This window comes from Triturus cristatus, chromosome 4_1 (assembly GCF_964204655.1).
Source record: "Triturus cristatus chromosome 4_1, aTriCri1.1, whole genome shotgun sequence".
Classification (NCBI taxonomy): domain Eukaryota; kingdom Metazoa; phylum Chordata; class Amphibia; order Caudata; family Salamandridae; genus Triturus; species Triturus cristatus.
Genome location: NC_140585.1, coordinates 33,805,215 through 33,877,147, shown reverse-complemented (window position 1 = coordinate 33,877,147; position 71,933 = coordinate 33,805,215). Strand labels below are relative to the sequence as shown.

Below are 71,933 nucleotides of genomic sequence, written 5' to 3'. Positions count from 1 at the left end.
TTGGGATTGCTCGCCATCCTTCGGAACTGCACATCAAATGTCAGGAGGACGATGATGATGAGGAAGAAGATAATTATCAAGGGCATTACTATCAGAAAGACATAGTCGTTCCACATCATAGACCTTGCTACAAACAACCTCGTCGGAGCGAGATATCACATCTGCCTCCTACGTTAATTCAAGACCTGCAAGCCATGCTTGCAGATTATAAGCAGCGTTTTCCACCGCAGCCAATCGTTCCACAGGTTCCGCAGACTGCGCCACAGCCGGACCCATTGCCTTTGCCTGAGGATCCAGCCCCAATGCCTCAACTGCCTGATCCTCCACAGGACCCGCGTCAAGGTCAAGATTCAACCTCGGAGGAGGAATTCGAAGAGGGCGAGCTGCCAGACCCAGCAGACCATTGGGATTCTTATATAATCCCTATGCCTTCGCCACCTACCCCTCTACCATCTGATTCGCCCCCGGAAGATATAGGGGGTTTCCATAACCTTATGCAGCGCGCTGCGACCAGGTTCCACTTGCCGGTAACCATTGAGCAGTCTGACTGTTTTCTGCATGACTTTAAAGAAGAGTCAAGAAAGGTTACGAGAGCTATCCCTATCATTGACTATATTTGGAAGGAAGGAGTTAAAATCATGAAAAACCCAGCATCAGTGCCAGCGGTGCGGCGTTATGACCGCCAAATGTGGTCAGAAATGGCAAGCTTTATCGACCTCATCCCAGAGGAGAACAGACAAGATGCTCGAAAGATTTTGTTGGAGGGTGAGCGTGCAGCCTCAGAGACTATCGACTGCGCTCTGGATATTGTGAATACTAACTTTCGCCAGTTGGCTGGGGCTGAGGTTCTCAGGCGCCAGGGTTGGCTTAAGGCTACCACGTTCAGACCAGAAGTCCAGACAAAAATATTGGACATGGCCTATGATGGCGAATCATTGTTTGGAAAACATATAGATGACGCACTCCAAGCAATTAAAACCGATACTGATACTGCAAGATCATTGGGCTCCTTGCAATACAAAAGAGGTACCTTCAGAGGAGCAAGAGGCTGTGGATTTTCATCCAGAGGGAATTATCATACCCAACAGAATAGGTACCAGCCTCAGTATCGACAATCTTATCAGTCTTCCTACAGACAGACCAACACGTCTGGTTTCTCTCGTCAAGGTGGACGAAAAAGATCGCAGAATCAGGGAAGAGACACCTCACGGAAGCAATGATTTCTGCAGGGCGCCTTCCACTCCTATTCCCCTCCCTGTGGGTGCGAAAATTTCAACTTCTGTGAGCAAGTGGCAAGAAATTACGTCGGACCAGTGGGTTCTGGACCTGGTTCACAATGGTCATACCTTAGAGTTTGTCACCAAGCCACCCAACACACCACCCAAGGGACCCCCTCCCCCTCGTCTTCACTTACTATTCAAAGAAGCTTTAATGATGCTCCTCAAGAACGCAATCGAGAAGGTTCCTGCACTTCAAAAGGGGACAGGTTTCTATTCCCGCTTCTTTCTCATCAAGAAGAAATCAGGGGAGTGGCGCCCAATCTTAGACCTTCGCAATCTGAACAGATTCCTCAAGAAGCAGGGGTTTCGCATGGTCACTCTGGCAGAAATTCTAGGTTACCTCAACGAGGGAGATTTTCTAGCTTCTTTAGCTATGGAAGACGCTTACTTTCACATCCCAATACATCCGAAGCATCGCAAGTATCTCGCTTCACAGTGGCTGGCGCCCATTACCAGTTCAAAGTGCTCAAAGGGATTAAAATCTGCCCCAAGCATCTTTACGAAGTGCCTAGCTCCAGTGGCAGCAGTGTTGCGATCCCAAGGAATCCAAGTCTTCCCGTATTTAGACGACTGGTTAATAAAGGGTCCTTCGGAAAGATCAGTCAAGACTGCCGTGACAACATCTCTTCGTCTGTTCCACCTTCTGGGGCTTACGATCAACAGGAGCAAATCTCAATTACACCCAAGGCAGATCCTTCCTTTTCTGGGAGCTCTGTTAGATACCGTCCGCTGCAAGGCATTCTTATCTCACGAACGGCAGGTTCGTCTGCAAAACGTAGCAATCCGGATTTCCAAAAGAAAGTCAGTTTCTGTCCGGATGTTCGCGTCGCTCCTAGGAATGTGCTCCTCTGCAATACACCTCGTCCCTCTGGCGCGGCTCCGGATGCGACCCTTGCAGGAGGAGTTACACCTTCAGTGGCAGCAGGCGATGGGCTCTTTCGACGACATCATCAGAGTCACTTCAGGCATGAAGAGCGCTCTAAGTTGGTGGTCCCACATTCCCAACTTATCAGAAGGGCTCACTTTCATTCAGAAGATTCCAGACTTTGTCCTCACTACCGATGCTTCCATGGAAGGATGGGGAGGTCATCTCCAAGGGTTACAGATACAGGGGAAGTGGTCTGCAGAGTACAAAAACAAACACATCAACAGTCTGGAATTGCGAGCAATTTTCCTGTCTCTGCAAGCTTTCCTTCCAAGGATTGCAGGTTCTTCGGTTCTGATTCGAACCGACAATACCACCAGCATGTTCTACGTGAACAAACAAGGAGGAACAAGATCAGCAACTCTGTCCACGGAAGCTCAGGAGTTGTGGGAATGGGTCACACTCCACAACATAACCCTCAGAGCAGAACATGTCAGAGGTCTCTGCAATACATTAGCGGACACGCTCAGCAGATCCCAATCAGATTGCCACGAATGGGAGCTAGAGCAGGCTCAAGTGCTCAGAGTATTCAGAGCTTGGGGAACACCACCGCTGGATTTGTTCGCCACAAAGGAGAACAAGAAATGCCGCTTCTATGCCAGCAGATACCCTCAACAGCGCTCAAGGGGGAATGCCCTGTCCATGCGATGGTCAGGGATTTGTGCTTACGCTTTTCCCCTGATACCCCTAATACCGAAGGTCATACGCAAGATGAAGTTGGAGGGCTGTCGTCTCATCTTGATTGCACCCAGATGGCCACGCCAATACTGGTTTCAGGAGCTCCTATTGCTATCACAGGACCAGCCGATCCGTCTTCTCCCGACGCCCACAATGCTGTCAAGGAACAGAGGTCAGGTTCTCCACCCGGACCCTCAGTCCCTACATTTACACGCATGGCTCCTGACTTCTTAGAGTTTAAGGACTTGGATATCCCTCAAGACTGTAGGGATATATTAACGAAATCACGAGCCCACAGCACGATAAAAACTTACCGTCTAAAATGGAAACGGTTTTGCTGCTGGTGTGAAGCAAACCAGGTGCACCCGGTGGACGCTCCTGCAGAACAGATCCTCCCTTATTTGTTACACCTGGCAAGATCTGGACTTTCTTTCCCTTCAGTCAAAGTCCACTTAGCTGCACTTTCCAGATTCAGAAGGGGTGCTCATGGCCCTTCTCTTTGTTCATCCTCTTTAATTAAGCAGTTTATGAAAGGACTATTCCGAGAGTTTCCTCCGGTCAGACTTCCGCCACCGGAATGGGAACTCAACACAGTCTTAATGCAATTAATGAAGCATCCATTCGAACCCATTCACAAGGCTGACCTCAAATTCCTTACCTGGAAGGTTGCTTTACTTCTGGCTTTAACATCAGCTCGACGAGTGAGTGAAATTCAGGCGTTTACTGTAAAGGAACCTTTTCTACACTTCACTCAAGACTACGTGCTCCTCCGAACTAATCCAACATTTATCCCTAAGGTGCCTTCACAGTTTCATCTTAATGAACCAGTGACGTTAAAAACTTTCTTTCCTAATCCATCTACTTCAGTGGAACGAGCCTTACATTCTCTCGATATCAAGAGATGTCTTGTAAATTCTCTCTTCTAAAAACAAAGAACCTTAGAAAGTCCGATCAATTGTTCGTGGCTTATGGCCAGACTACCCTGGGAAAGGCGGTTACAAAGTCCACCATTGCCAGATGGATAGCATCTACAATACTTTTCTGCCATGACAAGGCTCGCAGGCCTTTGTTGAGGAAACCCAAGGCCCATTCCACGAGAACAGTAGCAGCGTCTACAGCATTATTTGCTGGTGTGACTCTAGAAAACATCTGCCGTGCTGCGACATGGAAAAATGTCCACACTTTTACAAGACATTACTGCCTCCAATCTACGCATCGTGATGATGCAGCAGTTGGGCAAGCTGTACTACGACATCTGTTTCTTTGAGATATCTTCAGGTACCCTTTTCATATTTTAATATGTAAGATGTGGATATCTTTGGTATAACAATGCAATGTGTTACAATAATGATTTGCTTTCATTTTCAATGTTATTGCATTACATGCTGTTTCCTCTTTATGGCTTGCATGTTTCGAATTTGAAGATTCTTTCTTATACCTCTTATTAATAAGCTGTGGATGCAACTTGGGAGTATCAGCACTAGTCTCCCACCATCCGCAAACGACTGTATACTTGGTATACTGCTCGCTATTCTGATTCAGGCATGTGAATCTATGAAAGATACCCCAATACTGGATAAGAAAACAAGTTACTTACCTGTAACTACAGTTATCCAGTATTGGTATCTTTCATAGATTCACATGCACCCACCCTCCTCCCCGTAGAGTCAGTTCTATATAATTTGGGACGTTCACTTCCCACTTGTGCTACGAAAATCTGAGGAGAACTGGCTCTGCTGAGAGGGTTCTAGAAGGGTGCTGGTGTCTGATTGGTTGTTACCAAATTCTTGGTTCCTTTTGCATAAGGAGGTAGATAGGCTGCTAAGATATAGGCTTTTGGCCTTTTCTTTGGGCCTACTACTACTACTAACATTTTGGCACTACTTTTTTATTTACCGGGGACTCCCGCCTCGGCGACGGGGAATGATTCAGGCATGTGAATCTATGAAAGATACCAATACTGGATAACTGTAGTTACAGGTAAGTAACTTGTTTTCTTAACCCATATCTCTTGACTGGGGGTGAATGTATGATTCATTCAGCATTCCGTCCATGATTTGTTTGCGGAGCACTTTTCGCCCATTTTTGGGATGGGAATGCCCAGACGTGGGTCCCTTAATCACTGTGCCACTGGATTCAAGCTAGCCTGGCTGATGAAGGGTGACATACCCTGAAACCGGTCCCAGGATGCTTGTTTTCGGTCCAGGGAGGACCTGGCTTGGCAGTGCGGGCTGGACTCTTCCCATGAGGCACAGGATCAGACTGATTTGCATATGGCTGGTTCTAAACTGGGGTGGCATGGTGAGGAAAAGAACAATGGATTTAACCCAGATCTCTTGACTGGTGGTGAATGTATGATTCATTCAGCATTCCGTCTATCATTTGTTTGCGTAGCACTTTTCGTCCTTTGTGGGATGGGTATTCCAAGACGTGGGTCCCTTGCTCACTGTGCCACTGGATTCAAGCTAGACATGCTGATGAAGGGTGACATACCCTGAAATCGATCCCAGGATGCTTGTTTCCGGTCCAGGGAGGACCTGGCTTGGCAGTTCGGTCTGGACTGTTCCCATGAGGCACAGGGTCCAGACTGATTCGCATATGGCTGGGGTGGCATGGTCCCTGGATGCTTGTTTCCGATCCAGGGAGGACCTGGCTTGGCAGTTCGGTCGGGATTGTTCCCATGAGGCACAGGGTCAAGACTGATTTGCATATGGCTGGGTCTAAACGGGGGTGGCATGATGAGCAAAAGAACGATGGATTTAACCCAGATCTCTTGACTGGGGGTGAATGTATGATTCATTCAGCATTCTGTCCATCATTTGTTTGAGTAGCACAAACTCTAAATAAAGACCCTAGTTTCATCTGTCTTTGCTCTTGATGCCTTGAACCTGCCAGCATGAGGTACACAGTGCCAAAGAAAACACCGGAAATAAACCGCAAAGCATCATTCTTTAGAGAGTAGGACAGGCTAGATGTACATTATGCACACCCAGAAGAAGTCAGAGGAAAAACAAGGCTGTAACTCTTTTGTTTGTAAAATATGTACATTTCTATGTTTAGCAACTACAAACTTGTAAGTGCACACCCATATACCAAACTTTGAAAGCACCACATAAGTATCAACAACTCAGGCATTACAAACTGTCTCTTAATGCTATTGAGACCTCTTATTTCAAATTCTGTTTCTCATACCTCAACCTCCTCAGTGGCTCTATTTTTTTTCCGGAGTTTTAGATAGTGCAAATGTGACCCGAAGGTATCAGGTAATGGAGCTCTTTACATGAGCACCACTTGCGTTACACGAGATATTCATTTTTGTTAGGCACGGGGAGATTAAGTGATTTTCCCAGAATCCCAGGATGTTGAGTGTCATTGCCGAGACTCAAACCCGGTTCCCCAGATTTGATGTCAACCGCCCTAGCCATTAGGCCACATTCTCTCCCCAATTCCATGCAGTCTCAGGGGTCACCTATCTGCCTTGTGTCAAAATGACTATTCCCACTCTTGAGTTATTTGCAATAACTTGGTCTTTTATTTTGTACAAGATCAGATCCATTTATGATTATATTGCCATGCTTCCAGTTTCATACTGTCTCATGCAGCATAATTACAAGCCTTTGCCCTTTTTAGTCACTACTGTAATAGCTCTCTCAATGATTTATGAAGACGTCAAGGTTTACTCCTTGTTATCTTCCCAAAAGTTGTGCTCCCCAGATAACGTATGTTCAATTGAGACTCAAAAATTGTTTGACCTGCTTTAACCTTTATCCCTGTTTTCATCTGTCAAGGAGTCATCAGCCTCTTTTTAAAGAAATCAAATTTGGGGCCCAGGGAAGAAGCTTACTATAGACTCATCTTTCCTTTGCTAGCAGCCACTAAAATTGGTGCTAAGTTCTGGCTTCCCAGCTCTCAAAATATCTTCAAGAGCAACAGTTACCATATGCTAGCCAGGTGATTTTAAAACCTGGTTTAGGCACTGAATTACACTGGACAAGATTACAATTATGAAATTTCCGACTAATGCATCCTGCTGTTGCAGTCGCGTAACCTTGTTACCTCCAAATGAAGGTCTCAAAGAAAAGCCCTTCTTTTATTCTGGGCCCCCATTCAATCTTGTGTTTGTGCTACCATCACTATTAGATTGAACGATGCCAGAATATGCTTTATTGGCCTTCCTGGATCAGCTATTCACAAACTTCAAGTCGTTTAGAATATGGCAGAATGACTTTTCACAAAGTTCCTTCTCTGGTTTTTGCTTCAACTATTTGGGATGCACCTAGTCTTGGTCTGCTCAAAATAGAGGACCATTCTATGTTTAGGAATACTGCATATCTTTTCTGATATTGTTAGTTCAGCGCCTCAATGCCTGAGAGCATTCATTGCACTTTTTAAGTAAACAACTCGACTCCTATCGTGCATGTCTAGGTTTTCAGTCTAGTTAGTGATGTCTTCAGGCACTAAATTCAGGACTGGTGGCACTGTTAGAACAAATCAGGCAGAAATGATGAGTTTTGACTCCGTCCTTTGGTGAGCAATAGCTTATTTTCTGGCTCCTGACCTATGGGGAGACTGAGAGATAGTTCATCTATGTGAGGCCTGAACATACCATTACTGTGTCCTACCTCTTCAAATTAGCATAGTTTGGCAGCAACATGCCTGAGAGCCCTTATTCTGCTGCCACACTGAGCCAGGGTCTGTCAAAAACATCATAACTCTGACCTTGTGTAGGATAGATCGTCCCTGTAAAAGCATTAAATAATGAAAATACTACTTTGTGCACTACTTGTTCCGGTGTTACAATAACAGACTGATAACCATGTTGTCTGCCTGGTATCTCTCTTGTGCCTCTTGCAAGGGTGTTCTGTTTGCTCCCTAGGCTAAGTGCTAGAGTTAGTACAGACCTTTAGGAAGAGCATTATAGAGAATATGGTCATTCTTTTCAAAGGATCAAGTGTTGCGTTTGATAATGCACATGCCTCTGCACGATTTAAAATTGATATTTTCGTGGGTGTTAGTCTTTTTATGCTGGGGACTTTACAACAGAATTAAAAGCATGGTTGTTATAATATATGCCATTAATAGGCACTACTTCTGCCTCTGTTGAAGTGACCTATTTGCAGAATATTGCATTCATCCGCACATTCTGTGTGTTCGGGAGCTTGAGGGAATACATGGTATAACACCATTTGTTGCAAAGTCATTTCAAGCAGTTACCTTTTTGCCATTTATTTAGGCTTGGTGGCTTTTTGAATGGATGATGCACATTTATCTTTTATGAGCACTGCTCAAAATGAATTATTATTTTGCTATTTTATTTTGATCCAGGATTGTACATATTCCTGGTAGAGTATCATGTACTAATATTGTCAACTGATTACCCCTCTCTTGTTCAGGAGGAATGAAAAATGTATAAGAACTCAAGCCCAAGACTTGCCATTAGAGCATACCGAAATCCGGTGCATTACCTCACTAAGATCAAAGTTCTGAGACCTGTACATGTGGCCTCAACACAAGCATATGCTTCTTCCCGATGAGCTAACGGAAAACATATATTTGTTCAACAGCCAAGCAGTCAGGCCTTTCTGAAGATGGAATTAAAATATTTAATTTCCTCATTGATTTCACAGAAGGAATTGTTAGAGTATTGGCAAAAACGGTCATTGTCTTGAAATAGTTTTGGGAGAACTGGTCCTAAAGTACTTTCTATTGAAATGTATAGAAGCTGCTATAAGGCGTCAAATCATTAATTTTCCTTTTTTTTAAAGATCTCTTCCAGAAGCCTATTTAACATTGTCTGATCAACTAAAACATGTTTGGAAGCATGCACATATTATCAAATCCAGTGAGATATTTGCTGTGATATTCTCAGGTTTGACCAAAATGTTTAAAATGCACAATTTATTGCTATTGTTTTATTTTGGCTCCAAGAATAGCTCTACCCCGTTGTTTGAAGTGCTAGCCCCGCCTCGATTGGTTGAGCTGTTAGGCCCTCCGTCCTACCAAAGTTTGGGTCTGGTTACCCCCCTTACACTGATCCCTGCATTTGCTTGATGCAGTAAAACAGAATCTATAAGGACTGCAACCAGTCATCTACGGGCTCATAACTTTTCCAACATATAAACCAGTTTATTTGTCTACTGTTTGCTTTCATTTTCAGTCTTTCCCCTATTCTCTCATTTCATCTTTTTTGTTGATTTCTTTCCTTTTATTTTACTATTACTTTTTCCTGTTTTCTGATATGTGTATCTGTCGTCCTTTGTGAGTCTCAAGTCTTTTCTTTCTTTTTACACTTTTCTTTCTCGCCTTTTTGACTTCCTTTTCTAGTATTGCCTTTTTCCAGGCAGTGCTATAAAACAGATGAAAGTAAGGCTGGGTCCTACTCCTCCCAACCTGCCAGGATGGCCCATCAGGTCACACCTAAGCTCACGTTGTGTGTGGCTGTCTAGGGGGAATACACAAAGCTCAATTAGCACCCATCCCAGACATGTGATAAGAGACAGGCAACAGGTTACAAACTGCAAAAGTAAGAAAAGGCCATCTTTCTAAAAGTGGCATTTTGAGAATTTTACTTTAAAATCCGACTTCACCATAAGTTAGGATTTTAAATTATGATTCCAGAGACACCTAACTTGGGGGTCTTATCTGTTCCTATGGGAAATTACACGTATAAAATGTATTAAGGTAATCTCAATGTTATCATATGAGAGCGATAGGCTTTGCGGGATTGAAAAATGACTTTGGGAGTTTTTCACTGCTGGGACATGTAGAACTTAAAAGTATATGTCCTGCCTTTTTAAATACATGGCACCCTGCCTTCTGGGTTGTTCAAGGCCTACCTTAGGGTGATTTATATATATAAAAAGGGGCAGTTTGGGCCTGGAAAAAGGTTTATTGTGCCAGGTTGACATGGCATGTGTAAACTGCACACATAGGGTCTGTATTGGTTAAAGGGTCATTTAAGTGGGTGGCACAATCAGTGCTGCAGACCCATTAGTAGTATCCAATTTGCAGGTCTGTGGTACAGGGAGTACCACTTTACTAGGGACAATAGGTAAATTAAATATGCAAGTTGGGGATGAACCAAGGTTACTAACTAAAGCAAAAAGAGAAATAGAGATAGAAGTGGGCTAATTATTGAACACAATATAACAAACGAGAGAGAAAGGGATTTCACAACTAAGTTGTAAGGGGTACTCCCAGTCCCCTGAGGTATACAAAATAAACAAAGAAGGGGGTATCCTTAAATGAGAGAAGGTAAAGACCTTCTGTCTGTTAGAGAGTTCTCAGAGAAGTAAAAAGAGAAATTATTTCTTTTTTATGAAACCCCTCACTCACCAACCTAGTTGGTGACATGCTTCATCATCGGGGTCCACCCGAGCAGTCGAATACCACTCGGATGTGCTTCAACGCCTGATTACAGCGGAGCAGGTTTGTTATTATATCAGTACGTGTAAGTGACGTGTGTGAGTGAGTGAAATAAAGTTAAAAGTAATCCTACTGTACTCCCTAACAAATGTAATATGGAGCAGCAGGGTCACGATTAAAAAAGTGGTGAAGTGTAATACTAATGTAGGTTTAATTTGACCTAAAGTATTATCCAAATATTGACGGTCTACATGTTTCAACCTTTGAGTGTAATCACAGGTTTTTGTCAGGACCTATCGACACACCGGGCGGTCTACACGCACTAAGGTGCATCCAACCCTGGAGCGTCTGTGTGCCACCTACATATACTTGCGAAGGTGGTAAAAAGGGTTCAGGGAGTCCGGGCGCCTGGGGGAAGCACCGAAGGTTTGTGGCAGGCAGTCGGTGAGCTGAGTAATGCAGCACCGTCTGTCTCCCTTATGAGCCCATGACACGATTCGAGTAAGAATCGCGAGTTCATCTGTACACAGAGGACTCCCTGAACCCTTTTTACCACCTTCGCAAGTATATGTAGGTGGCACACAGACGCTCCAGGGTTGGATGCACCTTAGTGCGTGTAGACCGCCCGGTGTGTCGATAGGTCCTGACGAAAACCTGTGATTACACTCAAAGGTTGAAACATGTAGACCGTCAATATTTGGATAATACTTTAGGTCAAATTAAACCTACATTAGTATTACACTTCACCACCTTTTTAATCGTGACCCTGCTGCTCCATATTAAATTTGTTAGGGAGTACAGTAGGATTACTTTTAACTTTATTTCACTCACTCACCCACGTCACTTACACGTACTGATATAATAACAAACCTGCTCCGCTGTAATCAGGCGTTGAAGCACACCCGAGTGGTATTCGACTGCTCGGGTGGACCCCGATGATGAAGCATGTCACCAACTAGGTTGGTGAGTGAGGGGTTTCATAAAAAAGAAATAATTTCTCTTTTTACTTCTCTGAGAACTCTCTAACAGACAGAAGGTCTTTACCTTCTCTCATCTAATTATTGAACAGCCAGGTTTTTAAAGATTTACAGAAAGAAAGAAAATCTGATTTTACCGTGAGAGATTGGCAAAGGGTTCCAAAGTCTAGCTGTACCAACTATGGGGCATATTATCAAGGACGCTGTTAAAATTATCGCCGCTAAAGCGGCGATAATGGGCTTGATAATATGCCCTGGAGAATTCCAATAGAAGCCCATGTTCACACCAGAACATGGACTTCTATTGGAATTCTCAAGGGCATATTATCAAGCCCATTATCGCCGCTTTAGCGGTAGTTTTCTGGCGATCATTTTTAACGCCGTCCTTGAAAATATGGCCCTATAAAAGTAAGAGTGACATCGAGAAGATTATTGTTTGAGATGAATGAAGATAGTTCTGAGTTTATGGTCTTCTCCATTAATTTTGCAGGAGAGGAAGCCGAGGGATTGGCCTGTAGTTGTTCGGGTCACTGAAATCAAGGTTAGGATTTTTTAACAGGGGTAGAATGGAAGTACTTTTCCATTCCGTGGGAATGACCTTCCAAGAACATCTTATTAAAGTTGTTCTTAAGATAATTAGCTGTAATTTCAGGTATTAGATGCAGGAACGTGGGGGGTAAGAGTCCAATGGTGAGCCAGATTTAGGTTGGCTTAAGAGGGCCTGAACAGTACCTTCATCAAGAGGGCTAAACTTTTTCAGACTGGAGTAGCTTTCCGATGGATCGATGGTTTGCTTTGCAGCTTCAGAGGGAGCGTTAAGATCGTCTCCTATGGGGTTGTTCTCCGATTGGGTGTTAGAAAAGGAATTTTCTCTTGATAGAGGGTAAGAGCCATTCCTTCAAGATGTATCTCTCTTGGGTGGCTGATTACAAAAGAATTATAAACCAATTCAACTTTGCTCAGGAAAAAATCCACCAGAGAATCGCCGAAATCTTGAATAATTTCAGTATTAATCGGTTGAGCCAGTTTGCTTAGCTTGCGCACTGTCGCAAAAAGCTCTTTAGCGACATTTAAAAAGGCCTTTATTTTGGCTGTAAAGTAGCTAGATTTGGCGTTGGAAACTGCTACTTTATAAACCTTTTATAAAACGTTTTATCAATGGGGTCATACTGTATCCGCCATTTCCTTTCCAGCCTGCAACAAGCTTGTTTAAGGCTCCTAAGAGTTTCGCCAATCCAGGGCTCGGTCCGAGAAATCCTCCTATTCTTAGCAGACTTAAGTGGGGCCAACCGAAAGAGATTGGAGGTGATCCAATTATGATAATCTATGGTAGCCTTCTTTAGATCTTGAGAAATTTCCAGTTTAGAATCGACTAACAGCTGACTAAAAGCTTCAGGGGTGATTTTATGCCAGGGTTGACTTAGAGAGTTAAATATCTGGGAGACCACTGAAGGGGCTGGCCTCTCTGTATTGAGTGAGAACACCGCACAATGGTCTTACGATGCCAGTTGGAGGATGGACATAACTGTAAGATAAGCGTTGTCAGAACAAAATAGCATTGAGAGTCTGGACTGCAGTATGTGTGGAGGCATTTATAAGTTGTACTAGCCCCCCTCTTTCCATAAAATCGGAAAACAAGACTGCATCACTATTTAGGGGGTTCTCGAGATGGAAATTAAAATCACCTAAAATGGTGAAATCTGAGGAGTTAATTTTTATGTCTAGCAGCTGACTAATGTTATCCAAAAAAGCTGCTCTAGGACCAAGAGGTCTATAAATAGGAGCCCCATCAAAAGAGTAGTGATTGGTAAAGGATATTTTTAAAGACAATGCTTCACACTTAGAAATTGCCTCCAACGAGCAAAAGAAGCTTTCAAATAGTCCCTATATATAATGGCTAATCCACTAGAGGGGCGCTAGAGGGCGCGCAGGCAAGATGGCTGCGTCTATGTAAGGCTCCCGCGTTGTAGAGCCGTTCTCCGTCGATTCTCCTGACCGGGATGTGCCCCGGGACTGCCGATGCTGCCTGCTTCCTGCTGTGAGGCCCCGGCGGCCCTGTGAAGTCCAATCTGAGAGCGGAGTCGGCTCCCAGCTGCACGCCGCCGCCTTGACGACTTGCCCGGCAGGAGGTGCGGGACGCACTGGAGGCGGCGCTCGGCTGCGATAACTACTCTGCGCCGCGGCCTGCCACGAGGGGGCTGGGCCGCGCACCGCGCTGGTGCTCAACGACTGGCTGGTTGGCGACTTGCGGGGCTGCTCCCACGCTCCCACATGACGGCGGGACCCGGAGGGGCTGGAGACCGGCTGCACAGTGACCCTGCCTGTCCGGGAGCGCTACGGCTGGGGCGCCTACGGTGGCAGATGGTGGCGGCGACCATTACAGGCGGGAATGATGGTGGCAGACGGGAGACCTTGCAGCGCCCGGTGATTGAACTGGCGGGAGCCCCCATTCTGGCTGTGCTTCTTTGAGCAAGGACCAGGTGAGCGCCTGGCAGCTGCCCTCGGGAGTGAGGGGGACTACTGAGACGGGGGGGTGACCCCAGGGAGCGTGATGTGGCCCTGAGTGCGGCGTTGTGGGAATAACCGGACGGACCGTCCCAACATGTGGAGCTGAGGAAGCTGGTCGCTTGCCCACTGCTGGGAACGCTGTTGTGGCCCGGCCATCATGGACATGGCGGCATGAGGATTGGTGTTCGGGCATACTCCCAGAACCGGCCGCCAGTTGAACCACAGGACGCGACGAACTCCCCGCGCCGGTGAGGCTGCCTTGCACCCCACTCCTCGGCAATTGCCTGACTGCGGGGGGGGGGGCCCCCACTTGCGGTGATGGGACTTGGCTCATGGCTGCCAGCGTCTAGTGGTGCCCTGGGTTCCAACTAGTCACAACACGCCGCTGGACCTTCCGAATACCGTCAGCACAACAACTGGCCATGGGGCGACTGCGGAACAAGCAAAATGAGAGCCGGCTGAGGGCGGAGGGCCCTGACCTGGCGTCGGGACGTTCTGCTGGACCTGCGGCGCCGCCGGCGTCGACTTTGGAAGCCAAGATGGATGCCATGCTGGCGGCAGTGGACCGACTGGGCAACACCCTAGAACAAACCAGAGCCTCATTGGAATCCCGGATCGACAAAGTCACGGTTGATTTCATCTTACTCCACGCTGACCACCGTAAACTGGCGGACACCGTTGCCAGTCAATGCCAGGCGCTACAAGATGTCCAGCCAATAGTGCGGAGCCACTCTGCAACGTTACAGGACCTGATAGACCGAGTTAATACTCTGGAAGACCGTGCAGAGGATGCAGACGGCCGCTCTCGGCGCCAGAACATACGCGTAGTGGGTCTATTGGAAGGCGAAGAGGGACGACAACCGGAGCAGTTCATTGAAGGATGGTTGCGGGACATACTCCCCCCGGGGGTGCTCTCCCCGCAGTTTGTGAAGGGGCGGGCGCATAGAGTGCCGATGCGGAGACCTGTCCCTGGGGCACGGCCGCGACCCTTCCTGTTTCGACTCCTCAACTATCGTGACAGGGACGTGATACTCCGTGAAACGAGGAAAATGGGTACCCTGAGGTAGAGGATGGTACAGTGATGCTGTTTCCAGACTACACTGTGACAGTTCAGAGGCGGAAAAGTAACTATCTGGAGGTGATGCGCCGGCTCCGTGAATTGCAGATCCCATATTCACTGTTGTTCCCCTCGCGCCTCAGGGTGGTCACGAAGGATGGGACACGATTTTTCGACGCCCCGTCTGACGTCTGGGACTGGCTGGAGGAAACGGGTCAGCATAGTGGCCCAAAGCCCTCGGACACGGGCCTCGGGGGGCGACGGGAGAAACGACCGCGACGACGGAAGCAGAGGGACCGACGTGGTGGAATGGGACCGAGTCCTCCCGCGGCTTCAAGCCCGGAGAAGATGCGAATGGAACGTCTGGAAGCTCTTGAGGCAGTGGCCACCCTGGGATCTGTGAGCAGTCAAGGGGGTGTGGTGGTCCGCGAACATAGTGACACTGAGACTGACCGGTCATCCTCTCCGTCCATCATGCTTTCGGAGGACCATATGTTACCGGTGGTGACGCCTCAGACGGCCGACCTTATGGGGTGAACGCTAGTTTAATTGCACAGTGATAAGTACAGGTGATATGAGGCGGTGGATTGAGTGTTGCTGACTACTCTTGGGGGGGGGGTCACTGACCTTGCTGTCCCCTTACTTGCGGCAATGCGACTCTTTGTGCTAACACGAACGGGCTGACTGGGGTGCTGCTGTTGACCCGGGGGCTGGAGAGACGGTGGGGGACTCCTTACCCGTGGGGTGGGGCGTGCGGACCACACACGATTCAGTCGGGGGGTGCGGGGCGGCGGTGACGCACACATATGCCCCTCTGGGGAGTGATAGACACAGCTGGCAGCTCTGAGGGCACACAAGGCCTAGACGGGGGTAACACTGGGCTCTGGAAAACCGGGACCAACAGTATTGCCCTTTGGCACCCACTAGCACATATCTGGCCTGGTAGTTCACAGGCGATTGAGTTTGCACGTTTGGACGAATGCCCATTCTGGGGTTTGCCCTGCAAGTTATGGAGTTCTTTTTGTTACTTTTACTCTTAACTTTGCTTACCTGCACTCAGCAGTGTTCTGTAGCTCTCTTGTTCACCATGTTATTGCAGCAGGAGATCAGGGCAATTGTGATTTCGGTCCCCTCTCTCCCCCTGGCTTGCCCGCTCCTGGCTATGGGCCCCATGTTGTCCTCACTCAACACTGATGGCTGACACTGCGATAGTCACATGGAACATTAGAGGCATGCACACGCTGGCCCGCCGATACTCTGTTTTTGCCTACTTACAACGGCATAGGGTGGCCGTTGCCCTTCTCCAGTAGACACACATGACACGGCCAGAATTGGATAAACTGCGCACTCGGTGGAGGGGGCAACTTTTTGGGACCACATACTCTGCACATGCCCGGGGTACGTTGATTTGGGTACGGGCAGGTACACCCTTTACTTGCTCCGAAGCAGTGATCGATCCTGCTGGGCGATACACACTGGTTCGGGGGAGGCTCATAGGACACTCTATGCTTCTAGGATCCATCTATGCCCCGAACGTCGACCAACCATCGTTCCTGGATCAACTTTCGGGGGCCTTAACCCCGTATGTGGGTCTTCCCTGGTTACTGGGTGGGGACTTTAACGCAGTGCTGGACACGCGACTTGACAGGTCCTACCCACCGCTCCGTAGCACACAGGCAGTCTCGAACGCGAGGAGCCTCACTGACTGGTTGTCGCGATGGGCCTTGCATGATGTGTGGCGTACCTTGCACCCCACTGATCGACTTTATTCATACTATTCGGCAGTACATGACCTTCACGTCCGCCTTGACAGGGTGGTGGGCTCTTCCTCGCTGGCCCCCCATTCCCACGTGGCGACGGCGCCGGCCGCTCTTGAGGATGCGGAGTTTCGTGCCTCGCTCGGCACAGCGGTCGAGCAGTTCTTTGATCTCAACGAGGGTACGGCCGGGAGTGTGCTGACGGAATGGGACGCACACAAATCCACCATGCGGGGACATTGCCTGGGGGCGACAGGGAATATTCGTAAGCAACTCACATTGCTGCTTACTGCTTTGGAATCGCGGCTATTGTCGTGTGAACGCCATGGTGAGGGAGGAGGTCGGGACTCGGACCGGCTGGCACGGCTCCGGGCGCGGCACGCCGAGCTGCTGGAGCGACTGCGGTGCCACAACTACGCCGCGCATTCGGCTCGGGTCCATGCTACGTCCGATAGAGCGGGGCGGTTGCTGGCCTGCTTGATTAGACAGGAGTCGGTTTACGCACCAATAGCCTCTATCCGTGGATCGGATGGGACGCTGGTACATATGCAGCGGGAGATCCATCAGCTACTGACAGCGCATTACACGGCCCTGTACACTTCAACGGGGCGCAGACGGGCACAGGATCTGGATCAGTTTCTAGAAGCCGCCTGCCTGCCCACGATCCCGGGCGCCCACCAGGAAACATTAGAAGGCCCCCTCACACTGGAGGAGATAGGGGAAGCGGTGGCCTCACTGGCTTCTGGCAAGGCGCCTGGACCAGATGGTCTCCCGGCGGAGTATTATAAAGCATATCGAGAGTCCCTGGTGCCTAGACTGCACACGTTGTATCTCACAGCCCTTGAGGAGGCTACCCTGCCTGCCTCCATGAGGGAGGCATACCTGATTTCTTTACCCAAGCCAGGACGTGACCCTACTAGCCTGGGGTCCTACCGCCCCCTCGCCCTCCTCAACACCGATTATAAAATTCTGGCCAAGGTCCTGGCGGAGCGGCTGGCCCCAACTGTGCCGGTGCTGGTGCACAAGGACCAAAATGGGTTTGTACCGAAGCGCAACACCTCCCTTAACCTCCGTCGGTTCTCCCGCGTTGCTGCACATGGCGCACAGCATTGGCCGCGGGCAGGCTGTTTAGTACTGGACCTCGAAAAGGCCTTCGACTGCCTTGAATGGGGGTATCTGGTGGCGGCGTTGTCGTCCTATGGACTAGGCCTCGGGTTCCTCCAAATGGCGGCGCTTCTCTATAAGAACCCTGTGGTTCGGGTGAGAACCGGCCCATACATTTCTGATGCCATTCCAGTTGGCCGTGGTACCAGGCAAGGGTGCCCTCTTTCGCCTCTCCTTTTTGCGCTTGCCATAGAGCCTTTAGCGGCCACCCTAAGGAGGGTTTTGACGGACGGCATCCCCAAGGGCGATGCAACGCACCAGGTATCCTTATACGCGGATGACCTCCTGGTCTTCATTAAAGATGTGGCGCACATCTCTGGGGACCTGGAGCGAGTCCTAACGGAATTTGCTGCGCTCTCCGTTCTACGGGTGAATGCGGCCAAATCGTGCCTTTATCCGTTCCGCGCTGATGCTCTGGGTCCCCAGTATCGCCTGGGGGGTGTGCCTGACATGTGGCAACCGGACACCTTCCGTTACCTGGGCATCCAAGTGTATAGGCAACCAGCTGACTTGGTGGAGGGCAACCTGGGCAGGGCGGTTACGGCGGTCAGAGCACAGATGCGTTTTTGGGGTACCCTCCCTCTCGCGGTCACAGGACGCATTGCCTTAGTCAAAATGGTGGCTCTACCCAGGCTCCTCTACTATTTTGCTAACCTGCCAGTCTACATCCCGGCATCCTTCTTTGCCACCCTGGAGCGCTCACTCCGGGACTTTGTGTGGGGTACTGCGCGCCACAGAGTGGCACTATCCAAGTTATACCTTCCTACGGGTCAGGGGAGTCTTGCGATGCCGTGCTTTGCGCATTATTACCTAGCAGCACAGCTGCAATGGGTGGCAAGGTGGTTGGCCGATAGAGAGAGAGACGATACGGCGTCCGCGGAGCCACCTCTCCCTCTGGTGGATATCATTGCGTCGTTTCACCCGACTGCCAGAGTGGTCAAGCCGGGGCCCCTCCTTGTGGCAGTGGCCTACAAATGTTATCGGCGTGCCCTTTACTTGACTCGGTTGAGTGTCCCTTACGCCCCCGCCATGCCGATTGAGCGTTCCCCTAGTGGGCGGAGGATACTACGCTCGGCGGAGCTTGCAGAATGGCACGCGGTGGATATTTGCACATTGGGGGACCTCTACCGCGATGGTGCGCTTATCCCATTTGCCCAATTGGCGGAGGAGACGGGGTTGCCAGTCGGTCAATTTCTCTGTCACCGCTCTCTAATAACGACATTGGCGAGCCGGTGGGGAGCTCTTCAGGAGGAACCGGCGCAGCACCTCATGATGCAATACCTACATGTCATGGGACGGGGAGCCATATGATACGTTGGTTCGCAGCCTCCCTGCGTACGCAGGTGGCGACCGACTTGTCTCCATTGCGTCGTAAATGGGAAGCGGACTTGGACCGCCCCATGGCTGACAAAGAATGGAGTAATGCGCTAAGGGGGCCGACGCGGGTTCCCAGAAACATGCGGTTTCGCCAAATTCAATATTTCATACTACACAGAGCATATCTCACTCCCGACTCTATAAATCGGTATTTCACTCGCGCGGATGCAAGCTGCCCACACTGCAAGGCTCTGGATGCTGGGCTGGTGCACATGTTGTGGAGCTGTCCGGAGCTGGACTCGTATTGGCGGACGGTGCATGGAGCATTAAGTAAATGCACCGGCCAACTGGCACCGCGGGAATGGCCGGCTTGCTTGCTGCACCTATTTTGAGGAACCCCCCCCCCAACGAAGGTTGCTTCTCGCTTTTTCGATCTGGGTTTGGTAGTGGCTAAGCGGTTGCTCACCAAGCGCTGGAAGGCGGCTGAGCCCCCCCGAGCGCAAGCATGGCGAAGATCCCTGCTGGTATGGGCGGGGGCGGAGGGTACGGCCCTTTTGAGGGAGGAAACGCTGGGCCTCAGGCGCACACCTATAGCGAACCAATGGGGCACACATTTGCAGATCCTGATGCAGCTAGACGGGGACGCCCTGGGACTCTGTGGGGAGCGCGTTGAGGTGGCACCCCCTGAGGAGGGGGGGAGCGGAGGTGAGGCCCGGGGGTCAACCATGGGGAATATTGCGGAGGTCTTTGCTGAATCGGGGGGGTGTGGGGAAACTGAGAATTGCCATTAATGGAACTGTTTGTACCAGGGGATGGGGAACTGGTGGGGGGGGTCGGGTCGGGGGAGGAACCTTGGGGATCTTATGGTAACAGACCGAACCTGCTGCTGCAGTTATGCTGGGGCTCTTGTTGCTTTGCCTCTTTCCTCTTATTGTTTAATGTAACTGTTTAGACAATGGTGTTGGTTCAGAGATCCATAAGATTCATCTTTCCTAGCACACGGGTGCGGCGCTTGATCCTGTTGTTTACCATGCTCACGATTGGGGGTGTATCATCAGATTTGCTGACTCATTGCCCGTAAGGTAATTCCTGTGCACTATGTGCTATGTCTATATTAACAAAATGCCAATAAACAGATTTCATAATAATAATGGCTAATCCACTGCCCTTTCTTCCTATCCGGTCAAGCCTAGTGATGGTGAATCCGTTGGAAATATCCATGATGAGATCTGGAACTGAGGCAGCATCAGTTCATGTCTCCGTGACGAATGCCAGGTCCAGCGCATGGGCCTCCAGAAAGTCAGAGAAAGCCAAAGCATTTTTAACAAGGGATCGAGCATTTATGAGACTGGCATTAGAAATTTTAGGGATAGGCATAGCCTTTGTGGTAGGAGATCCGTCCGTTTCCAACTACTATACCCTAATATTGGATGACGTCAGGTGGCAATGAGGGTAGGTTTGTAAAAACTTTTGAGGTATCAGCAAGGATCCTGGGCCACAAGCGTTATTTGCCTTCAAAGAAATCAGCTGCTTGTGTGAATAGCACAGAGGACTTACCTGCTAGGTGTAAAACAAGCAGGAGGGCTGGTGCTGAGCACGGTCCGAGCCTGGACAGGCGCAGATTGGCTGGTCTTTGGCGCACCAGCGGCACTGACTTGCTGCTTGGGCATTTAAATAACCCTCCATGCCGTCTTGAGGAAATGAGGGGGCGTGCCCAAATTGGAACACTGATATTGTGTAGCCCATGGAAAGCTTGGTCAAATAATAAACAACCCGGGGTTCAGCTAACCCCCCCTCCCCCTCTTTACCTTAGCCAGGCTCCCCAGGTAAGGTAAGATACTGGTAAATAAAATCAATTTAAAGAAAAAATGAAGAGTGCAACACATAAAATCAGTAAAACGGTTCTAAAGACCCACTAAAACAGGAATACTTAAAGTACGGCCCGGGGGCCGTATTCGGTCCTCCTGACCTTTAATAGTGGCCCACTGGTGAACTGCAGTACTGGGCTGCAGTTCACTTGACAGAGCAGGAGCATACAGAAAATTATTTACATGTTAACTAAATGAATGGAAAAGAAGGTGTCCTGGACAACTTATCTTTAGGAAAATCTTTAGTTTTAAAGACATCTTGCACTAAACTTGTAAAATCATGATAAACTGTCTGCAAACTTAAAAGAGTATTTTATTAACATGCATGAGCATTGCTTTGACAAATTTTTAGTGCATGCCAGTAAAGCGTTGGTGGCAGACAGACGTCACGTGAAGGCTCTGTTTGTTGTCCACACCATGCATTTGTTTCGAGTCCCCCCTATGTCCGCCTTTCATCACCCCGACCCTTGCCCTTCTGGCATCAGTGTGGCCCTAGGGCATGCCACAGACCGTTCTTTGCGGCCCCAGGGAAATGTTTGAGAGTACCCATGCAGTAAAAGATGGCGCCTACCTCCATAGGAGCCAGGCATCTCCTGGAAAGGGCTTTGAGGTGCCTACAAGGAAAAGAAATATGGCAGAAATGCAGCTTGGGAGGTAAGTCAAGCAATACCTCTAGTCAAAGCTGCGCGGATGCGTTGTTCGGCCATTTAAATAGCCCTCCATACTGTCTCGTGAAAATGAGAGGGCGTGGCCAAATCGGAATGCTGATAGCGTGTGGCCGATAGAAAGCTTGTCAAATAATAAACAACCCGGGGTCCAGCACCTCCCCTTACCTTAGCCAAGTTTTCTTGGCAATGTAAGATACTAGTAAATAAAATCAAATTAAAGAAAAAATTAGGGATGCAACACATAAAATCAGTAAAATCGGTCTAAAGACCCACTAAAAGATGGCACCCACCTCTAAAGGAGCCAGGCACCTCCTAGAAAGGGCACCGAAGTGCCTACAAGGAAAAGGAAAAGAAATAAGTCAAGCAATACCCCTAGTCAAAACTCTGGTTAGCAGTGGTAAAGTGCGCAGAGTCAGACTACCGGAAAAAACGAGATCAGAAAGGTGGAAGACGCAGGCAAAACGTTGGTGGGTAGACCACCCTAAGGCTATCAGGTCTAACAGTGTGTTTCAGGTATTTCTTTTAAGATTAAATGACAAATACCACATACCGAGAGTGAAAAATGTTCTTTATTTCATAATTTGTCATAGATATCTAATTATATTATATTAAGTATAATACTAAACAAATATAGTTATATACATGTAAAATTAAATATATAATATTAACAAATATAAATATTAATACAATAAACTGATTTACATCTTGATATAGCTGGGTTGCTATCCGGATTGTTTTGATAAGAAATGGCACACTCCTTGGGAGTATTGGCTTGTGTATTGGTACATCCTGGAGTGGAGTCAGTGACGGTCTTAGGATTCTGCTGACATATGAGATGGGTGTACTAGAAATCAGCGAATATGCGGCCTCCTGCAGGCACACAAGGTGGCAACAGAAAATGGACAAGACCTGAGAATCCTACTGACTTATCCGGCAGGTGCTGGTCAGACACGCAGGACTGAATGGCATTCTTATGACCCCTGGACACTTGGTGTCTACTTTTGTCTCATTCGGTGGTTACACCAATGATCCTTATGTGCTTCAAGTCTTCTATTGGCACAAGGAGGGGATGGACAGATGCCCCAAGTCTCCCAGCAAGTTCTGTACCAGTCGCCGTCCATCGTTGACCTCCAGCCAGAGGGTTTGTCTGTGGACTTGAATTGTCTCACATTCATGCCTGTGAAGTGGCCGCTGTGAAGGAAGGATTCAGAGTCCACGTTACATTATAATTGATTATAATTGATTGGATTTAATCATGGACACCATTGAATGCTCATCGAAAATAACCACTCATCCATTCTGTCAACCAGCCCCCAACACTCTTTGAAGCATTATACCCCTCCAAGTCTTTGACTAATTACAGACTATGAGTTTTTCCCAGCCATCAACCCATGTCAAACACCTGTCTCATCTAAACCATCTGCTCATCATTGTCTTGTCTAAGACATCAACATGTGCCAAACCAATTACTCTTTAAAAACACAATGCCCCGTCCGAAAACATTGACTCATCCAAATTAAAGTGACTTTTCCAAAGCAAGCAAGTTGTTGCAAACAAGCAAATTGTCCCAAACCTGTACCTCCTCTACACTTTTGACTCCGGCAATGCTTAAACATTGCAAATTACACTTCCTGTTGCAAAGTCATCCTGTGCCCTGGGAACCCCCCCAACTTTTTGCTGAATGGTACTGGTGGTTAGTGACTCTGGACTCTGCCTAACCAGGCCCAGGGCCAGTGCTATGCTAGGGTCAGGTACTTATAAGGAGAATTCTTATAAAAGGTTTTTTATATGCCCTGGGTTTTCACTCCCCACATTGTAGTAAAGTGCTTTGCAAAATTGACGTTTGTGCTAGGAGCACTGTGAAATGAGGATCTGCAATATTTCGATATATTCAGAACCCCAAGGTCTTTCCTAGGGGGTCCAGGGGTGGGTGGGGGGGTCCTGTAGGTATAAGCAGGGTCCTCATAAAACCTAGTTTATAGGCCCTGGTATTGGAGAAATTGTCCAGTTCATTTTTCCATTGCAGATCCCCAGCCCATAGGTTAACATTGGAACAGGTTATGAGTTAATAACTGGAGAAAGAAAAGCCATAAAACTAGGATTAAAGGACTAAGTAGAATGGTAATGATAAATCCAAAAATATCGTTTTTTTAAAAAATGTATTCTAATATGTACAGACAAGAAGTGATAAGACTTTCTTGTCTGTTAGACAAACTTCAGCCCTCTATAGCTCTGCCTTGATTGGTCAGATATAAGTGGGTGCGCCTGGCTGCTTTGAAGAGGTGATAAATGACCCCTGGGGTTAGAAAGCCTCTCGGGGAGGAGAAGTTGCTGGGCCCAGGGTAGGGATAGTAAATAATGCTCTTCAAGGGAAGGGGGAGAAAAGCTAAAGACATCAGTTTCATTTGCAACTCTCTTATTTGAATCAAAGGCAGAGGCTAGGCTTAGGAAAGGAATGAGCAGATGCAAGGGGGAGAGACTATGGAGATTAGCTATTTTAGGGGTGTGTTTAGCCAGCTCTTCTCTCTCTGCAGTAAATTCTGACACATTGAATTTTGGCAGAATTGTGGTTTCTGGGTTAACATTTTTCCACACTTTGAAGGAAGTGGTCATGCTTTGGGGTGCTGCCCTGCGCCTCATTGGACAGGAGTGCCCTCCTGCTTGACCCCAGAGAAAACTGAATAAGTATCTGAGAGTGGCAGTGCCTCTCAGATCTGCTTTTGAAACCTAAGAGAAACAGAAGGGCCCCCACTGAAGAGTCTGATGTACATTCATCACGCCTTTTGCACCATCTGAAACTACAGCCGTTTGTCAAACCTGCTTCAAAAGGACTAACAAGTGGACTCCCTGCAAGCTACAGGTTAACAGAGCTCATCTGGATATCACCACAAAGAATCCCCAGTCTGGAGTACTACCAGTGGATTTGTAAGGATTTTGTCCAAGTGGATTGTGGGAATTGAAGTCTCACACTTTCAAGGACCCTCTTGGAGATTCCAGACCCTTGGACTGTGTGTGGGACACTTTGGACCTACAAGAAGAACTTTAAGGAGGAGTTCTATCAGGATTGAGCCTGCTGGAGGGGGCTGCACGAGTCTGGTGAGTGATCCTCCAGAAATATTGCTAAATGTGAATGTGTCCCTGTCAGAAGCAACGAAATGATCAAAAGTGGCTCTGTTGGTTTCTAAGCACTAGAAAGTGACTAACCTTTAAAAATTCATATTGCTGGTTCCCTACAGTGGATTTTGTTTGTTTTGGTGTCATTTAAAAGATACAAATATTTCCTATTTTTCTAAATTGGTGTTGGATTTTTATTGTGTGTTGTGTTTATTAACTGAATTGGTGTTTTTAAATGCTTTACATACCTGTCTTTGAAGTTAAGCCTGCCTGCTCGCAGCCACATTACCAAGGGTTGAGCATAGGAATAATTTTCTAAGGCCTATTCTGAGCCCTTTATAGTGTCAGTGGTATGATTGCCAGTGGTAATTGCATAACTGCCACTACTAATAATCCTCTTTCCAACACTTCCCATGCATTAACAAATGCTTGCTGTTTTGTGAGGCATATGTTTTGTACATTTAAACAACCATTGACAAATTCAATAGATCTCACTTATTTAAATTAAAACGTTTGCGCCTCTGAAGCATGAGGATGTGTTTTATGAGTGGCTGTGTGAAGTTGGAGTGATCATTGGGGCAATTAGGTGTTTTTACAGTGGAGTGCGGAAAATACAAGGATAAGATTTGATAGTTTAGTGTTAGTGGATGGTTGTCCACTGTCGGAGGATAAGAATGATTGTGTGGTGGTAGAGCAGTTCTGAGCAATGGACTTCAGCACTCTGGGAGTGGTGTGAGTGGGTTGTGATGCTCTGAAGCCTATTGTGGGGGTGTAGTGTTGCGGGTCAGAGTGAATGTTTTGGAGATATTGGTTTATGTTACTGTTACGGTAGTGGAGTGGGAGATGCCACTATACTTCACGTAATTCATTGCATGACAAAAATATTGCATTCACTATACTGACTACCACTGTATGGTTGAGGTAAGTAGATGTGGAGGTAAGAAAATTGTCGACTACCATAGTGACATACAACTAGTCGTAATGTCGTGGTGGTGGTGGTGGTGGTAGGATGGTATGGTGAACACACTTGGAAAGGTAGTGCAGTACTTCTGTACCCTAGACGGGTGAGAGCTAGTGTTGGTTGATGGGTTAATAATGCTGCTCTGCGAAGTGGTAGTGGGGTCAAAGAAGAGAGGTAGTGGGGATTGTCGCAGTGCAGTACTGTGAGAGTGCAGTGCTGGAAAAAATAGTATGATTGTTGGGTGGTGGTTGAAAGTAGTATGATGCTGTGAGGTATTAGTGTAATGATGAGGTTATAGCAGATTAGTTGGCATGAGAGTGTAGCAGTGAGGGTGATTGTGTGTGATGTGGGATGGGATTGCGGGAGAAAGAGCAGTTATGGGAAGTCTGTAAGCAGTGCTTGTGGGTGGCAATGAGTCGGTGTGGGCAGAAGCCAAGTGTTGTTATTGTAGGATGTGAATTATGAGAAGAATCCAACATTTTCGGAATCTACATCTCTATATGAGAACAGGAAGTAACTCGCAAATAGCTGAATGATATGGTGGAACAGAACGGTAGTCAGTGTTTGGAGGGTAGGGGTGATATGAGGTGGAAGTGCTGCTGTGAAGGTAGACGTGCAGTCATGTTGGGTACCATTGATGTGGCTGGAAGTGTTAGTTCGGTGGCAGAAGTTAGATGTGCAGTAATAGGACATAGTAAAGCAGTGGTGGGGGGGTGGCCGGGATCCCTGTCCAGTGGGCTGGCTCTGTTGGTATCATGCACATGGGCTGAACACAGTTCGCCAAACGTTGTTCGCCTGAAACCAACATGACTGCTGCAATTGGCAGGGATATCTCAGTTTGCTGGTTACACACAAATGACACGTTCAGCTGCACTAATTCATTGCACCCCAAGGCTGAGGAGCTGTAGGTCCACTGTTTCATGTCTTTGTTTAGATTCATCAACTCACCTGCCACACTAACTGTTCTTAGGCCTTGATTACAGTGAATCAATGAATTCTTGTAGTTATAAATAATACAGTTCATTGTGCCCTGTTACCTAAGTCTGAAAACAGGTCAGCCGCTATCACTGGCCCCTTCAACCCCTTTGGTAGATATTGAAAAATTTACAAATTGGCATTAAACCCACAAGCCAAGTACCCTAATGCATTTACTCCACTCGACCCTGGTTGCTAAACATTGTTTATTTTGGTAACATTATTGCATACTTATGTTTAATCATTTCTTGCAGTGTTGGGGCAGAGTGTTGGTGAAAGTATTCGACACTTGCCGGACGGCCTCAACTGGACCTCACTGTCAGAAGCAAAATAGCATATGACTGATCCAGCCACAGCCATGTCAGTCTTTCAGTGGGTATCCTATCATGTGAATGATATTTCAGAGGCAAATTTGTCATGTGCCCTCATCCTGCACTAAAGGTCTTTTACAGTCTTCCTGGAATGTAAGAGACCGTTTCTCGGTCCATCCAGCCTGCCACCACAACTGCTGACATGAGATGTACTATTGATAAACGCTGTCCACTTTTCAAAGGTGATCGTCACAGGTGGCTACAGTGCTAACAGGTTGTCCCAGGACACCTTCAGCTAGTGCAGCTGTTTAAGCCAGTGATTCTCTACTATGGGAACATGTTCTACTATGGGAATATGTTGGTTTGTGTTTTTTTTATGACAAGTGCAGGCTCCAAAGTCCAAGCATGCCAATTGCTTTTGGCTAATAAGCCTGAACTGGCTGCCGAAATTGCACGTAACATGGAGCCACTCAGCAGGTGTGTGAGTAACTGCTCCCCACCCCTATCATTCTTTCAGAAGGGCATTAAGGAGAGGCAGTCATACATGCAACAAAAATCAAGGTACCTTATTAGCAAGACAAGTCAGGCAACTATTGCTTAAGTAAATGAATAGACTACTAAAATTAGACTCAAATAACAACTTTGAGCATTTAATTTCCATGCATTCATTTGTGGATTGATTGCTTGTCTGCACATGGAAAGTAAACACACAAAGCGGTCAGATCCAGGTGACTGATAGCTGGCTCGAAAAAAGGATCCAGGCCTGTAACGGTTGTAGAAGTTCAAAAGAAGAGTCACTGACAAAGTAAATGCATTTGCCACTGAACTAAGTAGAGGGGCCATGAGCTCGGTCTTCATTCAGTTTTAGTCACCTAGGCAAGTGAAGCAAAAAACAGTTTCAACGTTTGATATTAGTGGACCACTTAGTCTAGTTAGGATGGTCCAGTCAGTTGAAACTCACAGATGAAACATGCTGTGATGTGCAGGCCACAAATTTGAATCAAAGCCTGACTCGGACGGATTTAGATCTTGGCGGATGGGTTGCTCCATCACAACGCTGACGGATATTCCGTCCGCCAAAATAGAAATTCCATTATATCGTATGGGATTTATATTTTGGTGGAGGGGATATCAGTCGCCCTTGTGACAGAGTAACCAAGAACTAAATCAGACCCTTAGTCTGCTGTCCGTCTGGGATTGAAAAACTGAATGTGATTATAGGGTAACAATAACACCTGCTACTTACTGAGTCAAGATATGGTGGAAGAGTTGCCTCAAGCATTATACAAAAGAGGTTATTTCTTCAAAGTACATATTCTTACCTTCATCTTCCTAAAAGCTGCCAGCAGATTGTCTAGGTAGATGTTGGATATGACCAGCTCACTCCTTATTTTATTGAGGGGAGGGTATGGAAGCAAAGCCTGCTCTACATGCTGGAAGCAGACTTTATATTGACATAGGCGATGCACAACTGTATCCTAAGACATTAGAGAGAGAAAAAAAAGCAAGCAAGAGATCAGCAGAGTCATACAAAGAGCCAGATAGAATACATGAAAGAGGAAAATGCTTCATTTTCAAGCACTCATATCGTCCTCTGTTCTGGTAGGATCGCATATGTATAGCGATTAAAAGCAAAAAGCTAAAGACATACAATTAGGAACCAAATATTGTCAGTGCCAGTCAGAACGTAAATAACTAGCCATTCAGTAGTGATCGGGAATCCTTGTACGAGATATTACGAGAAAGGATTCCAAACTATGTGCACCTGTGGACGGTGAGCAAGAACTGCCTTGTTGACACGTCATATGGAGGGCGTTGTCCTGGGCAGTTGGCTGGACCAGTAAATATTAAGGTGCGCACCCTTTCAGAGCCATTTGAAGCTGTGGGTCGGGTGAGCCCTTGCAGAGTGTGCAGAGTTGTAATAGCAGATAGAGCAAGTGGGAGACAGAGGGAGTGATATTGTGTAATTGAGAGACAAGGCTCATCGTCTAGCCGGAGGCCTTTGTATACAGAGCGTACATCTGAAGATCTCTGGTGAGGAGGGCGTCCAGCCACTAGTGCACCAGGATTGTGAATGGACTGTGGCTGTTTATTTCAACATTTACTGCCAAGAAAATGCTGTGTGAATTAATGCATCAACTGCAGAGATGTGTGTGTTACTTGAAAGACACAGGTTTGTCCAGGCAGTGAGCCCAGGTGGCCTTTTGTTCCATTGAATGAGAGATTTTCATTTGACACCCTTACTACTGTCACAAAGGCTTATATACCCCTTTCTTATTTCATTGACAAACTATGGCTATATGTGGTTTCTCTATCGTCAACCGTGGATAACCGTGCTGCAGGACAGGTTCTTCAGCAAATTACTGCTGAGCAGCTAACTGCTGCACCACCAACAAAAACGTTCACTTAAAAGAAGGCAGCTGGAGCTGCATGCTCATTCTCCCATGGTAGCACAAATCTTTGCTCCAGCGATGCTGTGGTCCGACTGCCTTTTTTTCCAGAGTATTTTTCTGATGTCAATTGGTTTAAGTTAGGCAATACATCCTCCACCATTCCTCGGTTTGCTTTCAATCGTCGTTAATGATCTAGGAGCTGCTCATTTGTATTGAAAGGAAACGCATGGCCCCCAACCCCACGTCCTGGCATGAACAGCGAGTTTTACAATGACGGACAGACAGATCTTAGCACATGAGTAACATGAAGACTTCTATATTCAGCTCATTTCGTTCAGTGCACCCATGAAAATTTGCAGGTATTTTATGGAACCTGCATGTGTATTGTAGACCCAGAATTGTTATATTGTGTGAGGTTGGGCTATTAACTTAGTGCAATGTTTTAAAGGGGTCCAACGCATTAGAAAACTCTCTTCTGTTGACTATAAGGGTTCCCAAATCAATTTACAATGAATGTCTCTGGAAGATGCAAAACAAAGTAAACAGCTGTATCATGGCTGACAAATTCTAATTGTGTATTAAATCTTCTAGATCCACCAGCCATTTCTTCTTTATTTTTGGTTTTTTAATTTTGTGTACTATTTTGTAAATTAGCTAAAGAATTAGATTCACTGAATATCTTGGAATAGATGGTATCTGTTAAAAAAACATAATGAACACGATTCCGGACAGAGCTCCAAGCCACTCTCGCCTGATCTGGAGTATCTTCAGGGTAGCTACATCCACTCTATGGGGAAGCAGGGATACCTGACAAACGGGCACTGTAGTTTGGATTGGGCCAAGGACACAAAGAGAAAGGTGAAACTCTCACCTCCAACTTACCAGCTGTGTGCTCCAATCAACTGAGTTAGTCTCTTCTGGGACACAGACACCCTTCTCACTCCCAGGAATTGCTTCATTCTAAAATCAGAAGTTGGGAAAAAAGAATCAGGGATCTGCCGTCAGAGTTAACATGTACAGAGACAGTGAGGTAGAGAGAAGATTGGGTGAAGGAGGGAAGGCTAATGCATGAGTTGGAATGCACAGGGCAGTGAGAGAGGGAGAGAAGAGGACAACAGGACAGACTTTGAAAGGAAAAGAACCCACAGGGCATTGTGAGGAGACCAGTCTGTAAATGACACATCCCAAATCGCGAGAGTGGCACAGCAGTGTGAAGAAGGCTTCTTAACAGCAGATCTAAGAAGGCAGGATCTAGGAAGACAGTGTGGTTTGGGTGGAACTCGGGGTTGAGAGGGAGTGGGGCGCTACTGGCGAAAAAGAATGAGAAGTAAAAACAGTGCAACAGAGAATGGAAAGGAAGGGCACCAAAGGGCAAGGTGTGAAAGGTTAGAAACCCGCAAGGCAGTGTGAGGAGCAATGTGTGTAAGAAGAACAGCATCTGAAGACAGGGTACCAATGAAAGAAACACAAAGGGTAGAGTCCCAGAGCCTGTTACGGGAGTGAGGAATTCACACCCAACAGTCAAAGGAATGGCCCAAAAAGGCAGCATATCAGAGAACATGACCCACCAAGACATTTAGAAAAGGAAATATGCTAAAAGAGAGAATGGGAAAGAAATGGTCCCCAGAGGGCCTGTTGTGCAAGGAATAATGACCCTATGAGAGGAGCTAAAGAACAAGGATTCGAAAGGGCAGGCTGGAAGAGGAAATGGCCAGCAATGCAGAGTTTGAGAAGATCGACATTTAAAAAATATATATTTAGAGAGTTTTATATAGTGCGAACATGATCCGAGAGTATCAAAGCCATTTACAGATGATCAGGGACAAAAGAGCGTAAGACAAGTAGGTCAAAACGACAACAGGAGTATGCAAGATACATAAGTACACAAGAGGACTGTTTTATCGCAACACCGCAAATACAATATACATGAGCTTATAAAAGCGATAACAAATAAGGGTGTTAAAAACAACCATATGTTCAAAAACAAAACAGGATGTAGCCGCGCCTGTCTGGGGGGGGGAGAAGTCCGTAAAAGAAGGACTAGCAAGCGTGAGAAGGAAGCATCTTAACATGTTCCGCGGGCGTAGTAGGTACATTTCAAGTTCAGAAAGTATTCGTAAGTAGTGCTTTCACTTCTTTTTTGAAAGACACCGTTGAGGGATTCTGTCTGGTTTCTGGAGGCAAGGAGTTCCAGATTCTTGGGGCAATACCAGAGACGGCTCGGTTATAGGTTTTCTTTCTTTGGAATTTTTGTGGTTTAAGCAGCAAGGTGCTGAACTCCTTGAAGATCTGAAAACGCCAGAGAGTTCCAGTTTTCGGGCAAGGTACAAAGGAGTGTTAAGGTGAAGGGCTCTGAGGGTCATGCAAGGAATTTTAAGATGTATCCTTGCCTCAAATGGAAGCCAGTTTAGGGATTTCAGATCTGGAGTGATGAGGTTATTTCTTTTGGATCCTGAGATGAGCCTTGCCGCCAAATTCAGAGAGACTCTAGGCGGAGCCAACTTGTAGCTAGGTAGACCACAGAGAGTTGCACTACCATACTCCAACCTGGAAATGGCTAACGCTTGAACATTAGACTTGAAGTCACCTGGGGGGAGGAAGGGTTTTATCTTTCTTAGGGTGCTCATTTAGAAGTTTGCTCATTTGGAGGCTGAACTGATGTGCTCCTGCATGTTCAAGTCAAGTATTATTCCAAGAGATCTAGTTCAATGATGTGTGGTATACAGTTGGGAAACGTTAGGTGTTTCATATTTGACAATAATGGGAGCCTGTTTAGGTGGCGAGATAAGGAGGAATTCTGTTTTGATGGAGTTTAGATTGAGATGGTTGGAAGTCAGCCAGTGTTGGGTTTTAAGTAGGGTTGATTTGAGCGACTTGATGTCTTCAGGGGAGGAGATTTTCAGGTACAGTTGGGCGTCGTCTGCATACATGTGATAGACAATGTTGGGTGATTTAAGTATTTCCGTTAAAGGCTCCATGAACAGGTTGAAGAGCGTGGGTGAGAGCCCGCGGACCCCTGTAGAACCTCAAGTGTGATCGGAGTAGAATTGAAGAGGGATTGTTTGACTTTAATTCTTTGCGTTCTGTTGTGAAGAAACAAGTCAAACCAGTTTAGCACCGATCCTTATAGACCCATCTTGTTTTCCATTAAGTCAAGGAGGTTGTCGTTTTTGAGCGCATCAGAAGCTAGCGAGAGGTCAAGGAGGATTAGACGGCAAGCTTTGTTCCGATCCAGCATTTTTCGAGCATCATCCACTATGTGAGTGAGGGCTGTTTTAGTACTATGGCCCTAATGAAAACTAGATTGGAATTCTGTGGCTACATAGTTGGACATGGAAACATTTCTCTTGGAGCTTCGACAGAGTTGGAATGTTAGTGAGCAGTTGTTAAAATGCAAGAATTGTTAGGAGAAAACTAAAAGAACTGTATGCCAGTGGGAAGGAGCTCACTGAGCAGAGTGCAGGAGGGAAGCCTCCACATGGTTGGGTGAAGATGGAAAGCCCCCAACCTGGTTGGGTGTAGTAGGCAGGGAACTTACATGGGAGGCTTGAAGGGAGGTCACAGCCATTATAGATGGGGACAGTGAAGACATTTTCTTAGGAAGATGTGAGATATATGCTTCCCAAATGGCAGGTTGGAGACAGGATGTTACTCACTGAGGCTGTGAACAGGTCCCCTAGGGCCGGCTCAGAGATATATACGCTTACTTGGAACAAGGGAGTATACAAGAGTGACGGCTTCCACTGTCAACTGAGCTTGAGCGAAAGGAATGGCAGTCCAGGTGAGGGAGTTACGTCCCCCCCAGGGAACAGTAAGAGCAAGGAGTATGAGTAACTGTGAGGAAACAAAGTTGTCTTCAGCTTGCAAATGAGAATTAACGCTGATGGATTAAATACCTGACGACAAGAGGTTAGCACAGAGTAAGATCAGAAGTGGGACCAGCATTGACTCTTGTGCAGAGGCTGGAGGAAGGGAGAGAGCCTTGCTATAGAGCAATAAAGGAGGAAACCTAGGCCAGTGTAGTACTCTTACCTCCAAGAGAAAGAGAGAAGTGTAGAGTAATTATCATATAGAAAACCGATGAATATAAAAGTGCCAAAACGTTTCATGGATTGGTGTATGATATTTGAAAAAGGCAATGGATATGTCAAAAATGTGACATGCAAGAATGCACAATTCATTCCATAATCAAGATGCAAGATAGACCAGAATGTGAAGTGTAATTAACAATAGGACAATGACAGCAGCTTTAAGAAAAGAGGGAAAATATCAGAAGATGGGTACAAGAGACTGTTTGAGGAAACGAGACTTAGTGGGTTTTACGTAAGATAGAAAAAGTCTACATAAAGAAGCAAAGACAGGCAGGGGCCCAAGGAATTAATGTCAGAGTAGAGTAGATGCCAGGAGCGGCCAGTACAGGTAAGAGTGGTGGGGCGGGGTTGGGGGGTGGGGCTCGACAGATGACGTGGGAAAATGAAACAATTAACTTTCCCTCGTCGTCTGTCGAATCCCCCTCCAACCACCCCCCACTCTTACCTGGACGGGCCGCTCCCAGTAGATGCAAAAGAGCTACTATGCATGGATGAGATCAATTATGGTAGTAACCTAGTGTGAAAATGAAAATCCTGCCGTAGTGTAGCTATAACTGCTGCGTCCATCTTTTTTTGCTTAATGCTAACCAATGCTACAGGTTGTGTCCATCTGTGACATGTAAAACCACACTCGCATGGCTTGTACTGTAGGCAAGAAATGTTTGCATAGCTTGCTCAGCTCCTAAAGTCTACATTCCTGTATCAGTTTGAATGTTTTTTAATACTTCCTTGTGACTTCAGATCCTGCACGTGTGTTTACTATCTTTGCTTTGGTCTCGTCGTCATTAGAGCTCTGTATATGAAAACATATAAATTGGTGCCTTGTCTCTGCTTGGAAAGCTTTTAGGGTCATGGGGTGCTAGGACACCCCCTTATTGCCAGGTTTTGTGTTTCACAGTTTACTCTTTCGTTTGTTAATAAACACTTGAAGACTTCCATGGGTGGATGAGCAGATTTTCTTTAACAATAGGTGATAATGTTTTGTGATGAACGATTGGAGGGGCCTGGGGAATAGAACACGCAGTCTGGGTAGTGTGAAAAGCACAACACGATTTAATAGACACAACACAATGCAGGTGCTCTTCAAAAATAGTTTAATCAAATTAAACAAAAGTTCCTGAGATTGTAGGGATAGGTGAGGTGCAAGTACATCTTGTGTAGGGTGATGGCAGCTAAAACAACAACAAAATGCTCTGCTCAGCGTTCTTCTTTGCGGCAGAACAGTCTCCTAAGACAATCGCGCAGATCGATGCACATACCTGGAATAAGAACTGAAGTTCATGCAGGCTGCTTTTCAAGTGCTGGGAGCTCTTCCGGGCCAGGTTTGTCTCTTCATAACACATGGGTCGTGGTGTCCGTGGCAAACAGATAGTCATCGTCCAGAGAGAGGTGAAAATGTGGCATAGAAAGGAGATATCTCTACATCCTGTGAAAAAAGTGGGGAAAAGGAAGCCACTCAGATCAGTGCTTAAATAGCTAGGACTTTCTAGACCTGATATTTTTGCTAGTTTTCAGCTAACACAAATCGCTTGCGCCATGCATTTATCAAACTGTTTTAAACAACTAATACCAACACATATGCGATTGTTGCATAAGTGGTGAAATGCTGGTTATGGGGAAATGAAGAAAGACCACAGAGGCAGTGCTGGAACGAAGGTTTGAAAGGAAGACAGTTCATGCAGTATCCATGTTTAACTTTGGATATGTTTAAAATGTGTTTCTTTATGGTGTACTTGTGTTTACGTTAGACGAGAAGAGACTGGAGTGCAATTGGATTGTGGAGTCAAAGCTAACTGAGCTGAGTTAATACAGGAGAAACTTGCACTCATAACCATCTGACAAGGAAAGCTGAACTCTAAGTCGAGCCCTCTTTGTTTCTGAAAGTATCATAGGTACCCTTCTGATTCTGTCAGAAGAGGTGGTTGTGCATCATGCCTGTCAGTGCATAGATGCTTAGCTGAGGGGAGTGCAAAAATTCCGCTCTGCTGGCGGAGTTCACAGAGTTTTGCCCACTCCGCGCTACACGAGTGTCGCGGAGTTCCAGCAAAACGCCACCAAAGGCCACGTGGCGGAGTTTTTTCTTGAGCGCAGCTCGCCAACCTTAAGTTTGCGAGTACGAGTAAAAATTTGCGTCCCGTAGCACAATTTTTAGGGTCCTAGAACGCCTCCCAGTGAGATTTTCTCAAGCGGGCAGTTGCACTAGGCCACGACCATCCACATTGAGGAAGCTGCTGCTTGAGTAGAAAATCTACTTGAGTGGCAGAAAGAACTTGCGTGCCACATGGTGCCCTTTACACTGATTTTACAGCACAGAACAAGCTCCCTGCACCAAACAATCAGTGCGAGCAGCGCGACATGCTGGATTCCGCCCGCTTGCAGAACTCTACGGAATCTCATAGAGTTGGTATGTAATTCCACGGAATTCCACTGAGTAAATCTCCGCGAGCACCGCCCACCCATGAGGTCTAGAGATGTTGACTTTATTATTGTCAGACACTGGGCAGTGGGGGGGGGGCACAGTGCATAACTGGTCTACTGTGGTAGTTGAAGTAGTTTGCCACTGGTGTCCTGGTGCAGGTCCTACTATGGCTTTGCAAGCTGGGCCAAGTTCAACGCTTACCTCACTTTACCATCCTAGTAGGGAAGGTGAATATTCACATCCTTCTCATGGAGGTAGTGTGGGGGGCTAGAACTCAAAACTGGACAGTCACCCAACTAACACAATAAAGTATTGCCAAGCCCAATGCCGATCTTTTAAGCAAAAGAAAGATCTTTAATCACACCGGGGTGTGAAATTCAATAAAATATCTACTTGTCCATGTGGCAGGTTGCTTCATAAATCTGCTTATTCTGTAACAAAATCCACTTGTTTCTTTTGTGCCATGTAATGCGGCGACAAAATACAGCAGCAATCTCATTATAAAGAAGCTCTGATATAGCCTGTCTGAATCTGCCAGGGTTTGAATACTAGCAATTCCCTTATGTTGCTATGTTTCTGCATGTCTACATACTGGAGCTGAAGGTAGTGGTAAGCGATAGTTCCATGCTTGGAATGCCCTTTTGAGTGTGTGCAAACCTACTAACTTGCATACTTTAAGGATTTTCACCAACTCTTCTCTAATCCTTTCCCATACTGAGAAAGGTTGGAAATTTACTCCTGAAAGTGGCAGACGTAAAACTTCTTCCAGGGTTGAGAAAAAAGTGTTTGGAGGAAAAGCGAACTTGGATACACCCAGATTTTCACATGAGCAAATCTACACATGCATAGTTGCTCATGTTGAAATGCAATTCACAAATATTTTCTAGGAGTACTATTTCTTGGCTTACTTCTGTCAATTCTTGTGAATTCACAGAAACCATATATATGCACTTATTGCAAGGATATATAACATGGGTGCACTTTTGATACTTTTTAATAATTGGGTCTCTATTTAGGCCTTTTGTGTTTATTAAAATCCTGTCTGTATCTCTCTCTCTCTCTGTATTGGCTAGCTTCACTGTGAGTGACAGTATTCTGCTCTTTCACAAGGAGCATAATGGCACACAAAGTAGTTTTGTTCAGTGCCCGGAACTGCTGTGGCAATGTGCGCTTTTTGGAACCAAAAACAATTTTTGCTTTTGCCAATGTTTGTTAGAATGGTGAGGGCCCACACCGATAAGGTTTTACAAAAACCATGCCTAAACAGGTCATGCATTGACAAAACCAAAACGCTGCCCACCAATTTCAGACCTACTGGCTTTCCCAATGTTTGTTTATTTTTTTTCTCATTAAACTGGTTACACTGATTTTCACTTAAGAATATTTTTGGGAAATGCTAGCATACATCAACATGTTACTAAATGATGCTGCAAAGATATGTTACCTAAAATCTTACAGTAGTTAAGCTAATTTTTTTTTTTCTCCTACTCGCATTTTTTTGTGAACATTTTATTTTGGAAGCAAAGAATCATCACTCTTGCTTTCAAGCTTCTGCAAATATTTGTATATAATCAGAGTGCATTCTGGGAGCATTATACATAGCCTCATATTACTAAACTTTGAAAACGTTTGTACACATTTATACTGGAACCACTGTCAGTAGTGCAGTCCGAACTTACAACATTTACTTTGAGTGCTCACCCTAATAATAAAGGCTATATAAATATTAATAAATCATAAATGCAAGTTTGATAGCTTTAACACATGGACACACATATTACCTTAACTGTAGACAATGCCTTTCCCTGATCCATAATGTGGTACTTTAACTGGCAGACAAAGTGTTGGTGCTGCAGGGGGTTGGGCCCACTTGTCCCAAGGACAAAATACACATGAAAACGTGTTGGCCTTGACCTAAAAAAATATGTCCTGGTTGTCAGGCTATAGGAATTTCACATCACTATCACACAGAAGTACTAAATAGTACACATTTTCAAAGGTGATCCAGTTACAGGGCTGCATATCCATACAGAACCAGAGCGCTTTGGAACAAGAAGGATATAAGGGTTACAGCGCATTACATTACTAGTAATTATACTCAAATGATTACTTTAGTGGTTGTGTGCAGGAGTAACCACAAGAAACAGCTATAGCAATTTGGCCGAGGAAATACACAGTTGCTGCATCAATTTAGTTGGTGGGGTCAACTAACGAAGGCAGGTCAGATCCCCTTGGAGCGATTACATAAGTCTGGTCAAGGATGAATTACCCAAGATATCTGTCAAAAAGGAGGAGCTTGTGGTCTTTTTGAAGGTTACTAAGCAGGTGGTTAGATGGAGGCAAAGGGTTACAGATTCCAGTGTCACTCCCAAAGAAAGACTGGTTCATGTATCGTTCTTGACTGAAGGTGGAATTGGACATTTCTGGAACCCCTATTTGCTCCGGAGATTTTCGTTTTTTTTATTTAAATAGGATGGTGAGGAGGAGTGCAGCGCTCTGTGGGTAATGCAAGCAATTTCTAATTGAGCCTGTGCTTCTATGGGTAGCCAGTGGAGGGTCTGGTGGCTCAGTGGACTAATGCGTACACTGCAGGGACCTGTGTTCGACCTTATGGTCACACGTTCAAATCCCAGCGGGTCCACTCAGCTTTCCATCTGTCTGAGGTCGATAAAATAAGTACAATTGAGTTGGGTAACAATAAACATCTTTTATTCAGCGCCAAGAAACCTCTGGGTGAACGTGCGCTTTACAAACACACATGTTGTGTTAGGAGGGCTGGGGAAATGTGGTCAGATCTTTTGAGATCTAAAACGAAGCATGCTGCAGCATGCAGAGTTGCTCTCAGTGGGCCTAGGTGAACTTTGAGTATGACTGAAAGAAGGGCAATTCCATAGTATATTCTAGAGAGAATGAGCGACTGCACCACTATTTTGAGGTCTTGTCTCGGAATCAATTGTCTGATGCCCCAAAGCTGCCTACGTTGGAGTTGTGCGCTTTTGGCCATGGCTGCGATGTGGCTGTAAAGATTGAGATGATTATCAAGGGTGATCCTGAGTGATCTGGCACTCTGCTCAATGGCATGGCAACCATCCAGGGCAGGAAGGTTAGCCATCTATTCTTGTACTGGTGTTTTGCTGTCAAAGGTGAGATCAAAAATAAATTCTGTTTTAGTTGGGTTGAGTTTTAAATGGTGGTTGGACATTGACTTTTGAATCTTTAAGAGAGTTTTTGAAAGTAGGGTAATGTCTTCCAGGGAAGAGATTTTCAAGTATGGTTTTAGTGCATTGCATGGTAGAGTCTCAACCATTTCAATGGAGTCATCGATAGGCAGTGAAGTATTAATTTCTAACTTTTTTATCACAGAAATCCACGAAGTTGTTGCAATGGGCCTCTGATGACTTAGGAGCCGAAGTGGTGGAGGGATTAGTAGTCTTTGCAGTGACCTTAAACATGCGCTTTAGTCTATTCTTTGCTGAATCAAGAGGGCTCTGATATTGGAGGATTTGGCTCTGAGGATGTGATCTTTGTAATGTTTTCTCGCTTCGCGTAGCTTAGTCAAACTCAGGTGAGATGGTGCATTTCTCCTTTCATTCTCTCACTTTCTGATCAGCTCTCTTCCTTCATATAGCTCTTTAGAGCACCAGGGCCTAGAGGATTTAGGTCTGGATAATTAGCATGTCAGGGGTGCACATTTGTCGAAAAGGGATTTCATGCAGGAGTTTTACTTTTCGGTGGCCTCGTTACCGTCCATGTGAGGTGTAATCGAAATTAGAGTGGGAAGGGCTATTGCGGCCTTGGCTTCTGTGTCAAGGTTGAATGTGTCCCTGAACTATATTTTCTCTTTCAATGTCTTTAGGTTGGGGGAGTTGGTTATTATCAAATCCAGAATGGTGTCTTTATCATGTGTGGGTTTATGGCAGTGTTGTTGGAGATCATTCACAATGAGAAAGAATGTGAAAGTACCTTTGTGTCCCCTTTGGTGTCTGTTTAATCCCCCCTTTTCTCTCTTATGTAACTTGTAAATGTAAATGTCCAGTATTTGTAAAGCGCAAACAATTACCCGAAGGTGTCAAGGTGCTGGGGGCCGTTGGGAAGATTAAGCGAGAGATTGCCCAGAGTCACATGGTGCTGGGCTTATCTGCCCCGGCGCTGGGGATCGGACCGTGAGCCCCTGGGTTCCGGAGTCAGTCACCCTGGCCGCTGCTCCACACCTCTTCCCTTGGACAAAGATATGGGTATAGGCTACGCACAGGTGCAGATCCCTAACGAATATTCCCAAGACTGGCTAGTAGGTGAGTTTAATTTTATTTTGGCCCAGCAAGTCTTTGTTGGCAAAGGTTACTATTAGCAGCAACAATTTTCCTTTGCTTGCATTTAGGCACAGTCTCTGTGTCCGTGCAGATACAGTACTGTGCTTGCTGTTCAGTAAAACTGGTGAGTCCTAGACGTGGAATGGTGCGATTGGTGTTTTCAGACTTTTGAGATTTGGTGCCAGGGTGGGAGACCATGGACAGCAGTCAAGCCCTTTTCAGGATTACTGGAACTGAGCAACACGATTGGAAAGCTTGGTGGGAGTTGCAGCTTTTGGCCAACACAGGTGTGCGTTTGTCTTTTGTATTTGTGACTTGGGGGCCGATGCAGGCAGGTGCTCGTCTTCTGCAGTTGCAGCCCTAGTGGCTGGTGTAGGCGGTTGTTCATCTTTGGCATTTGCAGCGTTAGAGACCAATGCAGCAGATGCTCATCTTTGGCAGTTGTGGCACCTGGAGGCTGATGCAGTAGCTCCTTTTGGGTAGATACCTTGAGTGGCAGTGATAGAACCAGACCCTTGGGGTTCAGCCGCACAATAAAAACTGAATGAATTCTTCTTTATATAGCCCGCTGTCAGAGCTACAATAGGGGACCAAACGACCATGCAGACTTCGGGTTAGTGCTGGATTTGCTTCCTCTCAGAAGTCAGCTGCTGCTGGGTGCCCTACTGCCCAGGCTTCTCCTCCTAGATAGTCTCTACCTCCTGCAGAGCCTGGGAATCTCCACCCTTCCTTGAGGAGGCAGGCTTCTAGATGCTTAGGCAGCCCCTAAGCTTCTCCAGCAAGTTGCAGACTTCAGGTGTTTTTTCTTTGACCTCTGTGAGACTAACTGTGAGACTCCAGGCCTGGTCCCACAGCAGTCCCCTGAGTTCTCTGGAAAGCAATTATTTTCTTAGTCATTAAAGACTTGGAACTGGAATCAAGTAGAGTGGTTTGCATTCCACTTTCATACATATTTTTCTAGACGGGATGTGTAATTTTTGGGCTGCTCCTCACATAAAGCCTATGTGTAGAATGATGCTTTACACAGCTGGTAGGACTATGGCTGTCTCCATGCAGGAGTATCCAAACCCTTGGGAGAATGAAGTGTGAGGTGTGAGCTCTCTACATCTGGCTGTTGGGGCTGCTGATCCGTCGAAGGTGCGAAGGTTCAGTCAAAGAGCCAGGTCCTTCCTGAACTGAGGCAGTGACGGTGATTGTCTGAGGTAGCGAGGTAGGGTGTTCCTGGTCGTTGTTGGAAGGTAGGAGAAGGATCTTTCTCCGGCTGTGGTCCTGCAGATGCATGAGACAGTAGGCAGGGCCAGTCGAGTTGAGCGGAGGTCTCTGGTGGGTGCGTGTAATGCGAGGCGGTGGTTGAGGTACACAGGTCCCGCATCATGTAGGGCTTTGTAGGTGTTTGTGAGGAGCTTGAAGGTGATAATTTTGTTGACTGGTAGCCAGTGAAGGTCTCTCAGGTGGCCAGTGATGTGGCTGCGGTGCGGGATGTTGAGGATGAGCCTAGTGGCGGTGTTCTGAATGTTCTTTCATTTCTTGAGGAGTGTCTGGGTGATGCCGGTGTAGAGTCCGTTGCCGTAGTCGAGTCTGCTGCCGATGAGTGCATGGGTGATCATCTTTCTGGACTCGGTGGGAATCCATTTGAAGATATTTTGGAGCAGGCGTGACATGTGGAGCATGATGATTCAACGGCGTTGATTTGGCGGTTCATGGTGAGCACAGAGTCCAGGATGATGCTTAGGTTTCGTGTGTGGTCTGTGGGTGTGGGGGCATTCCAAGTGCTGCGGGCTACCAGGAGTCATCCCAGGCAGAGGGGGTGGAGCTCAGGATGAGGACTTCGGTCTTCTCTGAGTTAAGCTTGAGGCAGCTCTTGTTCATCCTGGTGGTGACAGCCTTTATTACGTCATGGAAATTGTTCTTGGCGACTGTGGGTGAGGGAGAGAATTAGCTTGGTGTAATTGGCATAAGAGGCGATGTCGAGCCTGCAGTTCCTGACGATGGCTGCGAGCAGGGCCATGTAAATGTTGAAGAGGATGGGGCTCAGGACGGAGCCCTGAGGCACTCCGCAGCTGATCTCTGTGGATACCGAATGGAACGGTGGTAGTCGGACTCTCTGTGTTCGGCCAGTGAAGAAGGAGCGGATCCATTCCAGGGCTTTGTCATGGATACCAGCGTCATTGAGTCTTGTGCATAGGGTGCGGTGGGAGACGGTATCGAAGGTGGCCGAGAAGTCCAGGAGGATGAGGGCTGGGGTTTCGCCTCGGCCTAAGAGGGTGTGGACGTTGTGCGTGGCAGCGAGGAGGGCAGTCTCTGTGCTGTGGTAGCTTCGGAAGCTGGATTAAGATCGTTCAGGATGGGGAGCAGCAAGATGAGTCTGAAGTTCTTGAGGTCCATGGGGTCGGCAGCAAGAGCTTTATCTCTGCATGTTTTCAGTCTTCCAGGAAGGTTGCGAAGTTAATGGAGCAGTCAATGGTGCGGCAGAGTTAGGGGGCGATAGAGGTGCCGGCTCTGTTGAAGAGGTGGTTCAGGCAGGGGTCAGCGAAGCGGATGCCACTCCTGATCTTGAGGTTGTCGTCAGCAGTGAGGGAAACTCAGCTGGGCAGGGTCTGCTGCGATCCGGAGTCGTTGGTTGCAATGGTTGTGGGTGGGGTGGGAGGGTCTTGGCTGTCAATGCAATCAAAGCTGTCACAGATCTCCTTGATCTTGCGGTGGAAGCGGTGCCGAGGTTGTTACAGGGGTCTTTGGAGGGTGGGAAATCTCCTGTTTCTGTGCTGGGTTTGGCGAATTCTTTGACCATGACGAGGACTTCTCTGCTATTGAGTGCGTTGTTGTTGATCTTTTCTTCTAGGGCCGCTTTCTTTGTTGTTCTAATGAGTTGCTGGTGTTTGGTGACTGCAGTTTTGCAGGCTGCGTGGTCTCCCAGGTTCTTGCTGTTTCCCCATCTCTTCTCGAGCCATCTGCAGGTGATTCTGGTCTCATGAAGGGTGGGAGAGAACCAGCTGGCTTTCTTGGGGTGTCGCTTGCCTGAGGCTTTCTTGAGGGGAGCCAGTGTGTCCGCGAAGTCAGAGATCCATCGGTGGAGGTTGCTTGCTGAGTATCAGCGTTGGTGGATGTCAGAGGTGGGTTTTTGCTGAGGTAGTTAGTGAGCTGTTCTTCAGTGACCTTGTTCAAACTTCTGCAAGGGTAGCGGTGGGTGTGGTGGTGTACGGTGGGTTTGATGAAGAAGTGAACGCAGCAGTGGTTGATCCAGAGGGGCTCCGAGTTGTGCCTGAAGGTGATGTTGCTGGTGGAGAAGATGGGGTCGAGTGTGTGTCCTGCTGAGTGGGTTGGGGAGGTGGTCAGTCCAGTGGTGGCAAGGTGCTCCAGCTGGGGCAAAGTATTCTTGTCTGGGCTGTCCAGGTGAAAGTTGAAGTCGCCAAGGAGGATGTAGTCTGTGGAGGCGGGTGCATGGGGTGCGATGAAGTCGATGATGGAGTCGCTGAAGGGTGGGTGAAGTCCAGCGGGTCTATATATGAGGGTGCCTCAGAGGATGTTGTTCAAGTTGGTCTGGACCCAAAAGTGGAGGTGCTCCATGTTGGTCGAGTGGTCTTCCAGGTGGGTGGTAAGGCCAGGGCCAGACTGGCCGTAGCGGGCACCGGGCATTTCCCTGCTTGGCCGCCAAGGTGGGGACCGGTTTTGGGCCCCAGGGGGGTCGTTTTTGTTACTGAGGCCGGCAATATTGACCCCCTGTAACAAAATAGGGCGAAACCTGCCCTAGCTAATAGCTCGGCCGCAATCCCCCTCCTTCCCCCAGGGGAGCCGGCCGAGCAGTTTGCCAGGGACAGTTTTGGTTCCCAGTCTGGCCCTGGGTTAGGTGAAGTGTGCTTTTGTGTACGATGGCCATACCTCTACCCGGTTTGTTGATGCGGTCCTTGTGGATGATCGTGTACCCGTCGGGGATGGCTGTGGTGATGTCCGGGCAGAGGTGGAGTTCATCCAGGTGTCCGTGAGGAAGGCGATGTTGGGGAGGGTGGAGTTATGTAGTTCCCAGATTTCCGGCGTGTTTGTGGAGGGAGCGCGTGGAAACAGCTGAGGTAGTTGGGTCCGTTATATGTTGGTCATGCGGCAGATGGGGCTGGTGTGCATTGGCAGGCAAAGGTGCATCTGCAGTTTTCGCAGGAGAAAGGGCCCTGGGTATCATTCGGCAATGCCCGGTGGCAGGAGGGGAGAGCGTCTGTTGTTGAGGGTGTGGAGGGTGCGTCATAGTGTCGTATGGTTAGAAATCCAGGGTCCATGGGGCTGGGCGCAGACGAGCGCTGTCAGGCTTGTCTTTGGCGTGCCTTCAGTGCAGCCGCACAGCGGCCACAATTAAGTAACTTGAGGAGGAGGGCTGGACAGCTGGGAGGGGGGAAAGTGGGAAGCAGGGCTGGAGGGGGCGGGGCCACAGAGGAAGAGCAGCAGCTAGGGCAACGGCGGGAAGCCGCAAAAAGTGAAAAATGAAAAGTAAAAATTGAAAAGAGCACAATACAGAGAGAGGGAAACAAGGAAAAAAGCTGGGGGCAAGGAGACGAGGGGACCAGGAGGAGGAGGACTACATCCCCCAGCCTCCCTAGCGGCATAGTGTGTTGCTTCCAACGCCCACGGGACCCTCAGCGCCAGGAAGCACCTATAAAATCAAACAGGGGCTCCCAAAGCGCGGGAAGCCCATTTTACCTGCCGTGACCTGTGCTGTTCGCCCCTCGCTGGGGGCAAGGAGACGAGGAGACTGGGAGACTGGGAGGAGGAGGACTACATCCCCCAGCCTCTCTAGCGGCATAGTGTGTTGCCGCCAACGGCCACGGGACCCTCAGCGCCAGGAAGCACCTATAAAATCAAACGGGCTCCCAAAGCGCTGGAAACCCATTTTACCTGCCGTGACCTGTGCTGTTCGCCCCTCACTGGGGGCAAGGAGGCGAGGAGACCGGGAGGAGGAGGACTACATCCCTTAGCCTCCCTAGCGGCATAGTGTGTTGCCCCCAATGCCCACGGGACCCTCAGCACCAGGAGGTGCCTATAAAATCAAACAGAGGCTCACGCAGTGTGGGACGCGCGCGAGCGTCACCGGGCCAAGGGCAGGCCCTTCTGCGGCCGTAAGCGATAGGAAGAGGCAGGCCAGGGCCACCCCTCCTGGTTCCATCCTGCTGTGTTCGCTTCCACGGGTAGGACTCCTGAACCACAGACCTTGCATTGCCTCAACGCCTGGAACTGGCATCTATCTATGCACCCCCATGTAACCAACACAGCCATACGTCAATAACTGTTTATGATTGCACTGGACAAAAAAAGGGGGTAAACTCATTGTGGGACTTCCAGTTTGTTTGGCTTCTCTCTTTCTTCTCCTTCTATCGCCAGAACACTTGGGCTTTGTATGCACATACTCGAAGAGACTTGGGGCTTGATTGTGATATTTAATCGCCACACGATTATCATAGAATTGTCCGCCTACAATTGGACTACTTTATAAGCCCTACTTAGATCTAGAGTGTAGTATAGTTACATGCTTGCTGGTCACCAAACATTAGCTTGTCCTCCTCTTTATTTGGGTTATCTTCAATCTTTCTTTTTCAATATCCGTAGGCCTGCTTTGTGGTGGTTTTAGTGGCGTAGCAGGGGTCTAGGCTGAACCAGGTTGTATAATGGGGAAGCATACATGCCCGCCAAAGCCTAAAGCTACCACTTTACCCTCACTGCCACCAACCTCGATTGATAGGATTCTACAGAAAGCTGTAGGGGTGTTTAACACAGAAATAGAGCTCACGGAGAGGCATCTGTCACTTACTCCTGACTTATGTATTTCCGTGTCCGATTTATCCACTCCACAAACTGCTACTCAAGTCCCTGTAGTTGAACCATCCTCACCACCACCCCTAGAAGTCCCACCAAAAAAGTAGCATGTAGAGGCAGGAATACTACCAGCATCCCAAAGATTGGGATGCAAAAACAAGCACATGAGGCGGGACCCAAAAGAAAGAAAAAGTGTGAGGATCCATTATCTAGTATAGAGGAGAGCGAGAAGCAGGATCAAAAGACAAGTGGCCCGCCGCTCACTAGAGTAGACACGGACTATCCTACTTGGGCACTGAATCTGTTGACTGAACTGCAGAATCAACTAAGAGCTATTGTAAGGGAAGAACTGCCCCCCCCCCCCTATTTAATCGCCTAGATAAACTGATGACATTGGGGGAAAGTAGGCAAACAAATTTGAATATAAACATCACTCGTGCAACAGCAAGGGGGACTGACTCTGGCTCCCAGGTGGACACTCTAAACCTAATATCTCCGGGCGGGTTGGGTGTACAGATCAATGTAGATCCCACCACAACGCAAGAGATAAGGTTTTCGAATGCCAATAATCACCAGGCAGGCACGAGCACCAATTGTGAGGCTGGCAGTAAAAATGTAGTACCCTCAAAGAGGGACATGGATAAAAACACCCCCCTTTTAAATGGGCATATTGGGACTTTGAGCAGGCGAGTGAGGGAAGAATGCACTGTTAATAGGCCTGGAATGGCGAATCTACCGACCATAAATTTACCTCCTGCCTGTTCCCCGTATGTAATTATACTGGCAGGAATCCCCAAAATCAAAAATGACCAGAGGAAAACACAACTTGACGTCAGAAATAAATGCCTGTTTTGGCTAGCAAGACACAGGCCGTTTGACCAGGGCAGGGAAAATTCTAATGGCCCATAGAGTAGGCTGGGTGGGAAATCGACAAAAATCAGTGCAAGGGGATTGTGTAAACCTTAAAAATACCCAAATTGTGAGTGATTTACTTAACCAGTCAATACGCTATCAGGACTCACCAACAGGAATTAGGCTTTTTCCATTGGACTTTTTTTTAAATCCAACACCAAATGCCACTTAGGGCCCTTACTACCTCTAACACACCAAGATGGCCACTAAGCTCTCCAACTGAAGGCAGATGGGAGCCCCCCCCCCCTCCCCCCCCACCACCAGGCCCTTACTATTTAATATACAAGTAAACAACAGATATTTAGTTCTGGAGGAGGTAGATTGACAAGTGGCGACCCCGACTTCAGATGGGAAACCAGGAAGGCAATGGCTAGATATGGAATTAGACGAGTGTAGCGGGGATGTTCCTACCCAGACATCAAGTTGTGGGCAGGGGGTAACAACCAAGTACAAGCAATTAGACATATCCCATACCATTGGATTAGAAGGCGCTGGGGCACAAACGTCAAGAACACCTGTTGCTCCACTACTCGCCCCCTTCTAGCAAAGTTTCCAGAGAAGGTTTGTGTGTGAGATTATCAGATAACCACTCCACTAATCAAATGAGGGATACCCACATTTTTAGTACAAGCACACTTGAGTGCCCCGCTGGGAAAAGAGTGCAAGGTAACACATTGAGGAACCAAACTCAATAGGGCGCTGTATAAAGATAGCATCCAGCAAGCAAAAAACAACTGGGAATTGGACAGATGGGAAAACTCTTAAATCTGCGTTATCCAATAAAGACTTGAATACCTTCTGGACAATAGTTAGTTCAGGTGACACTGAAGGAAAGCCAGCCTTTGAGCCGAACATATCATCTGAAGCATGGGAGAATAATTTCCAGGCCCTATATACTAATATGGAAGCCGTGACTGTAAATGTCGAACCTCCAATAACAATCCCTGACTCTGCCCAGGAGACGGCCACAGGGATTACCATGTCCGAAGTGCTAAATGCAATCAATAAGCTTCCTTGTAACAAAGCACCGGGCCTAGACAAATTACTCAGGGACCTTTTTCAGGGGGAAACGAAAATTTGGGGACCATATTTATGGGCCTTATTCAATGCCATCATGAATGGCATGGACCCACCTGATACTTGGCTTGGGGCAGAAATAGTCCCAGTCCTCAAAAAGGCTCACCTCTTCTACCTACCAATTACAGGCCGATCAGTTTGATTGATGTTACCCAGAAACTCTTCGCATGGGTACTTCTTGATTGCCTTCAGGCGTGGATGGAAGAACAAGAGATTCTGAGCCTCTATCAAGCCGGCTTCAGAAAAATAATTTCTACCGTCGACCAGATATTCAGACTCCAACTTCTCTTCTGGAAAACGGTGACAATACAATGTGATGAATATAGGATTAAGAATTTACTTATCCCAGTACGAGGGAGGGCAGTTACAAAGAAGTTGTACCTTTGGTGGGATAATCCTAGCCTCCGAGTCCTTAATAGAATTGAAACTCTCTGTTACGATAGCTAGGAAATGTTTCATTCTATGTCAGGACCGGAGGCGAGAATTATGCTCGTTTAAAGCTTACTCACCACCCCGTGAGTCATTTCAATCACCGGTTTAAAGTAAAACCGTTTGAAAGTAGAGTCTGAAGACCAGTCTGCTGCGTTCAGAATGTCTTCCAGACGAGCTCCCAGGGTAAAGGCTTTAGAGGCCATTGTCCCTCTGGTAGAGTGGGTGCCGAAGGCCCGTAAGTCGATGCCGGCCTCCTGCATCACACATCTCACCCAACGGGTGATAGTTGGGGAAGAAACAGCTTTGTGAGGTTTCTTGATGGCAATGAGCAGTTGGCGCTCTCCTGGGGGACTGAACTCCGACATTTCCTCATAAGCTTTGAAGCCCGCTGTGGTTTTCCCCATACAGGGCTAATCCTTAGCCCTGGCTGTCGCCTAAACTATGTTGTTTGCTTTCAGCAGGAGACTCCAACAAACAGGATTCATGAAGCGTCTATGCTGGCTGATCTCGAGCGACGAAAGAGGGGTAATGAAGAGTAACAGAGGACTATGACGTGCCTGGAGCCTCACGATTGGTGGAAAACCTTGGACACTCTATCCATATACTCTCTATTGTTTAACTTCGTGTTTTCCCAATGTTCCATGGGAATGTTAGTTTTTTGCGGATGACTTTAAATGGCTGCTATTCAATAAAGTGAAGAAAGAATAGCATAATATTTGTTGGTTTGCTGGTCACTGGAAAGCTGGTCTTTTTCCTTGCTTGGGACCGCTGACTTCAAAGGACGCTGAACCTGGGGAGGCCGTTGTGGACCATCGCGACCCGGGACTGCGAGGACCAGGGTGCTCGCTGCTGCGTGGACCCAGCACACCTGTGTCCTCTTCCCGGCTCCGCCCCAATTAAGTTCTTTACCTCTCGCGGCCCCCGCTTCGCGGGCGCCGCTCGCTGCATTTGTTTGCTGGTCACTGGAAAGCTGGTCTTTTTCCTTGCTTGGGACCGCTGACTTCAAAGGACGCTGAACCTGGGGAGGCCGTTGTGAACCATCGCGACCCGGGACTGCGAGGACCAGGGTGCTCACTGCTGCGTGGACCCAGCACACCTGTGTCCTCTTCCCGGCTCCGCCCCCATTAAGTTCTTTACCTCTCGCGGCCCCCGCTTCGCGGGAGCCGCTCGCTGCATTTGTTTGCTGGTCACTGGAAAGCTGTTCTTTTTCCTTGCTTGGGACCGCTGACTTCAAAGGACGCTGAACCTGGGGAGGCCGTTGTGAACCATCGCGACCTGGGACTGCGAGGACCAGGGTGCTCGCTGCTGCGTGGACCCAGCACACCTGTGTCCTCTTCCCGGCTCCGCCCCCATTAAGTTCTTTACCTCTCGCGGCCCCCGCTTCGCGGGAGCCGCTCGCTGCATTTGTTTGCTGGTCACTGGAAAGCTGGTCTTTTTCCTTGCTTGGGACCGCTGACTTCAAAGGACGCTGAACCTGGGGAGGCCGTTGTGAACCATCGCGACCCGGGACTGCGAGGACCAGGGTGCTCGCTGCTGCGTGGACCCAGCACACCTGTGTCCTCTTCCCGGCTCCGCCTCCTGTCCCATTACTTTTTCCGCACAAGAGTCCCGCCTCTACGCGCCAGCGGAACGCGCCCGGAGCAAAGTCCGGGCAAAGAGCGGGCCGTTTGAGGCCGTTAGAGGACGGGAGAGGCCGGGCCTGGGCTATCCCCCTTGGACCCCCCCTAGAACATTGTTGGACGCAGCGGGCCATCATCAGCACTTCCCCGCAAAGATGTCGACAATAGAAACAAGGAGCAAAAGTGCGACGGCCGTTGCACCTTCATCAAAGGGAACATTGGATAACTATTTTGTGAAAGCTGGGTCACTGCTAATTGAGGACATCACGCTTCTGGAAAGGCGAATATCCCAAGAACTTGACTGGGTGCGGAGATCGTCTATGGGCCCCTTGGCTCAGGCAAAATCTCCTGTGGTAAGCCCTGAACTTATTGTGTCGGACACAGGGGTGGATGGTATGAATAATCTCTCTGGGTCGCTGGATATATCAAATTGTATTTCTCAGCTAAGTAGGAAGGATTCCAGTGATTGTGCAGACCTTAGCATGTTAACTCTCCCGCCTGCTCAACCCCACCCCATATCAATTACTTTAAATCCCACGCCAGACACTGACAATGCCAACACCAGAGTCACTAAAGTGAATAAGCGAAAGGGGATTAGAGAAGGAGCTATCCCCAAAAAGAGCGGAGGACCCAAGATTAAGGGTGTGCGAAAGCCAAATATTACAAAACTCTGCACAAACCAGATAATAAAAAGCTCTTGTTTGAATGTCAGGGAAAAATTGCAAATAGACAGGGCTGGGGTCACGTGTTCCGATCTACCAGGGGAGACAAGTAACCAACCTGAGCTAAATTTACTTGAGCCTACTGAGGAGGATATTACCCTTGCGGACATAGGTGCCCTCATAAGAAACCTCCTCAGTCCACTGGAAGAAAGGCTAATAAAAATGGAAGCCAGGCTAGTGGTCATAGAAAAATCCACAGTCCAACTAGCTGACAGTCTGAAAACAGCCAACAATGGTGTAATAAAGGGTCCCGATAGGGCTACAAAAATAGGTCCCTCCCAGCCTATAAATCGGGCTAAAAGTGCCACACATATAACACAGCAGGCAATACCCATCTTGCCCACAAATACTAACATCTATTTGAGGGCAGATGCTCCAAAAAATCATGCAGATCAGCTCAATCATCTATTTTCTCCTCCAACTAGGGCAGACCAAATTGGGCAAAGTGCCTTCGCTCCTACTGACTCACTGAATAATGTGGAGCCAATGGCAGAGGGAGTGAGCAAGAGGCCAAACCCTGGACCAATAAACCTCCCCCCAGAGGCAGCCCCATACACTGTTGTCCTGGTAGGGGTACCAGAATTGAATGCTACCTCTAAAGAATCCACTGCTTCCCTCAAAAATAAGGTGATCAATTGGTTATGTACTTATAGACCGCTCCCTGAAGGTATATCAAGCCCCGTTCTCATGGTACGAAGGGTCCCGTGGTTGGGCAGCTCAACTAAATCCATAAATGGTGACTGCGTTATAGTCAATTTTAAAGACCAGAGGACCGTCCGTTATATTTGTGGATGGACTGCTAAGGAAGAGGGGACTATTATCCAATCCCTACCCCTCTCCTTTTTTTACCCCCCTCTAGCATATGATAGGGAAGATGAGATCTGGGGGGCTCAGATACAAAGACCAGTTGGGAGGGGAGATTTCAAAAAAAGGGGAGTCCTTTATCACCCTAGTAGACAACATCAAGGGTACCCTGAAATCAACGCTCAACAATTACATCCGGAGAGATTGGGCGGGGGACCATCAAGAGGTTGGAGAGTATTACCTAACTCTCGAAGAGAGGAGTTAGCCCATTATTCCTCCAATATGGCTGAAGAGGGTGGGGAAATTTGCCACAGGAGAGGCGGCAATTGGGGCCTAGGTGAGCATAATCATTCCTCCTGGGGGCCCTATCAGCAATTTTATCTTCCAACCCAGAATAGTTACAGCTTACTAGACATGGGCGACTGACTGCCTATAGATACAAGTGGGAAGTCTAATTTTGTAGCATGGGAGACTGCGGACGAAACCAGTCAAGAAATAGAGCTGCCCAATCACCTGGAACACCATGTGCCCTTGAGCAATTCCGCCAGCAATATATTTCATAATGTGGGGGAAGAAACAAGCATCCCCCTGTCACACATAGAGATTATGACTAGTGATAAAGGGAATGTTTGTACCCTTACCACTACCCCGAGTGATAGGCCCCTGCCACTAAAAATATTATCTTGGAATGTGGCGGGTTTGGGAAATAAGTCCGATTCCCTGGAATGGATGGAATATATTGATTCCAAAGACCTATGTATGTTCCAGGAAACCTGGGAGAGAGAGGAGCATGTGAGGCAGGGCTTTGCAGTATTCTCTATTCCCGCGAAATGGGGGGGAAGGGGGCGCCCATCAGGTGGTCTTGAAACATGGGTCGCAGTCCATTTGGGATGCAAAGCTACGCGTTTCCCAGTGGTTTCTGAAGATATACTAGTGGTTCTACTGGAATGGTCTCACTGCTGCAGATTAGCGGTGGTGAATGTCTACTCGAGACCGGTCGCCACCTCGCAGGAATCCCCTACTATTGACAAACTCACAGATCTTTTGGCTGAATTGCCCAAGGGGTTCCCCTTCGTAGTGGGCGGGGATTTGAATTCACACTATGAACCCCTACCAGGTCTCTTAGATGGGGCATGCCTAGAGGAAGAGGCAAGATGGCGAGTACCACCGATAGAATCCATTTCGCCAAAAGCCTGGAGCCCATTGGCAGTGCAGATTACTGCCCTAACTTTGAGACATGGAGTTAGGGCTTGTAACGGGCGAGTTAAATCTGATATCCCGAGCAAACCCACATTTAATCGGAAGGGCAGGGAATCAAGACTTGATTACATCTTAGTGCAATTATCCTCATGGTCGCATGTCATTGATTTTAGGGTCATCGACAGAGAAGACAGCGACCATAATGCCCTGGAATTGGACTTTCTCCTCCCTGGCCGGGGCTGCGGGGAAGCAGAATTGTACAAGACACACCCTGACCTGGTTCTAGAAAACAATAGGAGAAGAATTAAGTGGGAAAAAATAGTAACAAGCGCAGATAAACTCCCCCGGCTTTATAATAGCCTTATTCCCATTTTGGAAAAAATGGCGCATTTGAGTACTGAATCTAGTACAGGGGTCAATAATAAGCAAATTTGGCTCCTTCATGAAGAACTCGTAAAGACCCTATCTGTGGATCTATTTAACAATGGTCCAAGGAGGGGAAGAGGAAGGAATCAGTGCACCTGGTATAATGCGGCGTGCCGTAGGGCAAGGAGAGATCTCTTGTCAAGCATCAAGAACCGCAATAGCAGGTTGGAGATTCAAACCAAGAGACGTGAATATAAGAAGTTAACTACTAATGCTAAGATTGACTGGGACCAGAACAAATGGGAAGAACTTGCTAGTGCCCTAGCCTCCATGGACTCACGGAAGTTCTGGAGAATTGTCAACTCAGGCTCTGAGGAACTTGTTTCGGCAATAGAGCCAAATATTTCTTCTAAGACCTGGCAGGAGCACTTTCAGTCTCTGTACTCAGAGGTGCCAGGCCACGGCAGCTGCACTACTATCCCGTCGGTCTATAATTGCAAGGAAGGGGATCCATTCACAATAAGGGAAGTCCGGCTTGCTATAACAGGTTTGTCAGCGGGAAAGGCACCCGGTTTGGATGGCCTCCCAGGTGATCTCTTCAAACAGGTGCCAGATATATGGGCCCCTTATTTTTTGGCGCTATTTAATGCGATTCTTAAGGGCATGGATGTGCCTTGTACTTGGCTGGGCGCAGAGGTGGTCCCGATCTTCAAGAAAGGCTCGCCTCTGCTCCCATCCAACTACAGACCCATCAGTTTGATAGATGTGTCGCAAAAACTCTTCGGGAGGCTTATTCTAGACCGTCTGCAGAACTGGATAGAGGAGACCGCTACTATGAGCCCCTATCAGGCTGGGTTTAGAAAGGGGGTATCCACTACCGATCAAATTTTTCGCCTTAGTCTTATTTATTGGAGGACGGCACTTTTGGAAGGGGGCAGCCTGTACACGGTATTCGTGGATTTGCGGGCTGCCTTCGACCTGGTGCCTAGATCCAAACTTTGGAACGTCCTGGGCGATATGGGAGTCCCGTTAGACATCCTGGCTATACTGATTAAATTACATCAGGACAACTTTGCGCAGGTCAGGTGTGGCCGGATGGGGGGGCTTAACAGAAAGATTCCCCGTTGACAGGGGGGTGAGGCAGGGCTGTGTATTAGCACCCACTCTGTTCTGCCTCTTTGTCAACGGGGTAATCGCCCATTTGTCCAGGTTAAAAGACATTGACGCTCCCAAATTGAACGGCAGCAGGGTGCCTGCTGTAATGTTTGCAGACGACACCCTGCTGCTCTCCAAATCCCCCATGGGAATTCAAAGGATAGTGGACGGGTTCCTGAAGTTTTGTACTGAGAGGGGTCTTGAAATCAACCCCTCCAAGACAAAATTTATGATTTTGAACCCAACACCTTCAACACGTCCAAACCCTCTCCTAGGCAAGGTGCGATTGGAGAGGGTCTCCACATTCGAATATTTGGGGGTTACCCTGAATGAGAAAATGACATGGGGAACTCATCTGACTAGGGCAAATTTGAAATTATCACAGAAGGCGGGGGGAATTCTAAGAATGGCGGGCAAATCTATATATCGCCCACTGGGCCCTATGATACAGATCTACAAATCTCAAGCCCGGGGCTCAGTCGTATATGGGGCGGAACTTTGGGGCCATGTTTCTGCAAAAAATTTAACAACTACTGAGAACAGGTTTCTTAGGCAGTTAGTGGCCCTCCCTTCGAGTACCCCACTGTTTCCCCTGAGATTGGATCTAGGTCTAAGGCCAATTGCCGAGGAGCTAGGGCTGAAGCCCCTGGCCTTTTGGCGAAGAATATGGAGTAGCCAGGATCTTGGTGATTACAGAAGAGAGCTCCAAGAGTTTATGGCTTTACCAAATATTTGCAATATCCCCATGCTAAAATATATAAGGAGTACATGTGAAAGCCTAGGTCTTTCCAAACTATGGATCGACCCTGCTAACTCATGTAAGAGGACCTCTCGTAAGGCACTTTCACAATTCTATTACCAGTCGAAGCTGACCACTGATATAGATAATACACGGGTGGGATCATTGACCCACATATTTATTCAATTGAAAGATTCCTACCAAATGGAAAGTGTATTGGACGGAATGGGCCCTGTGCTGGCAAGAAAATTATATTTACAATGGAGATACGGATCTCTCCCTTTGAGGGCCTTCATCAGTTTATGGTCCAGGCCCTCAGTGGAAGAGCAGTGTCCTGCCTGCACATACCCTCATGAGAGTGACCTACACGTGGTTCTCTTTTGCAAAGCTTACCAAAGAGCGAGAAGATACTGGCTTCTACCTATTCTTAAAAACATGGGCTTTAGGAAATATTTGCCCGCGTTTAGAATCCTCAAAACTGACTTGTCACCTCCGATTGTTTTTGCACTATCAAAGTATCTAATGGCCATGTGGTATGTTCGATCTCGCATTTTAAAAGCGGGGGCCTCTGTTTAAAGTATTAAGACATCGGTGTATCTTTTATGACTCTTTTAATGTTTTTTAATGTTTTGAATCATGAAATTTTTTAAGGTTATTGAGTGATTGAATTTGCTTAAAACATTGTTAATTCTCAATTTTTTTTAAACAAAATGTACTGTATTTATCTTTGATGGTCTAAATGACCGAGAATAAAGATTATTGATTGATTGATAATCCTCGCCTCCGAGTCCTTAATAGAATAGAAACTTTACATTACGATGGCTAGGTAATTTTTCATTGTATTGTATTTTAATATACGATTAGGACCAGGTCCTGGAACAACTTAAAATGCACTTTATTATGGTCAACAGGTTTTTAATTGTAGTTATTTTTATTGGTATATGAATTAACTGTATGGCCATGTACTATCTATGACTCGCTTGTGCATATTCCCTGTGATTTTTATGTACTTTTATAGTCCTTGAGACCGAAATAAAGTTATAGAATGGAAAAGAAGGAAAAAAGATCATACAGGCAGAAGCAGAGAGTCAGGGGGCAGAACAGAGGCAGATAAGCAGAGGGCCTCGTACTCTGACCAGCGAGGTCAGCAGGGGTCAGGGGCAGCAGCTACCTAGGCGGAGCTGTGCGAGAGGGAAGCAGTTCACTGACATGGTCAGTGATATTGCGCCAAGCATTTAGTGATATTGGATGAGGACCAGGAGTGTGGACAACGCCTGGCTCCCACAGCGTGTCTAAGCGGACATTGCCCAAGTGTGGAATGTAAGTGAAAGGACAGGTATCCCATGATGCAGGGCACAAGTCCTAAAAAAAGAAGTGGGGGACAGACTAAGTCAGGCAGTATGCAAGTGACATCATAACACGTGCTATCAAAGCCCATATGACGTCATGACGGGTGACATTCCATGTGGCATCACAGGAAGTGACCTCACTGGAAGTGATGCTCTGATATGTGTATGTTATAAGATATGCCAACTGAAATTGCAATAAAATATGTTTTTTTCAAAAGTTATCTCTTGCAAAGCATATCATGTACCATGCAGATCACAGATTTGTATTATATGTTGATGGGTAAGTGTATTACTGCTATGAACACGGAGATCCGTTTGTTTCTTGCAGCGGATAAATTGTAATCCTTCTAGTATTCCACAGTGAGCTATGGAGTGTATTTGACTCCTACACCATGTAACCCTAACTGCATCATGTAGCACATCTTGTACATTACACACTTATATGATTTATTTAGAATGGATAACGTATGTTATGTAAAGTGCTCTAACACTCTGTACTGGGATGAGTAGAGCTATAAAAGAAATAAAATAGTGCTATTGAAATTATTTGTGTAAATACTGAGACAAAGCAACCCTGGAGAGGTGTGGTGCAGCAGCCGGGCAGCTGACTTCAGAGCACAGGGTTCACGGTTCAAACCCTAGCTCCGGTGGCAGCTCAGCTCAGCACCATGTGACTGGGCAATAGCTCACTTAATTTCCAAGACGGCCCCCAGCGCCTTGAGACCTCTAAGGGTGAGTAGCATGTGCTCTACAAAACGGACTTACATCTGACATTCTTACAGTGCATGCACTTGTATACAGCAAAGTAAAATCCTGCATCTCTTAAGTACCTGTGAAGAGATAAGCTGTGTGCTTTTGTTTTCTCGCTGGTGCATTGGCGAGGTTTCAGTGGGCCTCCAGTCCCATACTTGATCAAAAGGAAGCCTGATGGCCCCTCAACTGTTGTCTTTATGGTTGCCCAGCTGTAGGTGGAAAAAAAGCCCCCACGCTGCCCGCACATTGCTGCTGGAAATCAAAAGCACACAACCTGTAGGAGCTGATGAACGTGTCCCTGTGTTTCAAAATGACACTGGGACAAGTTCAACATATTTCTGTGGGGCCCAACTTATTGGCAGGGGGACGGCGTCCACCCTGTGAAAAGAGTGGGTGGACGCTGTGATACCCGCGTGTACCCCCGACCCGTGCCCTGCCATGATGTACAGAGACGAGCTGCTTTCGGGATCTCGTCGCCAGGTACATTCTGAAAGGGTTTGTGACTGGATCTAATAAAGATATTTCACCCAAAACAGTAAATGAAATATTACTTATGGGTGGGAACCTGGCGTTCTGTACATTAGGCATCTGTACAGTTGTCTCGGCTCAACTCTGAAAGTGGTATTTTACTGTTCGCAGAATGGAACGCGTATTGGGATACAGATGGAAAATCGTGGTTCTTGTTGAGGGAGGGGTCAGCAGAGAAAGTGAGAGCAAGAAGGGCCGGAGAATGGCACGGGAAGCGCGGGTAGGGCGGGGGTGGTCAGAGAGCCAAAAGGAAGGGTAGCGGGACAGCTGGAGACAAACAGTACACACTGATGTGTAGAGACACAGACTGAGGCTGGGACGAGAAGCGGAGAGAGGAGAGGAGAGGGAAGTATGGGGGAGTGATGCGAGAAGAGAGGGACGGGTGAAACGAAGGAGAAAGAGGCCGCCGTCCTGGGGGAGCAGCGTCTCATGGGACCGGTGAGCCGCAGATAGACCAAGAACCGAGAAGAGGCGCAGGCGCAAGCGAGAGTACGGGGAAGAAGGAAGGAGTGCCTGGAAGGATTGCTGGTGGGAGAGAGCAGTCCCGAGGAGGCAGGTGGCGGGACGCTCCCTCGCCTGGCCTCACGTACACCCCCGCCTGTGCCTGGAGTGCCTGTCCTCGCCTCCTGTACACGTGCCTCCTCCCTGCCCTGTCCTGGCCAGCGCTGCCGCCGCCATCCTCAGCCGCTAAGGAGTTCCCTCTGTCCTATTTCCAGAAGCAGGTGTGCGCAGATTCCTCAGAGGACACAATTTGGATCGGAATTCCCCTAATCAGCAAGGCAAATGATGCCAGGCAGACGCACGTCAGCCCCGGAGCGCTGAGTGATGCTGGCATTGTGTAACCGGGAGGTGTCATCCCGGGCCGGCATCAGGTAATAGGCTATTGTGGCGGCCTCCTACGCAGGGCCAGCCTGCCTTTAATCGTTCCCCTGGGTGAAGGAAATCCGCAGCCTTTGGCCCCCGTGTGCCACAGGGAATCACCTAGCAGAAACCGTGTGTGCGCAGCGCGCAGAGACCGTGTGTGCGCAGCGCGCAGAGACCGGGTGTGCGCAGCGCGCACGGAGTGGAGGTGGGCACAGCTGTCTCCACAGGTGCAGAAAGTGCATTGATGTGTGCTTGTTTGCGGCGGACAGCCGTGCAGTCGTCTCTTAGGCCAGCTTGCAATAGTTGCTGAATTCGCCTCTATCGATTCCTGGGTTTTCAGGCAGCTGCCCCACGCGTGATGGCAGCCTGGCACTGGTGAGTGCCAAGCCTGTGCCACCTTTCTGCTCACGGGGGAGTCTACTTTCTCAGGTGCCCCCGACCATCCTAAGGTTTGCAGACCATCCTTCTAGGACTGGACCCTATGTGCTGTGGACGTTGGGCAGAACTCGTAAACGTTCAGTATTTGTAGACAGTTATTTCTTTGGGATTGACATTCTGTGCATCGCCTTAATGCGCCTTCCTGAATCGGTAGCTTTTGTTATTCCTCCTTCTTGTTGTATAGCTCAGGACATTATTTGGTTATTCAACCAACTTCTTGTAATTGTTGCAAGTTACTTTGGCGCTATAGAGGCGCTGTACATATAATAAGATAACTAACTTTTAACCCAGCATGCAAAGCGCTGCTGGCTAACAGCAGGCCCGGGAGGCGTCCCAAGGGGCTCCAGCCCATCTGGTGGCAAAGTCATTCATCTCTGGGCCTCTGTGGCTGGGGGTCCCTTCAGAGGACCACTGCTGAGCCTGTGAGGCCCGTGGAGAGAGTGCGAACAGATAGACTGGACACAGGAAAGACCCACCGCAGCAAGAACAAGCATTCAAGCATTTGCAATGCCATAGGTTTCACAATTGTGAGATTGTGACCTTCTGGCATTGTAAATGGCAATACCTTTTATTTATGTGTTTAAAACACCTGAATAATACAAAGCATTGTCATTTCCAATACCAATAGCTCCAAGTCTCTAAAATGCTAGACCTATTGCATTGGAAATGATTATTGTTTACACAAACCCCATGAGGCTTTCAAGTTAATAGAGGCCACGCCCCTTTCTTTAGGCTGGCTGCGTCGAAAGAAAGGCCAGCAGCCGCTCTTAAAGTGGGGCTTCAAGTCCATACTCCAGTTCAGCATGGCTCGACCTAAAAAGGGAGGAGAGGCCAGAGGTGGTAACAGCGGCCATCAGTGAATATACGTCTTAACCACAGCGGTCAAAGCTTCAACTAGAAAGCATGATGAAGTATTCTTGGAAGTCTTAGATGACAAGAGTATCACCCCATGCCTGTGGGGCTGGGGCTCTTGCATGTGTGATGCCAGCGCCATCCATCTCCAGTGACCGTCACACGGATACATACTGCCTAGTTATTTGTGCATCTGAAATGTCCACCGCAAGATGAAAGTATTTAAGGAGCATGCCACCGATCTATGCTTTCATCACACAAAAATATATTTATCAAATTAAACCAATGAGCATACAATACGAATTAACACAAATCTTTTTAAAGCCTTCCTGTTAAAATTATTCATATTCTTAAAACTACTGCCAATTTCCAAATAATTAAGCCTCGCTCTCCGATGCCATTAACCATTAACTTGCTAGGCAAATCCAAGGCTTTGTTGACATCATGTTTGGAACTGCGGTCTTTCTCAGGACCCCAGTGCGTTGGTATCTGTATGACATGCCAGTCCCATCCAGCGACCAGCTTCCATCTGTATTAAGTGTGTGTTTAGCATCCCGCCAAGCTTTGATGAAGATGCCACGGAAGCCATCAGCATCCTTCACGTTTATAAACAGGCTGTTAATGGATACATTGGTTGTGTCGCTCTTTCTTTCTGCCATGGCTACTGCAGCTTCAGGTGTGTGTGTGTGTGTGTGTGTGCGTACGTGCGTGTGCTTGTGTGTGTGTGTGTGTATTCTATGCCCCAGGACAGCCCACAGACTCAACCCACAAGTGTCCTGTAGAAAAACGTCATCTTAAAACTGCTTGCATATGGGCATAACTTGTCCTAAATAGACGAATAGAACCTGCCGTGTTATTTGTACACTATTAACCCTCTGACTTCCAAAGCAGTGATAGCACGTTTTACAAGAAGCCGCTGTTTTATTCCTATCACAAATAGAACCCAGGCGATTTGTAGTTGTAATATATCCTCCTGACGCCCAGCTTAATGTCAGGGTAATCGAGTGGTAAATCGCTGCAAACGCCTGGCATTTGTGTCGGCACCAGGCAGAGCAGCTGTCTGTGGGGTTGGGGGGGGGGGGGGAGCATAGCAGCTGTGACGGCACCAGCCAGAGCAGCTGTCTGTGGGGTTGGGGGGGGGGAGCATAGCAGCTGTGTTGGCACCAGCCAGAGCAGCTGTCTGTGGGGTTGGGGCAGCAAAAGCATAGCAGCTGTGACGGCACCAGCCAGAGCCGCTGTCTGTGGGGTTGGGGCAGCAAACGCCTTGCAGCTGTGTCGGCACCAACCAGAGCAGCTGTCTGTGGGGTTGGGGCAGCAAAAGCATAGCAGCTGTGTCTGCACCAGCCAGAGCCGATGTCTGTGGGGTTGGGGGAGCAAAAGCATAGCAGCTGTGTCTGCACCAGCCAGATCCGCTGTCTGTGGGGTTGGGGAGAAAAGGCATAGCAGCTGTGTCTGCACCAGCCAGATCCGCTGTCTGTGGGGTTGGGGGAGCAAAAGCATAGCAGCTGTGTTGGCACCAGCCAGAGCCGCTGTCTGTGGGGTTGGGGCAGCAAAAGCATAGCAGCTGTGACGGCACCAGCCAGAGCAGCTGTCTGTGGGGTTGGGGGGGGGGAGCATAGCAGCTGTGTTGGCACCAGCCAGAGCCGCTGTCTGTGGGGTTGGGGGAGCAAAAGCATAGCAGCTGTGTCTGCACCAGCCAGAGCCGATGTCTGTGGGGTTGGGGCAGCAAAAGCATAGCAGCTGTGTCTGCACCAGCCAGAGCCGATGTCTGTGGGGTTGGGGCAGCAAAAGCATAGCAGCTGTGACGGCACCAGCCAGAGCAGCTGTCTGTGGGGTTGGGGGGGGGGAGCATAGCAGCTGTGTTGGCACCAGCCAGAGCCGCTGTCTGTGGGGTTGGGGGAGCAAAAGCATAGCAGCTGTGTCTGCACCAGCCAGATCCGCTGTCTGTGGGGTTGGGGGAGCAAAAGCATAGCAGCTGTGTCTGCACCAGCCAGAGCCGATGTCTGTGGGGTTGGGGCAGCAAAAGCATAGCAGCTGTGTCTGCACCAGCCAGAGCCGATGTCTGTGGGGTTGGGGCAGCAAAAGCATAGCAGCTGTGTCTGCACCAGCCAGATCCGCTGTCTGTGGGGTTGGGGGAGCAAAAGCATAGCAGCTGTGTCTGCACCAGCCAGATCCGCTGTCTGTGGGGTTGGGGAGAAAAGGCATAGCAGCTGTGTCTGCACCAGCCAGATCCGCTGTCTGTGGGGTTGGGGGAGCAAAAGCATAGCAGCTGTGTTGGCACCAGCCAGATCCGCTGTCTGTGGGGTTGGGGAGAAAAGGCATAGCAGCTGTGTCTGCACCAGCCAGATCCGCTGTCTGTGGGGTTGGGGGAGCAAAAGCATAGCAGCTGTGTTGGCACCAGCCAGAGCCGCTGTCTGTGGGGTTGGGGCAGCAAAAGCATAGCAGCTGTGTCTGCACCAGCCAGAGCCGCTGTCTGTGGGGTTAGGGGAGCAAAGGCATAGCAGCTGTGTCTGCACCAGCCAGAGCCGCTGTCTGTGGGGTTGGGGAAAAAGGCATAGCAGCTGTGTTGGCACCAGCCAGAGCCGTTGTCTGTGGGGTTGGGGAAAAAAGGCAAAGCAGCTGTGTTGGCACCAGCCAGAGCCGCTGTCTGTGGGGTTAGGGGAGCAAAAGCATAGCAGCTGTGTTGGCACCAGCCAGAGCCGCTGTCTGTGGGGTTAGGGGAGCAAAAGCATAGCAGCTGTGTTGGCACCAGCCAGAGCCGCTGTCTGTGGGGTTAGGGGAGCAAAAGCATAGCAGCTGTGTCGGCACCAGCCAGAGCCGCTGTCTGTGGGGTTGGGGCAGCAAACGCCTTGCAGCTGTGTCGGCACCAACCAGAGCAGCTGTCTTCGCCAACCCCACACACAGTGGGCTCTGGCTTGTGCCCACACAGGTGCCAGGCGTTTGCTTCCCCAATCCAACAGACAGCGGGCTCTGGCGAAGGTGTCTCGAAGTTTACTGCCTCTGTGGATGCAGGGTGAGACCAGCACACTGGCATCAGGATTCACAGTGAAGTGTCACCCGTTACCGCACAATTCACAACGCACCCTCCACCTTCACTTCGCTTTGTAGGTCCCTTTCCGATCCTTTACAGTAAACAGATATGCTATCAAAACCGGGCGCAGAGGCTGCTGTACTGACCCCGGGGCCCTCCTTACTTCCCCTGGCCCCCGACCTAACCCCAGGTGCTCCCCCTCAGACAGACTGGCAGCTGCTGCCCGCCGGACTGCAGCCTTTCCCTTGAGCTGCGGACCCGTCGTTTGCTTTTCACCTGTCACCCCCGCACTCGCCTACACAGCCCTGGCACCTGCACCCAGGTGGGCCAGGAAGACCTCCCGTGAAGGCCACCAGCTGGTGCTCCTTCCTCCAGACCACACTTTGGGTCGGGGTGCCCCTGGACCCCTGGTCCGGACACCCGAGGCTCTCCAGCTTGGGAACAACCGGCGGCTGTTTAAAGCGCCTACAGCGGTGACCTTCATGGCACAAGCACTGGCATTCAGTCAATCTTTGAGTCAAATGTGCGTCAAGTCAGTCAGGAGCGTTTATTACATAGAATATGTGACCGTCCAGCCTGGAATGTGTTACAGCACAGCCTGGGGTATATTACCGCACAGGCACATACAGGAACGCATTACCTCACCCCACGCAATGTATTACAGCACCTTAAAGCACTATGTTAACACACACTAGTTGCTATCTGACACACGTAAAGGACCGCGCAGCATTGATTACACAGAATATGTGACCGCACAGCCAGGAATGTGTTACAGCACAGCCTGGGGTATATTACCGCTCAGGTGCATACACTACCTCACCCCACGCAATGCTTTACAGCACACACACTCTTTGCTGTCTGCCACTTTAGAGTTTCTTTTTTACTCTGTACCCAGCGGCCCTCCTTGGGGCCCGCGGTCCTGCTGTCTCCTCTTCCTTCGAACCGGCCAGAGCCCCGGAGCAGCGCCCAGCTGCCTTCCCATTGGTCGCCTCTGAGGATGTGCCTGGTGCTGTCGAGGCGCTGCTGGCGTGGCTCAGAGCTCGGCGTGACTTCAGCACTGCGTGGGGGCGTCAGGGGGCCCCCTGTCAGTGAACCCCAAACACGGAAGGACTTACCCAGTCTCATTGTCCTCCGCGTGGTGAGCCTCTCTCTGGTCCAACGGGGTGCTCCTGCTCGTGCCCCCTCACTCTTTGCTTTTTTCCACGGGTCAAGTTTTTCTCCTTTTCCTTATCTAGCTCCGTGCTGTATTTCTCTCATACCTCTCGTTTCCCACCGCGGCTCTTTTTGTCTTAGTAACTGTACTTGGTGCACTCACTTTCTTCTTCTTCCTCTGTGTGTGTGGCCCTCTTATGTTCCCTTCTCTGCTCTCCGCCTCTGCAGTCCCTCACTCCTGGCTTTACACCGAGTGGCAGAACTGATGTCTCCTCTCTCTTCTGTTTTGGCACCTTTGGCTTTACTGTTGTCGTCGCTCTCTTTGCACCCTGATGTAACTGAGCTGTGCCCTTTCCTCTGCAGGGGCACCCCTCTCTTCACCCTGCTCTCCCAGCCTCTGTGTGGTCTACTTCTCCTTGTTCCCTGATGTTTCAGTTCTCCGCTCCTACTTTGAAATCTATTTATGCCCAGGCCCTTGTGATGGAGAGTTCATCCGTGTCTTCCTCTGCACCCTAATATTACAGGTCTCCCTCCACTCCTTTCTTGGCACCTGTCCCTGCTCTGCACCTTGATATTGCAAGCTCCCTTCACTCCTTTCTTGGCACCTGTCCCTGCTCTGCACCCTGATATCGCACCGCTCCGCTATTGCCTTACGTACTTCACCCCTTTAAATACCATTCTGCTTCTCTGACACCCACAGACGTGTGAAGAAAGAGTTCAAAGAATTTCATAACAAGGAAAATCTCTCTGCTTCTGCACCTGTCACAAGGAACTAACCACCCAGGCACTGCCCCTGCGGTGCATTCTGTCAGCGCTGGAAACACGAGCTGTGTCCCTGCAGGGCACTCGGAGCGGATGCACCGAACAGCAATCAGGGAATTCCGGCACTGGACTGAGAGACGTGTCCTGAACTGACGCAGAGGTCAGGCTGAGGAGCACGGGGGAAGTGCACCTCCATTGCACTTTATTTTGGTGTACAGGTTTTGTTGGATGCCAGGCTGCACCCACGAAAGTGGAGAGGGTTGGAACCACATAGTCTTATTCCTTAAGTAAGGGAAGTGAGCCTCCCTTACTGAGCCTACACAGAGAAAGAACCCTGCACTGCACTGATTGCAATAGTGAAGGGGCCCCTCATTGGAGGGACTGTAGTACCCTCTAGGCATGGATGGAGAGAGGAGCTGTGCACTGACCCCAGGAGTGAGACAATCCACCACTACCCTAAAAAGTTAGATTGTGGGGGCATATTTACAAGGGGTTTATCTCTGCTTTTTTTGGCTTACAAAGCGAAAAAAGCGGCGATAAAACCAGCGCCCTATTTACAAGATGGTGCTAACATGCATAATCGCATGTTAGCACCCTTTTCCCCAACGCCTCCCTTTGCATCTCCAATGAGATGCAAAGTGGGCGTTACAGGGCGTAACCCCAATGGACTACCTTGCAGATATCGCTGATGTTTACATAGCGATATTTACAAGGCAGCCCACATGATTTTAGCATACGTTAGACTTTGGCGAAAACGGCTGTTTTCGCCTAAATCTAACGTCTGCTAAAATCCTGATTTAGCCATCCCTAACATAGGGGGTGGATTATGCTGATACCACCCTGTGGGTCGTATCAGCAAGGTTATCGTCGTTTTGCCAGGAACATCGCTGGAAAATCAGCGATGTTCCCTGCAAAAGGGCGATAACCTCGCTAACTCTGGAATTTTTATCTCCCTGGAGAAACGCGTTGTTAATAACGCGCTACCAGGGCGATAAATTCCAGAGATAGCCTGAGATAATATTATTATCGCTAAGCACGGCCAGCGATATTTATCGCTGGCCGTTGATAATATGCCCCGTGAACTCTTCACCACTCTAAAACTCCGCAGGCAACGTCTGGAGCGCTATCCAGGCCCAGCTGTAACACTAACCCTGCTCCCCGGCTCGGGGCTGAGTGCACACCCTGCACTTAGGGAATCGAGTTTGACCTGTACCTTCTAGGGCTTGAAGTGCACACTTGTCCCTCAGGGACTGGAGTGCCAACCCCATACTTGGGGTCTGGAGTGCACATCAAATGCTGTAATATGAACTGCGCCCTCCAGGGGCTAGAGAGAGCCCCATTTATATCTTTGCAGATGCGTCCAGACCATTGAAAACTGAGTAATTCCTGAAAAGCGGCAGATGCAGGTGTTTCAGCCAAAACTCCGCCCTGCATTACAACTTTGCTTTCCGTCCTTGTAACCATGGCATTTAAACCTCCATACCTGACCTATATATAAGTAATTACTGAACATAATAAAACGTCGAGTACATTTGTAGAAAGCTGTAGTATTATGTAGTGATTCTGGTTAAACTTCACCATGCAATGTTCTTACAAACCCCAAAGATGGGACTTTGATTCACAATAATAAATCCTGAGCTCAGTCCTGGTAGGGTGGCAAAGAACAGTCAGGCTTTATTAGAGGAATGTGTTAAGCATTTTAGAGCACCCATATGGACGATAAGTAATTGATTCGGCTCAAAAGAAATCTGACACCAATTTATGAACATAAAGTAGATTTTTAAAATAAATTTAGACACCAAAACAAAGTAAATCGCATAAGTATAAGCAGAGTTGTAGATTTTAGAAACAAAATGTAATCAGTACAAAACAGTACTGCTAAACTTTATTATTGCGGTCAATAGGAAAAAGCACTAGTGGCAATCGGTCACTTGCAGGTCGAGTTGCGTGGAAACCAATGAGGGTTAAGGTGATGCGGATCCCAGGACCAAGCCATGACAGTCAGTTCAATTTTACCTGGCTTGAAAAGCCCAGGTGCAGAGTTGTCCTGTCTGTCCTTGGTGCTAAAATGGGAGCCGCAGGGGAGCTGGTTTTGCCGCTTACACAGTGCTGGTGAGAAAACGGGTGCAAAAGGTCAGGAACGAAGCCACTTCTGACGTCTGATGAAAGTTTTGTGGTGTTCCCTTGAGGTGAAGTGTCAAGTAAAGGTGGTGGTTGACTGACTGGCCACCAACAAGCTTTAGCAGCGGTAAGGTTAGCAGAAAGTTATTTCGAAGTCCGGAGAAAACGGTAGCAGTCTGAAACTTGCTGGAGCTGTGGACTACATTTCCCACAATGCACTGGATCATCTACTTTTGAGCGATCCTTCAGAGATGGCCAGCAAGTCTTTGGTTCCACTAGGTTGTTTTTTACCGCAGTGTTCAGGGGACCAGTGCCACTAATCTAGGGGAGTCTAGAGTTGCCTTAGTCTCTCAAAAGGGTCCCTCTGTCTTGGGGGGAGGGGAGTGGGGCTGTCTTTGGTCTGGGACGAGTCCCGGTTGTGCAGCTCCAAGAAGGTTGCTTGCCACAGGTGCAGATTATCACACCTTTGGTTTGTGCAACTCTTGTTGTCACAGACTCAAATCTCTTCTGTGTCCTTTGTTGCAAGTCAGATCAGAACTGAGGGTCTGATGTCATGGGTTTCCCTTAAATTCCAGATTTAGGGGCATTAGGGGTGTCGGTGCAAGTGGCCTTTGGGCTATTAGCCCAAATGGCTAATCTGCCTGAGGTGACCACATCCGGGGGGTGTGGCACCTCTTCTACCCAGAACTCTCTATTCTGTCACAGTTAAAAATGGCATAAACCTTCTTTAGTTATACAGACCAGGTAGCCCACCCAAGAAGTGTGGCTAGCCTTCTGGTGGTGTACACCTCCTTAATACCTTATTTTCCCACCTGCCCTGGTGCAAATGTGCCAGGGGGCACGTGGACGGCTGTTTTCGCCTTTGGGAGGCAGCTTGGTTGTATATCAAAGGATGTGAAGGCTTTGAAGTATTTTAAATTCACCTATATCCAAGTTACTTTCCCACATACATTTTCATTCTAATTTCTGTGTACGACTCCACCAGCATGATGGAAGCACCCACAAAATAAGCAATGTATATTACCTAAATAAAGTACTGAAAAACACTAACTTATAAAGTAATATTATTAACACTTCTATGACACAGACACTTAAATATGTATAGTATTTTTTATGAATACTGTATTACAACATTCCTGTCATGTCTCTCCTGATGTGAACATATACATGAACATATGTTCCATTTCAGTCTAACTGAAAGTTTCTCAAATACATATCCCTTCTAACCTCTTTCTTTACCTTAGCATACCTTTATTTAATTATTTTCTTATCTTTATAGTTGATTGTATACCTGATATGATATTTAAACGTGTCTAAAAGAACATGCACATATGTATAATTGTGACTCAGACGGATAATGGTGTGTAGAACTTAAATCTAAAATAACATATGAAAGAATCCATGTGGTGATAATGTAAATTGAATTTATCTACCTAGATTTCGCTCATATATAAATATCAATGTCATTTTTATAAATCTAAAACGAAAGCCAATGAAAAACAGTCTTTACTATTTAACACCACGAAGTAAACTTGTCTCTCTCCTTCTACAAAATATACCTCCTTCTAATGGGGCTTGTCTCACTGCACAGGTTGATAAAACTCAGGCACCTCAAATATTTAACTGGATAGGGGGGGGTCCTTTTTTGAAGGGTTGGGAAGTAAGAGTGGATGTAAGGAGAGATTGTGTGAAGTGGCTGTTTGTGAGGTACTGGGATGGGTGTGGTGATTTGTGATGGTTGTGTGTGCTGGTGTGAGTGTGTGTGTGTGTGGTGGTGCCTTGAGGTGTGGTGGTGGTTTGTGATGTTTCTTTTGCTGTGGGTAAGGTTGTGGTTTTGGGTTGGTGTTTGGGTGGGGTTGTGGATTTATGGGAAGGTGTTATTTTGGGTGTCTGCATAGGTGAAGGTGTGTGTTTGGGCAAGTGTGTTTTTGGGGGGTATCTGGTGAGGTGTGGGTTTTGGTGCGGATGTGAGTTTGGATGAGGGAGTGATTTTGACTGGATGCTCGCTAGAAGGTGAGCGTATTGTTGTAGGTGGGTGTTGGGGTGGGTATTTGTGTATTGCTGGTGTCCGTGGTGAATATTGTGTTAGTAGTGATTTCTGATCGGTGTGTGTGAGTCGGTTTCTGTTTTGGCTGTGTCTGTGGTGGTGGTGCTTTGTGTTGATGTGTGTGTTTTCTTACACGTGTTGGGGATGCTGTGGGTGAGAGTTTGTGGGTTTAGTGCTGGAGTCTGGGATTATGGTTGTTAGTGGAGAGGGGTTGGTGGTAGGAGGGCTTTGGGAAGAAGAAGGCTCTAGAGAGGAAAGAGCACGTGGAGGGAGGGGCAGTGCTTTCTAAGGGAGCTCAACTCCAGCCCAAACCTCTAACTTGGTAATTTACTGACTTATTCCCTTGATGGGCACACAGCAGTGCAGTCTACCCTACAGAGAGGTGCTGCAACATATCCAGATCCTCCTTAATGGGGCACTGTTGAGTGGACAGGGGCTGGAGCTGAGGTGCCTCTGGGTAAACAGACTCCAGACTTTTTGGGGGATAGGTGTTGGCATACGGGGGGCAGGAGGGAAGGTGCAGATGGATCTGATGTTGGTGGACAAGGTTTTAAGTGCTCTAGAAGGTCTAGGGTCCACAACCACTTGGGGCTCGTCTGATGTGGAGGCATCGAATTCTGATGATGATGTGGCCTCTTGCCCGCCCCCTCACTAGGGGTGGGCGGAATTTGCGGAATTAACCTTCGCAAATTATCGCGAGAATGTTTAAAATTATCGCAAACAAGCAGAAATATCGCGAAGATGCGGAAGTTTTTTTCCGGCATGTTCGCGCGATTTTCTGCATGGTTGCGGGTCGCCAACTTACCCATGTGGCTGCTTGCGGGCGCGGCCATCTTGTTTTGAGTTGTTCTCGCGGTGCATGATCGCGAGAAGAAAGACGTGATCGCGCGACGCATGACGTCACTGCGGGCGCGAACTGTCGCGAGACAGCGCAAATGGCTAAAAACAATACAACATCTCATGGAGAACGCGACCGGATCAAGAAAACTTGTCGGCGAACGCAGGGATTCAGGTAAGGCGATCGCGCGCGCGCGAGAATGTATCATTTTACAGCGCGAGCAAGAAACAAATTATCGCCAAGCTGCGGAAACCGGAATTTTTGACATTTTCGCGCTCTCCGCGGAACGCAAAAATGTCAAATTATCGCAATTTCCGCGAACGGAACGAAATTTTTGCCCAGGCCTACCCCTCACCCTCCAATGCTTCTGGGTCCTTCAGACTCAATGGTGACACATTTAGACTCCCAGCAGACATCTTGTTCTTCACCTTCATGACCAACATCTCCTTCTGGAATATTGGAGGGTGCTTACAAGAGAAAGAGAATCCTGTTGCAATAATGTAGCAAACCATTTTTCTTATTTGCTAGTTTTTTTTAAAACATTGACATCTGTTGTTTTTAATGGTTCACTTAAATATGAATATGGCTCTGTTTATCATAATTATATGATAATTTGTAGAATTACTTTTGTATTGTGGCATAATAATTCTCCTGTGTTTGAGTTGTGAGGCAGTTTCCTTTGGTAGGAAACAACATTTCTGATGGATACATCTGCCTGTAGATTCCTCACCTTTTTAACTAACCGTTGTGCAGCATTCCACAGAAACTTTTTCATATCTCTCCCATGTCGATGAGGACATCACAAGGGAACAGATCCGCTCGCGACTCCGCGTGACATCCTCAGAGCCATAAGAAGAGTTTGTCTGCGTGCTGACGTCAGTTCCCTTTTTTCCGCAAAGTCGACGCCTAACGGTATTTCTATGACTCTCCAGTTCTTTGTGGTTAACATTGTTACAGTCGATCTGTAATTATAGCAGTGCGATGGCTGCACAGAAAAAGTCTGGGTTCAAACCTTGTAGGGAATGTTGAGGACATATGTCCATCACGGACCCCCACGATAATTGCCTTTGGTGCCTGTCGTCGGACCAACACGTCGATGGATGCTCTACTAGTTGCCGGATGAACCCGAAGCTCTCAAGGAAAGAGAGGCCAAACTGTTCATGGCTCGGGCGAAGAAGGGTCAGAAGAGAACAAACTCAAGATCGAGGTTGCCGACTCCACACACCTCAAAGTCATCGAGGAAGCTTAAGAAGAAGAGGCGTCCTAGATCCAAGCGTCGCTCTTCTAAAGACAAGTAACCAAAGTTGGAGTCCCAGCTCTACGGCGTCACATAAAGGATGATATCTCATCTTTCCCTTCACCGCAGTTGACTCCGGTGCATTCTCCTACTCCGAGGGACTCTCCAGCACCTAGGGAAGCGAGTCCTTCGCCTCCGGCCACTTCGCCCTAGGCTTCGGTATCTCTTGTGCCACAGCCAGAACCAGCCTTGCGACCTCGAGTGGTTCTAGATCAATCGGTTCCAGATCCGTACCCACCTTTTCTGGCTCCAGGTACGGATCTCTCACATTTTTTTAATGTAATGTATGGCATGTGTGCCAGGGCGGTTAACCCATCCGGTGCACCTAGTGGCCCCGTGGGGCCACTTTCCTTTAACATGGGCGTGTCCCATCATTATGCCTAGGTACCCTTTATGCCTTTCATGCCAATGACTCCATCTTGGCTTCTCCCGATTCAGAGATTGTCGACACCGATCCTGTCCCAGGAGGGAAGGATGAACTATTCTCCTGCACCGTAGGGCTCCGATCCGGCGACGTCTCGGCTTCGTATATGGCGCCTCCAACCGCTCCCGAAAACCCTCCGTCGACGCTGGCTCCTAAGTCACCGGCGCTGCGTCTGGCGTCGCTGACGCAGATACCGAAGATACTTTCATGAGGGGAGGCTCAGAGGCTTCTGGAAGTGGAGGAATTCGAGGAGCAACAGGAAGAAGCAGAAGAAAGGGAGATACTGGATTCCATGAATAGTTTTGAGGGGCTTCAGGAAGCTAGTCAGCTGGACACATCGCCAGAGTGGGAGCTCTCTTCTCCCAAAACTCTTCCTTCTCAGGAGGTTTTTTCCTACCATTCTGTTATGAGTAAGGCTGCTGACCTTCTGGATTTACAGTTACCCACTATGGAGATCAAATCAAACATTCTGACGGAGGTTCTTCACACGCCTTTAACAGTGGTGGAACCTTTGCTTCCT

The 71,933-nt window shown here is 47.9% G+C and overlaps 1 protein-coding gene across 1 annotated transcript; it reads right to left on the bottom strand.

Moving 5' to 3' along the window:
• Window positions 1–22,127: 22,127 nt before the first annotated feature.
• On the bottom strand, window positions 22,128–64,516 carry LOC146839382 (uncharacterized). Its single transcript, XM_085650352.1, has 5 exons — window positions 63,888–64,516; window positions 34,669–34,835; window positions 30,201–30,278; window positions 28,248–28,403; window positions 22,128–22,755 (listed from the first exon to the last, which is right to left on the bottom strand). The coding sequence occupies exons 1-5, from the start codon at window positions 63,895–63,897 to the stop codon at window positions 22,615–22,617; spliced, it is 552 nt and encodes a 183-aa protein (XP_085506478.1). The 5' UTR covers window positions 63,898–64,516; the 3' UTR covers window positions 22,128–22,614.
• Between the last annotated feature and the right edge of the window lie 7,417 nt (window positions 64,517–71,933).

Bases quoted from the DNA above. Each gene is read 5' to 3' on its own strand.
- LOC146839382 (XM_085650352.1), bottom strand. The intron at 30,279-34,668 runs GTATGTGCATCG...TTCTGATTTTAG, and splicing joins AACTTCAGTTCTTATTCCAG to AATGAAGCAATTCCTGGGAG. The intron at 28,404-30,200 runs GTAAGTTGGAGG...CTAATGTCTTAG, and splicing joins TTGATTGGAGCACACAGCTG to GATACAGTTGTGCATCGCCT.